The 72,089-nt window shown below is 35.7% G+C and overlaps 3 protein-coding genes across 6 annotated transcripts; 2 read left to right on the top strand and 1 right to left on the bottom strand.

The window, feature by feature from the left end:
* The first annotated feature begins 4,875 nt into the window (after positions 1 to 4,875).
* Positions 4,876 to 6,638, top strand: LOC130985102 (BAG family molecular chaperone regulator 1-like). 4 transcript variants are annotated; one of them, XM_057907875.1, is made up of 5 exons: positions 4,876 to 5,238; positions 5,349 to 5,622; positions 5,692 to 5,948; positions 6,045 to 6,191; positions 6,279 to 6,638. In XM_057907875.1, the coding sequence occupies exons 2-5, from the start codon at positions 5,388 to 5,390 to the stop codon at positions 6,474 to 6,476; spliced, it is 837 nt and encodes a 278-aa protein (XP_057763858.1). In that variant the 5' UTR covers positions 4,876 to 5,238; positions 5,349 to 5,387; the 3' UTR covers positions 6,477 to 6,638. The 4 variants fall into 4 exon arrangements, with proteins under 4 accessions (XP_057763858.1, XP_057763875.1, XP_057763866.1 ...); XM_057907892.1 differs by having other exon boundaries at positions 4,956 to 5,238; positions 5,716 to 5,948; XM_057907883.1 differs by having other exon boundaries at positions 4,961 to 5,622.
* Positions 6,639 to 36,686: 30,048 nt separating this feature from the next.
* On the bottom strand, positions 36,687 to 38,612 carry LOC130985065 (protein DETOXIFICATION 49-like). Its single transcript, XM_057907840.1, has one exon. It carries the CDS (start codon positions 38,375 to 38,377, stop codon positions 36,932 to 36,934), a length of 1,446 nt encoding a protein of 481 aa, XP_057763823.1. The 5' UTR covers positions 38,378 to 38,612; the 3' UTR covers positions 36,687 to 36,931.
* A 28,454-nt stretch (positions 38,613 to 67,066) lies between these two features.
* LOC131008556 (uncharacterized) lies at positions 67,067 to 67,864 on the top strand. The gene has a single exon (XM_057935471.1). It carries the CDS (start codon positions 67,067 to 67,069, stop codon positions 67,862 to 67,864), a length of 798 nt encoding a protein of 265 aa, XP_057791454.1.
* Positions 67,865 to 72,089: the final 4,225 nt, after the last annotated feature.

Here is a 72,089-nt window from a genome sequence, read left to right as displayed (position 1 = left end):
CATACATGGTAGCATTAGAGGTTTCAGATTTATCTCGAAAAATAAAATAAATAAATAGATATAAAATTTATGTTGTAAATTCAAAATTAATATGTTTGCAAGTTCACAATATTATATTCCAAATAAACTAAATTTTAACAATTTGATTAATAGAAACATTAAATAAATTTTAAGCTTCTATAGTTTCAGTTATAATATTTATGACTTATGAACGGTAGATACTTAGTAAAAAAAATATCATCACGCCGAAGTGATTGACTTAGATAAATAGGTAATTGATTTGTTTCTTAATATAACTTTAATTCCAGGTTTTAAGTAATCCTATACTTAATAGCTTCAATATAATAACTCTTATACTATTATTTAGGATAAATTTACTAATATCTTTTCTATTTATTAGTATATATATATATATATATATATATATATATATGTTTAATTACAACAAAGAAATAGTTGAAAATGGGAAAATTAAAGGTACTATTTTTAGAAAACCGTTACTTGAACAAATCATGTTGGCTAATTAAATTAATTTATGGTAGTATTAATAGTATACTTTGAAATGTAATCAAAGATAATTAAGTAATAATATAGTTAATAATTAAGTACTTAATAATATTTACTAAAATTATTCTAAAAACAGAAAGTTGAAAAGTATTAACCTATGATGCACGGATTCTTCAAAAATTAGCATGTACGACGAATCAGATTCTTTTAGGGTACGATTATCTCGGATTCGCACCCGATTTGCTATGTGGCGTATCTTTTAAAATAATTTATAAAAATAAATCGGATTCGCAAATTCCATAGACGAAATTCATGTATCTCGTGCACGAAAGACCTGCACAAGGTTATTTTGATAATTTTATTTTCAGTTATGACTTATATATTGAACTAATAATATTTGAATCGTTATATTGTTGCTCAATTAACTTATATAATTGAAAATGCTTAACTTTTGGGTAAAATTAAATGTAAATTACATATAATTAATTTAAGAAAATTTAAATTGTATGTATTTTATAAGCATTATATATCATAAAATTTTAATAATTAGATGTATTATTGCCGAATCGCACCCTATAATTTTTAAAAACCCGTATCCTCGTACTCGTATCGTATCGCCCCCGCATCCGCACCTCCGTACATATGCAACATAGGTACTAACATAACGCGATCAAAGTTTCTATTTAAAGCAATCCAGTGTTGTTATTATATATTATATAGATGCTATAATTTGTGTCAAAAATACTAACATAAAGCAAAACAAAAAAATACTAAGTAATTTGGTACTTTTGGCACTAAATTAAGGGCAATACAGTCCGAAATTGCAAAAAATTGAGTTCTATTGTTCAATATCTATATCTCAAAAGTTGGCTCTTTATAAAATCTCCCTCCGTCTACAAAAAATGTGTGTTTATTACTATTTTCGTCCGTCCACAAAGAGTGTATTTTCCTTTTTTAGAATCTCTCTCTTATATTTTAGACTTCATTCATACTCAGCCCGCGTTTGGTTGGATGTTTTTAGAGGTTTGGAAGGGAATCAAGTAATTGAATCCATTACTTGTTGTTTGGTTTGAGTAATGAGATAATCATTACCCTTATTTGAGGGTAACCCAATCACCAAATTTGTTAACCCTCAAAATAGAGGGGAAACAAAAGAAAGAGAATTTCTTACTAATGTTTCATTTTCATTGTTAAACCAAACACTCAATAAAAGTAATGGTTCCATTCCACTCTTTTATTTGATTCCATTCTCTTTCCATTAATTCATCTACTTGAACCAAACGAGCACTCAATATTTACAAAATACTCACCCAAACTTATAATTTAGTGGATCAAATCCTTAAATACTATCCTTTGTGGAACTTTTTCGATAGTAAAATCAAATCTTCTGATCATTTTATTAAAATTCGTGCCCTCCATTTCACCCCATACTCTTTATTGACTCTGATCTTTGTCTAAAGGACTTTTTACCTTGAGACATTGTTCTATAGATTTTGACGTACCATCTATTTATTTAAATTAAATCATAATTCTCATTAATAAATTTTACTAATATATATACACCGTACATTCAGATGCATATATTTTTTTTGACAATTGCCTATTGAATTGTTGGTGTTGGTTCAAATTCAAAACTAATAGTAATATCTCACCCCTTAATTAATTAATATGCATGGGCCCAATGCTGGTACTCGACTTGAGTCCTACGGGAATTGATTGTTTCGATTTAGGGATGCACATGAGTATGACCATGTATAGTTCGGTAGATTAATAGATTTTGGATTACTTCAGTTGAAAACAAAGTACTATATATTTATATAAGTAAATATAAAAAATTACACTATTCATTTTTGTATGATTAATTTACGGCTGTCGTAGAAAAAAATTATTGTAATACTAACATACAAAGAAACATGTGACTTAATTGAAACCAAAACTATTTTTTTATTTTATCAAAAATATTTTATACTATTAAAACTTTGACTTTAAATTGCGAACTATTTTTAAAAATATCATAAACTATCAAATATATCAATTAAAGTCATTAATTAACTATCAATTATTAATAAAAAAAAATACTCCATCAATTAAAGTCATAAACTATCTATACTTTATGAAAAATGTCCATATATATATGAAAGGAATTATCATAAAGGATGTATTACATACAGAAGTAACGCATTGTATATATAAAAGAAGCATTATTTCGCATGAAAATCTTTTTTTTTTTTTGAAAAATTATTTCCCATGAAAATCAATCACGAATTTAGTCAAAATCTATGAATTCTTTAGTAAAAATCGTCTAAAAGAAAAAGATCTATATATGAATTGATCTCAAATTAATTTCTAGTTTATCCTAGAATCGGGATAGTTAATTTATACATGAACCCATTTCATTTCCTAAAGTATATATAACTATATATTTACGGATGCTATTATGCTTGCAAGTGAAACTTTCCTTTTCTTTACTAATCTAGAAAATTGAATGTCATGATGGTTAATAATGAAAGAAAATTAACTAGGATTATGTCTTTTGCTACGAAAAGTATGTAGCTTTTGTGGTATCTTTATATATCCTAAAAATGAAGAAATGCCCATAATAATGGAAGGAATAGATTGGCTAGGGCTGAATTCACCAGACACTACCAATCAAATTTGAAAACAGTTGCTTCAAGAAAGTGATTCCTCTACTATTCGCTTAGACCCTTTGCTTTGCATCTCCGATCCAATCATTGTTAGAAAGAAAAGTGGCTCACTATTATCAACCAAGACTGCACAGATGTTGGCAAGACCAGGGAACACCTTTGCTATATTATACTACCAACCATTTGAGAGAGAGAGAGTTGAAAATTAATACATAAAGCATAACATTCTTGTTGAGGTCAAAGACATTGTGCCTAGCTAAGTGGTGTTGTTGAGAATACCTAAAGTACATTATATATGTATTGTCTATTTCCTAATTCAGACATTTTTGCATTGAAATAACATGTCTTAATATGTACTTGTATATAGGGCAAAACGTCAAAATAAGTTAAATTATGCTCTTTTATATGAAAATGATCATAGTTGTTATATATATAGATATCGAGAAAATGACCCAAACTAAATACATCAAAATAAAATTTAACTATAACTTATTAATTTACATGAAAATGATCCATATTTTAATTGTTATAATAACATAACCCAAAAGAAGGTCTCATGTGCGGATCAGCGGATGCATGTCTGCATGATATGGACCGCACAACACACATATTCTAATAGGACACTTGTAAATATCTTATTATAATATGTAAGTAATTCGCAACATACGACGTTCGTACATGAGAGTTGTGAACTAACAAATGTTTACTGCAATATGAAATTGACGGTATCATTATATATTTTTAACATATTAATTTTTATATATGAAAATGAATATTTATGATATATTGATGACAAATGTTGATATTAAATTTTTTCCACCCTTTATTTATGTTGGTTTGAATCCACGGTAGACTGGTAATGGCTGAAGAGCATGATGGATGGTTAATCAGTAAAACAAGGCAATGAGGAATGGACTGATATAATCTTTCTTAGGGATCGTGTAAGAGATGATCTTTCTTAATATCATTACAAGTTTTCCGACTCAAAAAAAAAAATGATTATTACATAAAATTTCCACATTTGTATAGGCAATTATTGCATCTTACACTATATTATTAATATACTTTGCCTACTTAATTATCATATCAGAAGCATATATTATTCCCAAGTAAGTACGTGTCCTCGCACATTCTTCTAGAAAAATATGAACTATTAATATTTTGACAAAAATATTTCCTACTATTACAATTAAATACATTACATATTAATAAAAATATGTAAAAAATTAATTTCTAATCATGGAAAGGTTACGTGCATTGTCAAACACTGACATGGATTTTCACTTCAATATATATTGAAATTATCGTTTCTCTTCAAAAAGAAATGCAGTTATATTTCATATATTACCTAATTTTAAGACGAGCCACCACCACATAATCATTCTGTGATTATAAATTAAACTTGGAGACATTTTTGTTAATATTATATTTAATTATAATTATGTATAATTTTAATTAGAAAGTTAATATTAAGCCCTTTTTATTTTTACTTAATACGGATAAAGATGGCATATCCAAGTAAAGAATCCAATAGCGAGAAAAGCCAAAAGAGTAAGAATCCTCCTCCTTAGTAAATATGAAAGCTACCGCCTTTTTTCTTTTCCACTTTTCTTTCTCACAGTTGTTGTTATAATTATATGCAGCGTTTATAATGTGCATACACTAATCAGTCATCCCATTAATCATTTCCATCAAATTAACAATAAATGCTACCAGACACAAACAACAACAAAAAGAAAAAAAGAAAAAAAGAAAAACCAATAACCAAAAATAAAAAAGAAAAGCAACAAACCCAACCAAGACATATTCTCCTTTCCCTAACCACCCCTCCCTCCCCCCATCCCCCCTCTTTTATATATATATATAAATCCTACAAGCATCATTATCATATTATATCTGAAATTTCCAGGGAAACCTCCCTCTATATTGAGCTAGAAACACAGATTTCTGGGGAAAAAATATTAAATCTTTTTGGTGGGATTTTCATTAGGCCTTTGGGATTTATATGTATACATAAGTTAAGACACTATGTTGTTGTTGTTCTGACATTTGTGGGTCAGAATTTGGTTCTATTCTTCCTACATAGGTATGTTCTTAGCTTAGCAGACAAGCACTTCCAAATTCATTTCACCAATTTACACAACAAATTCCCTTTTCTTTTCTTTTTTTCACCCAATCTTTCTTCACACATTTCAGCATCATACATATAAATTAAGGTGTGACACATTCACCACCATGAATAAGGACTACATGCTGAGAATGAAGTCTAACAAGGCCAACAAAGTCTCCTCTCCCACCGGCGGCGGCGGCGAGGCGGTCGGAGGGTGGGAGGTCCGGCCAGGAGGGATGCTGGTGCAGAAGAGAAACTCTGATTTCAATCACAATGCCAACACTGTTCCAAACATCAAAGTTAGAGTCAAATATGGCTCAATTTACCATCAAATTGTCATCAGCTCTCAAGCCAGTTTTGGTAAGGAAATATAAAGACTGCTTTTTTATTTTTATCTTTAAACTATTGAACTGATTTTTTTTTATGAAGGTGAGCTGAAAAAGATGGTGGCAGGGGCAACAGGGGTGCACACACAAGATCAGAAGCTGATTTACAAGGAGAAAGAGAGAGATTCGAAGTGGTTTCTTGATAGTGCTGGTGTGAGAGATGGATCAAAGATTGTGTTGGTTGAAGATGAAGTGAGTAGGGAGAGACGGCGCCTCGAATCTCGCAACAATGCCAAATTGGACAAGGCATCAAAGGAGATTGCAGATATCAGATTTGAGGTAGATACCCTTGCAAAACAGGTATATTGAACTCAATTTTGATAATTTAAGAGATTACTTATTGATTGTTTGCTTGGATAGCATTGATGAGTTGTGATTGGTTGTGTGAATTGGTAGGTGGCAACAATTGAATTGGAAATTAATGGAGGCAAGAAAGTTGTGGAGACAGTTTTTTTGAGTTTGATTGAATTGTTGATGACACAGCTCATAAAGTTGGATGCAATTGCTGCTGATGGAGATGTGAAGCTACAGAGAAGAATGGAGGTACCAATTATTTATTTAATTATAGTATATGTGAATATTTGTGAGAGTTGTTGATTTAACTTTGTTGAATTGAATGAATTCTTGAAGGTGAAAAGGGTGCAGAGGTACATTGAAACTCTTGATATGCTGAAGATGAGGAATTCCAACCTAGAAAAAGTGCAGCAATACCAGCAGATTTATAAGGGATCGATATCGAAAACTTTCCAAAAACAGCAAGAAATGAAGAAGCATGGGAATTTCAATCCAGGTCAAGTGGTGGTTACAACAAAATGGGAGACATTCTGATTAATTGATCCAAAGCAGGTTCAGTTCAAGAAAGTTGCTGTGCTGAAAAACATTAATCCATATAATTTTATATTAATGGTATATATAGAAATTATTATGCACATATGTTTGTTTGTTATATCTTGAAAATATATATATATATGGATGGATGGTCATGGGAAATATGATTATTTTCACATTCTTTCCTGAACTCAGATTTTGGTAATTGTATGATGCTCTATTGTTTAGGATGTGAAGTGAATTTCTTCCAATCTGTATATAAAAATTGGTGTAAAGTGGAGGTTGAAGGGCCTATGGGCCAGGGCCAAGCTGGCATGTTTTCTTATATAATGTTTTTATTAGGAATATTATTCAATATTCATTTAAATATATCTTGTAGTAGTTTGTTATTTAAGAGCAACCATAGTAAGTAATACAGTACTTTTTTAAAAAGAATCATTTCGTTCTAGACCTTTTCCTTATTAATTATTATGATTGGACTTATTCCTTTCCATTTATAAAAGTGAGAAATTAAATTACACACTCCAATATAAAGTCCTCCAACTCAAAAGTATATAAGACTAAACGGCGGAATTAATATACACGAACTGTTGATATCATCTGTACATTATTTGAATCACACATCCCACATACACATGATATATCACAATTCACACATACATATACATGCCTTAATTAATAAATGAATAAATATGTCAAACCCCGTGACCCTATAGATGATTAGACTATATCTAGGAAAAGCTTTATTCGATTTAGTGGGGAAATAATTTAGGTAATTGATCATTACCTAATCTCTGCACAATGATTCCTCTGTTTCTTGTTGGTGCTGCAAAAGATGATGGAACAATGGACCAACCATAATTCAACCATCTTTTTGGCAATACTTAACTAAACTACACCATAAATTATTATTTATTTTTTTGAAAATATAATGCTTTGTTTGACTTTTAAGCCCACAAGTTTTCCTTAATTATTCTTTATTTCTTCACTGCTTGACCTTATACATTTATTAATTAAAATGTCTCTGTTGAGAGGAACGGCACAGGATTTAAATTTTGTAATGATTATACATTTGCCCCACGCATATCGGCATAGAATATAACATAATATTTCATGTTTTATGGTGAATTAGTAGATAGATCGAAGTTCATGCTCAAATATCATAATCTTTTAATTCCCTCCTCAATTCTAGGTTAAGTTTAGGGCATTTATTTGTCAATTGTGGTTTGCATGCAAGTTATTATACATAGAGCGCAAATGATATCACAACATATATATAACAATTTACATCCACACATCATAAATACATTATACCATAATTAGTAATTATTTGGGCCAATGCAAAAAAAAAAAAAAAAAAAACGGGCCACACAAAAGGGTTTATTTATATTTGGGTTATTCGGATAGAATTGTTTGATCATGAAGAAGAAGCAATGGTGAATGTTCCCAGAAGTTTCTTATGAATGTTAGAAGCAAATTGAGATCATGTATACTTAAGTATACAATATAATGTGTTATATATATATATATATGTATGTATATATATATATATATATGTATGTATCCTATCCCCAATTATCTTAATTGTTCCATTTTGGTAAATTTGCAGGATTTGTATAAAAACTTGCAATTTCTTCCTGTTCTTACTAACGGCCCTGCTCTAGAGAATTTTAATGTTAGTAACCAATTTTTTAATTTGTTTCTTTATTATGTGAAACTACTACTATTACTATTATTTTTCTATAGTGGATAAATTAGCCCAGATTGGCTGATCTGTTGAAGGGCTTGCCCTATTTATGCTCTGTATTATTTATCTTAGACCAGTTTCATTAAGGGCCCGTTTGATAGTTGGGATGAGATAAGGGATGATAAATAAAATCTAGATAAATAATATAGATTGAGTAAGATTGTTAATATTTTATAAGTGTTTGATAGTTAAGATAAAATACTTGAGATAACTAATTTTTTTGTTTGATAGACCATATATAACTTAAGATTAAATTAACAAATTGTCTAAAAAAAATTAAATTAGTAAATTACATTTTTGTCCTTTATTTAAGAAATAAAAAAAAATAAAAAAAACTATCAAAAAAATTGATACACGTACCCCAGCCCCAACCCCTTTTCTTCTTCTTCCCTCAGCCGCCAACCCCCCCCCCCCACCCCCCCCCACCCCCACCCCAAAGGGAGTTGTGCAGATCCTCCCCCCCTTCCCCCCCAAAACCCATTTTCTTCTTCTTCTCAGCGGCGACGACTCAAAGGGAGGCGAGGCGGGGCCCTATCTTCGTCGACTATTCGTCGTTCGCCGTCCAAAGGGAGGAGACTCAAAGGGAGGCGAGGCGGCGGCAACTCTTCGTCGTTCGTCGTCCAGCGGTCGGCTGCGGCACTGCTGTCGTCGGCGAGCGGCGGAGGCGGCGTCAGAGAGGATGAGGGAGGCGATGATAGCTGCCCTCCGGCTGACTGAGGCTTGAGGCTTGAGGCGTGAGAGGGGAGAGAGGGCTTGAGGCGTGAGAGAGGATAGAGGCCAAAAATGGAAGAAACAAAATTAATAAAATCTACTGTAGAAAAAAGATTGGGGAACTCAGGGGGGAGGAGGGTTTCATAGTCTAAGTGTAATAGTAAAATTACAGCGGGCCTCACGTTTATTGCGGGCCGAGGCTCTGATTTATGTTGCCTATCAAACATGCAATTACGAGAGATAAATAAGCTAATACACATTTATCTCTCTTATCAAACATGCCCTAAGTGTATTATTTGTAGGCTATGCATGTGGTCATATTTAATTTCTTTTTGTTTGCTGCGTTAATACTCTCTTTGTATGGGTTGAGATGGGTAGTTGTTGTTGAACATGATAGGCTAAATTTCTCTTTGATTTGAGGATTAGGCTAGATGATTATTGTAATGGATTGATTATTTGTGCTCAATATTGTTAGAACATGGTATTATCATAATGCATAAAGAAAAATAAAGAGAAGCAAATGATTGTTATTGTATTGCTTGATGATATTCCGTATTACAATGATACTTATTTATAGGTTCAGAAATGTAGTAAAGTCATGCATAATCTCACTAAAGTCATACAAAATATTTCTTTTGACTTTGCTAAATATTTCTACTTCTAGATGTTGTTTTTCTTGACTTTGATTATTGAGTATTTTCAACACTCCCCCTCAAGTTGAGTAACGGGATTCCCGATATTCAACTTGCCAAGAACTTCTGAAAAACTCTTGGAGTTCACAGCTTTGGTTAAGATGTCAGCGAGTTGATCTTCGGATCTGACAAAGGGTAGGGTCACGATCCCTCCTTCGATCTTCTCTTTGATGAAGTGCCTATCAACTTCAACATGTTTGGTTCTATCATGTTGCACCGGATTTTCAGATATGCTGATGGCGGCTTTGTTGTCACAGAACATTTGGCATGTTTTTGTTGGATGAAGACTTAACTCCATTAGTAGCCTTCTCAACCAAAGAACTTCAGTCAGCCCACTCTTGATTCCCCTGAATTCTGCTTCTGCACTTGAGAGTGCCACTACCTTTTGTTTCTTGCTTCTCCATGATACAAGATTCCCTCCAATGAAGGCAAAGTATCCTGCTGTTGATTTCCTGTCAACTGGGTTTCCAGCCCAGTCAGCATCAGTGTAGGCTTGTATCTCGAGATGTCCAGTCTTCCTGAACAGTACTCCATAATCAAAGGTTCCTTTCAAGTATCTCACAATTCTGAGTGCTGCTTCCATATGGTCAGCTTGTGGTTGGTGCATAAACTGACTCACAACTCCAACAGCATATGCAATATCAGGCCGAGTATGGGAAAGATATATAAGTTTCCCTACCAAACGTTGATATTTTCCTCGATCCGCCAATTCAGCTCCCTTCACAATCTGTAGCCCATGATTGACAGCCATAGGCGTCTCAGCTGGCTTGCAATCTAGCATCCCAGTTTCTGCAAGAAGGTCAAGAGTATACTTCTTCTGATTGAGAAAAATCCCGTTCCTCGATCTGAGTACTTCGATCCCGAGGAAGTACTTTAGTCTCCCAAGGTCCTTCATTTCGAACTCCTTGAAAAGATTTGCTTTCAACTTCTGGATTTCTTCTAAGTCATCCCCTGTTATGATCATGTCATCAACGTAAATGACTAAGCAAGAAATAAGATCACCTCGTTTCTTCAAGAATAAGGTGTGGTCTGAATTGCTTTGTTGGTACCCGAACTTCTTCATAGCTGTGGTGAATCTTCCAAACCAAGCTCTGGGAGACTGTTTGAGTCCATATAAAGTTTTTTTCAATCTGCATACCTTCCCTTCCTCGAACTCATCTGAAAAACCTTGGGGTGCATCCATGTATACCTCTCGTTCTTCTTCAAGCTCACCATGAAGAAAGGCATTTGTAACATCAAACTGATGAAGATCCCAATCCTTGTTTGCAGCAATGGAGAGGAGCACCCTGACAGTGTTCATCTTTGCCACAGGCGAGAAAGTTTCTGCATAGTCGATCCCATATGTTTGTGTGTAGCCTTTTGCAACCAGCCGAGCTTTGTATCGCTCAATAGATCCATCGGGTTTTCGTTTGATTGTGAAAACACATCTGCATCCCACAGTTTTCTTCCCTTTTGGCAACCGACACTTCTCCCATGTGTGATTCCGGTTTAGGGCTCCTATCTCTTTCTTCATAGCATTTCTCCAATGCTCGATCTTCAGGGCTTGCTCTGCTGTTTGTGGAATCTCCTCATCATATAAGGCCGCTTCATAGGCTGTGGCATTTTTGGACAAGTTTCCCTTGGCGATATTCCCAATTGAGTATCGCGAATTCCTCACAATTTTCTCTGGGGTATACCGTTTAGGAGGTACACCCCGATTACTCCTGGGTGGTAGCACATATCTCCCAGTATCTCCATCTACTGTATTATCCTCCTGTTCTTCTTCAATGACTTGAGAAATATTATCAGCAGAATCAGAAGCCACAATAGTAGGTTCAGAAGATCTTACCTCAGATATCAGTGGCGGAGAAGATATAGGCTCATGCAGCGGACTAGATTGTTCTGGAGTGGATGAAACATGCTCGGTGGTTAGGTTAACTTTTTCTGTTGGATCTGCTTTCGGGACTGGCATTGGTAACCAACTTAACAAGTCGATCTCACTCTTATTCTCACTTTCACTCTCCCCCTGACTGTTAGGGTGGTTACTGTAAAAATACTCAGTTTCGAGAAAGTCACAGTTCATAGTGGTCACAATTTGACGGTTTTGAGGGTTGTAACATCTATACCCTTTTTGATTGACCCCATAGCCCACAAACACACACTTGATAGCGCACGGAGAGAGTTTTGTCCGCTCATGTTTGGGAACATGAACGAATACGGAACAACCAAAGATTCGTGGTTGCAGCGTAAGGGCAGTGGGTATATTAGCCAAAGTGGATAATTTTTGTAATGGGGTTTGAAGTTTGAGGGTTCTAGTGGGAAGGCGGTTTATAAGGTAAACTGAGGTTGCGACAGCTTCGGGCCAAAAATGGCTGGGTACCTTAGACTCAATCATCATAGCTCGGGTCATTTCAAGCAAGATTCTATTCTTTCGTTCGGCAACACCGTTTTGTTCAGGGGTATGGGGACAAGTGGTTTGATGAATTATCCCTTTTTGTTGACAAAAGTTCTGCATGTTATGATTGACAAATTCACCCCCGTTATCAGTTCTAAGGACTTGGATATTTTTCTGGAATTGATTTTGCACCATGGCGAAAAAATGAGTAAATTTATCAAAAACTTGAGATTTATTTTTGAGAAAATATGTCCATGTCATTCTAGTGCAATCATCAACAAAAAGCAGAAAATATTTAAACCCTTGACCCCCGGCAACAGGTGAAGGACCCCAAACATCAGAGTGAACTAAAGAAAAAATAGAATCGACTTGAGTATCACTGGGTTTAAAAGGTTGTCGATGACTTTTAGCCAAAACACAAGTTTCACAAGACAAAGTATTATTTTGCATAATGTTAGGGAATAAAAGTTTAAGGTAACCCGTGGATGGATGCCCTAACCGACGGTGCCAAAGCCAGGCTTCCCGGTCAGCAGTTCCGTGAGCCAGCATCACCTTGCCTTGTTGAGCTATCTCATCCACATAGTACAATCCATCCCGCTCAGTGCCACGCCCAATAATCTCCCCCGTCCTGATATCCTGAAGTAAACAGAAGTGAGGATGCATAAGCATGGTACAATTGAGTTCTTTAGTAACATGACAAATAGATAAGAGTTTGTGTGAAAGAGACGGGACATAAAGACAATTTGAGAGATGTAAAGTAGGGGAAATTTCTATAGTTCCGGCTCCTTTAACACGAGTCAAATCACCGTTTGCAGTCTGAACATGCGTACGATGTGATGTTGATGACTTAATAATATCAATTTTATCAAAAGTCATTGTATCAGTGGCTCCACAATCAAAAATCCACCCTTTATCTCTATCCCTATTATCACAAGATGTTTGATATGCAGCGGAAGTATTTAGGGAATTTCTACATAATTGAGAGGTGTTTTTAGTATTATGTAGAGGTTTGGGGTGGTTTTGTAATTTATGGGGTATTTTGTATAAATCTCTAGATAATGGAGGACTAGGTTGCAAATGGGGGCCAATCTGATATTTAACAATAGTAGGGAGGTCACTTTGCATAGAGTGGGGTCTATTTAATAATTTAGCAAAAGTTGAAGGGTTTAGTGGCAAGCCACCAAACCCTATACCTATTTTTCCTTTTCCTCCACAATCATGCGTCGCTCCTTCCCCATTTTCGTTTCTTTTCTTCTCCTCTCCAGTCGTCTCCCCCTTAAATCGGCCTCCACCATTCTTTGGTCCTGCAGCCTCTGCCGGACGATCTACAGCTGCTCGGTCCACGGCTGGTGCCGCCGCCCCCACGGTCAGCGGCGACTGATTTCCAGCCGCCGATATCTCCCTCGCGCCCCACGGTCCAGAGGCTGCCAGTCGGTCGACAGCCATGGCCGCCGCTCTTGCGGCCCACGCCGGTCGGTTCTCGACCACTGCCGATCCAGTCGGTGTTGCTCCGATCTGTTCCGAATTTCCTCCACTTCCGTCCGCCATTTTCCCTTTCGCAACCTTGGAATTGTTTTCCCACCACTCTGGTGGGTTGCCTCTGCCGGCGGCGGTGTGTGGCGGTCGGACCTCAGGCCGCTGAGTAGGGCGGTGGGTGGCGGCGAGTCCGGCTCCGACCCCTCCCGATGATGAGGCGTCGATGTCGGAGCGATTGGTTGCCGGCTGCAAGTTTTGTAGTCGGGCGGCCTCCCTTTTCACTTTTGAGAACGCCGACTCGACTGAGGTAACGGGAACTTTCTTGAGAATGTCCCGACAAAGTTTATCATATCTGCCATCTAATCCAGGGAGGAACTGAAATAATCGGCAATTTCCGATTAATTTTCGGTGCTTATTAATCCCTTCTTCATTGCAGTTGATTGGATTTGGGTCTCTTCGACCCATTCTGTGGATTCTGTTTGGATTTGGGTTATTTGAATCTGTTTGGTTTATGGTTTCAATCTCTCCTGGCATTTTTTTTTCAGGAAATGAAGAACAGAGGCTGCCTTGATTTGGTGAATTGGCTAAGAAAGGTTTTGGTTTGGGATTATGAACGATGATGATTTGTTTCTGAGTTCCTAGGATTGAACTTGCTCTGATACCATGTTAGAACATGGTATTATCATAATGCATAAAGAAAAATAAAGAGAAGCAAATGATTGTTATTGTATTGCTTGATGATCTTCCGTATTACAATGATACTTATTTATAGGTTCAGAAATGTAGTAAAGTCATGCATAATCTCACTAAAGTCATACAAAATATTTCTTTTGACTTTGCTAAATATTTCTACTTCTAGATGTTGTTTTTCTTGACTTTGATTATTGAGTATTTTCAACACCTGATGGTGAAGAACCATGGACGAGAGGCTTGTTTAAGGCCATAAAGAGCCTTGTTCAGTTTGCAAACAATGGGCCTTTGTTTGGTGGTTCAAAGCCAGGGGGAGGTTTCATATATATTTCCTCTTGCAAATCCCCATTAAGGAAGGCATTATCAACATCCATGTGATTCACAATGAGAGAGTGAGCCTGATGGTAGCTGGTATAACTACAAGGCTAAAGGTCACATTAAGTCAAAACCAGGCTGTTGAGAGAAGCCTTGAGCAACAAGCATTGCTTTGTAGTGATAGATAGACCTGTTAGCATTTCTCTTGATCTTAAACACCCATTTGCATCCAATGGCATGTTTGCCAGCAGGTAGAGGGCAGAATATCCAAGTTCATTTTTTAATCAAGGCATATATGTTAAGGTTCATAGCCTTCATCCAAACAACAACCTTCATAGCTTCAGTGGGCTCAACAAAAAGATAATCATAATCATCAGTAGCCTGAGAATAGTAGACTTTGGGTTTAAAAGTGCCAACTTTAGATCGAGTGACCATAGGGTGAGCACCAGTAACAAAAGGAGGAGGGTCAGTGTTAAGATTATTGCTCATATACATGACCTGGGAGGGGCAGAATCAGAAGAAGGTTGAGCTGAAGACTGTGACGATGAAGAGTGATGCGGAGATGGAGTATGATGAGATGAAGGAGGAGAGGTAGGCTGTGGTGGAGGAACAACAATAATAGAAGGAAAAGTGGGGGAAACAGGAGCAGGAGGAGAATGAGGAAGTGTGGAGGAAGAACCTTGATAAGGAAAATTTTTTATTAAAGAAAACATCTCTACTTATAATTAGAGCTGTCAAACGGGTCGGGTTGAGCCAGTCCGACCCGGACCCATTGGGCTTTCGACTTGTACCGGGTCGGGCTGACCCAACCCAAAATTAGATCGGGCTACAAAATTCCAGGCCCAGCCCAACCCTTCTCGGGCCATCGGGCGGCCGGGCCAAACCCGCCCAATTTTTTAATTTTTTTTTCTAAAATCTTATGATTTTTGTTAAAAAATAATGAAAAATAAAACGCCTTGTAGTTACTATTTTTCATAAATTTGCTTCATTAACTTTTCCTCTAACTCTATTAAGTTGGACTATATTCATCCACAACCGAGAATTATGTAAAACGCCTTGTAGTTATACTTCATTAATTATTATATATACTAGCTAATACAACTATACACGAAATTGGTGTTTGAAGAAAATCAGTTTGTAATATTGGAAAGATTCTTTAGTTGAATGCCACCTCATTTGTGCCTAATTCAGAAGGTCGTAGTTATGCTCCAAATTATTCTAGTTTCTTCTTCTGTCAAGAGTCATTGATTTATGCTTAATTTACTCTATTTTTGAGGGTTTATACGTGCGTGTTTAAAGATAATCTTCTGGAATTTGGTGCGTTTATGGTGTATTTTATGCTTTGCAGGAGATTTAGGCTCTCGAGATGGAAGAATGCAGTTTTGGATGAATTTGGATGAATCTGGCGTTTTCCAGAGGAACCGACATCTCTAGAGCAGAGAAATCACCATTGCACTGGAGTAAGAGGAATCAAGTCTCCAGTGCAGAGGAATCGCCAGAGAAATCAACATGTCAGAGAAGTCGCTAGTCAGAGAAGTCAAGTCCTCAATTTCAGAGGAGTCACCATTCCTCTGAAAAAAGCCAGAGCGGAGGAAGGCCAGAGCTGAAGAAGACCAGAGCGGAAGACATTCCGCTGGTGACCCATTCCGCTGACGAAGTACCAGAGATATCACCCATTCCTCTGGCGAATGCCAGAGAGATCATCATTCCGCTGGCAAACCATTTCTCTGGCGAGGTCAGAGAAATCATCTAATCCTCTGGCGTGACCCGTTACTCTGGTGACATCCATTCCTCTGGCAAGAACTGCGAAGTTGGCAAAAGTGGGAGTATTTTCCGGAGCGCACATCCAGCTAGAGAGTTGCCTTATTTCACACGATTCTATTACCTTTAGAATTCTACTTTGCATGGCAACTTCCATGGTGATCCGAAGGAAATCTGAAGCTTATAAATAGGTCCTCTTTTGACCTATTGAACACACACACATATCTGAGAACCCTATCATTCATACTTTAGTTTTTAGCTTTAGAATTTTATTGCTTTCTAGTTTTAAGGCTTGGATCAAGATTGAAGATTCAAGCCGCTACTTCAGTTTTTATTCGATTTTTATATAATTCAGTTTTTACAATTGCATTCTATTTAATTATGTTTATGTTTTATTTAAGCATGTCTGGCTAGTTTCCTTTAGCTGATTCTAGGGTTTGTAAATAGTTGATTGAATTTATGTGATTTATTTGTTAATACCTTTGTGTCTTCCAGTTTATGATTCATAATTCCTGGTGCTTAATTTCTTGTGAATTATCTGATCAATAGTTTGCATGTTTATCTATTCGGTTTGAGACCTAGCGGAGATAACTGTTTAGCGGATTCAGGAATGTATGATATGATTTTAACCTTGAGACCTAGCGGAGATAGGTGGATCATAGGGAGCTATTCTTAGGAGCTATTGGGAGTTAGTAGATTTTCTTGAGACCTAACGGAGATAGAGAATTTACTAATCTACGATCGTTGCTGCTCTAGCGAGAGTCATTGATTAATTAAGTGATCTCTCATCATAACTGGATTAAATTGGTACATAGGATTAATAGATTTATTGCGTAGATTTAATTGATGAATTTACTACCCTAGGATCAGTTGTCTTTTATATTTGATTTTTCTTACGATCTTTTATTTATTGCTATTTGCGTTTAGTGTTAATCAATCCTCTTTATTTTCGTTTGCTTGAATATTACTAGAGTCTATTTAGGATTACTTAGAGTGATTCGCTATAATAGTCCATGTGGATACAATACTCGGTTACTTGTTATTTGCTACAATTGCATCGTGTTAGTTGCGATTTTTGTTGCTATAATAATAGTGATCAGTCATCCATGGTTATTCATGGATCAAATCACAATAATTAGACCTTGTTTAATAAAGGGTACGTAACAAGATTTCCAACAAATGTATTTATATTTTATCCTACAAATTAGGGGTTTTGGTTACTTTTCAGATTTTAATTTTATAATTTATAATTTTTTAAATATATAATTTAAATAATAATTAGTTTATTTCGGGCGGGCCAAAAAACCCGAAAGCCCGATCAGCCCGATGGGCTCACTGGGCAGGTTTTTTAGGCCCAATTTTTTATGGGCCTCATTTTTTGAAGCCCAGCCCAACCCTAAACCCGGACAGACCGGCCCGGGTCAATTTTGACAGCTCTACTTATAGCAAGTTTACCAAACTGAAGAAGGACTTTGTAGCCTTTGTGATGCGTGCTATAACTTATGAAGGTGCCTGAAGAGGATCTAAATTGGAGTTTATGAGAATTAGAAGGTTTGAGATTAGGATAACACAGGCAGCCAAAGACTTTAAGAAAGGAGTAGTCAGGCATTTGATGAAAAAGGTATTGATATGGAGTAGAAAACTGAAGTATGGGAGTAGGAGTTCTATTGATAAGAAAAACAGAAGAAGTGAAAGCATCATCCCAGAATTTAGTGGGCAAGTGAGATTGAGCCAAAAGGGATAAGTGATTTATGCTTAATTTACTCTATTTTTAAGGGTTTGTTTGTGCATGTTTTAAGATAATCTTCTGGAAATTGGTGCGTTTATGGTGTATTTTATGCTTTGCAAGAGATTTAGGCTTTCGAGATGGAAGAATGCAGTTTTGAATGAATTTGGAAGAATTTGGCGTTCTCCAGGTGTTCTGGTTTCCAGAGCAGAGGAACCGACATTTCCAGAGCAGAGAAATCACCATTCCTCTGGAGTCAGAGAAATCAAAGTTCAGTGCAGCGAAATCCACGAACGCCAGAGGACTCATAAGATGCCAGAGGAGTCGCTATTCCAGAGCGCTAGTCAAGGTCAGAGGAGTCGATGCCAGAGGACTCGCTTCTCCGCTGCCAGAGCGGAGAAATGCCAGAGCGGAGGTCCATTTCTCTAGCGCAACCTATTCCGCTGGCGATACCATTCCTCTGGCGATAGCAGGGAAATCATCCATTCCTCTGGCGAGAACTGCGAATTTAGCACGAGTGGGAGTATTTTCCAGAAGCGCACATCCAGCTGGAGAGTTGTCTTATTTCACACGATTCTATTACTTTTAGAATTTCACTTTGCATGGCAACTTCCATGGTGATCCGAAGGAAATCTGAAATCTATAAATAGGTTCTCTTTTGACCTATTCGAGAGAGCACCCACATCCGAGAACCCTAGCATTCATACTTTAGTTTTTCTAGCTTTAGAATTTTATTGCTTTCTAGTTTTAAGGCTTGGATCAAGATTGAAGATTCAAGTCGCTACTTCAGTTTTTATATAATTTGTTTTTACAATTGCGTTCAATTTAATTATGCTTTTGTTTTATTTTGCTATGTCTGGCTAGTTTCTTTTTGCTGATTCTAGGGTTTGTAAATAGTTGATTGAATTTATGTGATTTATTTGTTAATACCTTTGTGCCTTCCAGTTTATGATTCATAATTCCTGGTGTTTAATTTCTTGTGAATTATTTGGCCAATAGTTTGCATGTTTAGCTATTCGGTTTGAGACCTAGCGGAGATAACTGTTTAGCGGATTCAGGAATGTATGATATGATTTTAACCTTGAGACCTAGCGAAGATAGGTGGATCATAGGGAGCTATTCTTAGGAGCTATTGGGAGTTAGTAGATTTTCTTGAGACCTAATGGAGATAGAGAATTTATTAATCTACGATCATTGCTGCTCTAGCGAGAGTAATTGGTTAATTAAGCGATCTCTCATCATAACTGGATTAAATTGGTACATCGGATTAATAGATTAATTGCGTAGATTTAATTGATGAATTTACTACCCTAGGATCAGTTGTCTTTTATATTTGATTTTTCCTACGATCTTTTAATTATTGTTATTTGCGTTTTAGTTTAAATTAATTAAACCTTACTTCTTTCGTTTGCCTGAATATTACTAAAGTTTAATTAGGATTACTTAGAGTGATTCGCTATAATAGTCCATGTGGATACGATACTCGGTTACTTGTTATTTGCTACAATTGCATCGTGTTAGTTGCGATTTTTGTTGCTATAATAATAGTGATCAATAAGCCCATTTCAACAATATGCCTATGTTTCCTTTCAGCTAAACCATTCTGTTGGAGGGTATATGAACATGATATGTGTTGGGAACTTAATGAAATATCCTAGCCCTAGTTTTAATGATACCAAAATCCTTAGGTTTTCTTTGTAATAGACTAGAACCTTTCGAACTCAAGTGTTGAAGTTCTCCTTCTAGTTTGTTTAGTGTTCTGAAGACTGAAGACTGAAGGCCGGAGGACTGAAGACTGAAGACTAAAGAACTCAACTGATGTTTGCAATTAAAGGCAAAGTCAAATACGCATGTTTGACTGAACGAGTTTCTCAACTAAATAATCAGTCATAACTGATTCATCAATGCTAACTACGTGGATTTAGCGGACTGATACTAAAGTCAAGTTTCAGTTGACATTCTTCCTCGTACTGAATCTCCAGAAGTTTAAAGAAAGTCACGCACTCCAAGTACAGCCGCATTAAATGCAGAGATACAGAGGATCGTCCTTTCTCTGCAAAGATATTCATTTTTGGTGATTACTTTTCAGAGGCGCCTTACCTTCTATACCTGAGACGCAGTTTCTCACCAAACAAGGAACCTCGAAGATTGAAACCTCGGCCCAAATTCAAATTACTCTCACAACGGATGAATTCTTGAAGACCATCTCTGCCAACGGATCTATTCAAGACCTCTCCTATAAATAGAGCTCGATGATCACTTCAATCTTTACCGATTCAAAAGTACAAGCTGAAACGCTGCCGAAATTGCAACTCAGCCATTCGAAGCCATCAAAGTTTGAATCGAATAAGAGAATTCACAAAGCCAAAATCAGACTACTAATTACCTACATTCTCTTAGATCCTTAGGCAAATATTTGTAATATCCAAAGCCTAAGTTCCGATTACAGAGAGCCTATTTTCTGTGATCTAGTTGGTACTTCGAACCTCCTTTTCAACTGAGTGAAAAGAGAGTTTGAAAAGAGCTGAGTTCAGACTAGTGTTCTGACTCTAAGAGATCTTAGCCAACCGCTAGCAAAGGCATTATTGTGTCTTAGCGTGCTAAGAGTGAGCGAGAAATCCAACCCAGTGTGTTGGTACTGAAAATTTGATTTTCAGTTGTAAGGTTTACTGTGCACCCGTAAGCACAAGCCCAGAGTGTTTGTCAGTGTGATCAACTGACCGTGGATGTAGAAATTTCCGAACCACGTAAAAATTCATTTGTCTTTTATCGCTTTCAGTTCTTACTTTCTTATCTTTGTTCAAACCTATTCTTAACTGAAACTGATTAATCGCAAAGTAAAGCCTTAATCTGACAACGTGTTAACTCACAAAAGCTATTTCAAAGTAAAAGTTTTCCGCTGCCAGTGTTATTAGTCTAACTGATAAATTTTCGGATAATCAGTAAGATTCTTAACACTCCTCTGTTTCTAAATCAAGACTGAAGCTCTACGCGTATATCAGTTAAAGTCTTGTGCTTAACTGATATCTCTTTACTGAAGTCATCTTCAGTATCAGTCTTCAACCTTTGTTTAACTGAAGTCTTCTCTTTCAGTTAACTTCAAAAGGTTGTTCTGTTTTGTGTTTTAAAAATAACCTATAGGTGTATTCCCCCCATACACCAACCTTGACCTTCCAGGACCTAACAAATAAAATGAGTTAGCTTCTTAATAAGTAAGCTAAAAACTAATTACAATCTAGTTACAACATTGAATATCATTTCAGGAGGTTTTGATATTAATCAAAACTTAGAATTTTTCAAATCATATTTAATCCCCCAGTAGGGAATCAGAGTCAGCTTGGCGAGTTCGTTTGTCTCTCTATTTGCTTGCAATGACGGCAGATTCCTCCGAAGAAGGTAAAGACTTCTATAATTTTTTGGACACAATTCATATTCCTAGATTTATGGTTTCTTCTAATTTTCTTAGCTCTAGTTTGAATTTATTTTCTGCAAGTAATGCTTCTATATTCAAATCGTTCATTGTGGATTTGTCTCCAAGTTTTATTTATTTAATTATTTTTATTATGTTTTCTTTAATTATAATTTGTACTTCCTTAAATATGTCTAGTTAAGCTTTAATCTTATTTTTGGGTACAACTTAATTGAAATTTTGTTTATTATTTATTAATGTCATATTATCTTCTCGTCTATAACTTAGGATTTATATAGCATTTGATTTCGTGTTCGATAGTTAGCCTATATTTTACATGTTTAGTTCTTGAGTTTGAGAATTAGTGATGATAATTGTTTAATCGATTCAGGAGTGTATGATATAATTGTCCTTCAAGTCCTAGCAAAAATAGGTGGGTCATAGAAAATTATTCCTTGTATGTGATTGAGAGTTAGTATATTTTTTTCTCACACCTAAAACACCTAAAGGAGATAGAAAAATATTAATCTACTTTTATAAATTGGATTAAAATTGGTAATTGGACCAGTAAATTAAATTGCATGAGTTTAGTTGAATCAATACATTCCATATAAAATAAAATTAGCTTCATATAAAAAAGTGTTTTACTTAAGAATAAAAAAATGATACACATGCGAAAAGAAAAAGAAAAAAAAAGAATTGAAAAATAGTCTATATATTAAGTTGAGGTAAAATTTGCTTCCCCGACAAAAAAACAATTCTTTTGATAATATATATATATATTTTTGCAGCTAGAAAATAAGAGAGATTATATAAATTTTCATATAATAAAAAATTACCTTTTTTAATAATATATTCTTTATTTTTTCTTACAAGTAATTTTCTCTGTAAAATTTTGCCCCAACCCCATATTTTCTTAGTGTGATCTTGATAATTCGATTCATAATAAATAACTTGATCGTGCGTCAAACATCAATTGAATGACATTAATGGAATTTCTTATTAATGGGTGATTGCTTATTAATGGGTGAAAACTAAAACTACCCCCAATGCATATTGATAAAGTTATAATCTTTCTGTCCATGAAAATATGTATTTTTGTTATTTTTGGTGTTCATGAAAAATATGATATTTTTCTTTTTAGAACACGACAACATCTTTTCCTTAATTATCTTTTATCTTTATAATTAAATATCGTTTAATTACAAAAAGTCACCTTTAATTTAATTTCAACTACTCATTTCATACAATAGTGAGACACTTTCTCCACTACATAAAATCACCATTTATTTTATTAAAATCTGTGTCCACCAAAAGTGTCATATTTTTAATGGAAGAAGGAAATATTTGAAAAATACTCACTTTCATAAAAAAATATGTAAAATATATTCAAATTGACTAAAGTATCTTAATATCATACTGTCACGACCGGCCTTAATTAGAGATAATTAATCCGGGAAATCGTGACTAGGGAAGGGATTTAAGAAGCGGGGTTTAGAAAGGGCACATTTGACTCATTCATAACTCGATTATAGACATTAATATCTAGCATTAATTCTTGAAATAAAATTTAAGACATTGAAGTATTGACGCATATAATTAAAAAAAAAAAATACTCGATGAACCCGAGTAAGCATTAGATATTTCATTGAAGAGTAATTGGCATATAGTTATAGACTTGACTAAATCATAATCAGTGTTTGCAGCGGAAGGCAAGACTGAGATACATGTATGCAGACACATATCCTTTCTGAGCCTATTCTAAGTTCGACAAAAGCTCCACTCAGCAACACTTCATCGTTCATCACAGCTCAACCTGCACATTCATAAACATATGCAGGGCTAAGTACAAAAGTACTTAGTGGGCAGTTGCCAAAAACTAAATTATAAGCTTAACATTTTATCATCAACCACAGCATCATATAAGCGACATGAATCTTCTTTCAAGTTCTTTGCATACTATCATTTTCAAATTCATAAATAGCGTAAGTGCATTCCTCATCATCAAAAGTCATATCAATAAGCATCGTGTCGTGAGGAAGATCCTCAACGAACACAGGCATCGCGCCGTGAGGGAGGCCTCCCTCAGCGGACACGGCATCGTACTGTTGAGGGAGGCCTCCCCCAACAGACGCTAGCATCGTACCGTTGAGGGAGGCCTCCCTCAACGGACGTTTGACCGGCCAACCCTCTCATTGACTCACGGTAGCGTTGCATATATAAATATATATCCTGACAAGATAGCTATCCGCTCAGGAATCGATTTCGATAACATCATCACATAAGCATTAGATAATAAGCATAAAGCATTAAAGCGTAACTCACATAGGCGTTAAATAATAAGCGTAAAGCATTAAAGCGTAACAAAGCGTGAACCACATAGGCGCGTAACAAAGCGTAACTCACTTAAGCGTAAATCACTTAAAAGCGTAACAAAGCATAAATAATAAATAATAAAAATTTAAGTCGTAATTAAGCGTAAATAGCATAGCGTATATTATTAAAGCGTGACAAGCGTAGATAATAAAGAGAAATAAAGTTTTAACTCATTTAAGCATAATAAAGTAAATAGCATAGTGTAAATTATTAAAGCGTAACAAAGCATAAATTACATAGGCGTAAATAGTATAAACAGCATAGCGTAAATCATTTAGCGTGAAGCATAATAAAGCTTAACTCATTTAGGCATAATAAAGCATAAAACTTGCATAGTTCTTTAATAGCATTTTATCTTACGCATAAGAAATTGCCCACCTGAATAGCAGACTCACGGTTTAGCTCTAACTCTGGTGCTTGACCTTTAATCCGAGAAAATAAAATAAGATTCTAATTCTCGAAAAATCTCAATAAATGAGGATGCGTGAAATGATTATGCATGACTCATATTCCTTTAATTAAATTATGAGATGCTAATCTTATTTAAGGAATTAAAGCTCGTCTTATGAGGTCGGATTTATTAATCTTTAATAATCTACTCATCTTAAAATAATCTAATTCACTTACTAATTAATAATTAGTAAGTCTTAAAATTTTCTCTAATTAAACTTAATAGAATAATTATGAAGGCCCAATAAAATAATCAAGGCCCAATAGGAATTTAATTCGAGCCCAAATGAATAAATTCAAAGCCCAATGCATAAATAACATTAGGCCCAACATCAATTAAATGAACTAGGCCCAATTGAGAAAGCCCAAAAATTCGGCCCAAACCGGCTCAAACCCGGCCCAAACCCGGCTCCTTTTTCTTTCAAAATCAATCACTAACACACACTTTTTTAATTAATCATCAAATCTCTCTTTTTTAAAGTTGTCGATTCTCTCTATAATTTATTAAAGCAAAAATTCCTTATCTTTCTTAATTCAAAACTCACGCATCTCTCCCTTTTTTTTTTTATTAAAAGCATACACTCTCTCTCTCAATTATTAAGATAACATTTTTCCTATCTCTCACAATTCACTATCATCGGTTCTCCCTTTTCTTTATTAAAGACAAAACATTCATTCTCCTTTTTTAATAATCAAAACCGCACTCTCTCTAAAATCAAGAAACACACGCTGGTATCATCTCTCTCTCTCAATCGATCCAGCCACCATCCCCCCCTTTTTCTTCTTCAACGACGAGGAGCGCCACTTCCTGCTGCTCCGGCGACTCACGGCGAGGTCGCCGCCGACTGCTGCTGTTCATGGAGTCGCGCCGGCTGCTGTTGTTCATGGAGTCGCGGCCTTCTGCTGTCACAAATCTGCCGTCGTCGCAGCGAGACCGGCGAGCAGCACCATCATCCTCGCGTCCCTCTGACGCCGGCGTAATTCTGCCAGCCGTCGCCGAGGAGTCCGCCGCCGTCTGGAGTTGCCGCCACCGTCGCCAGCTGGAGCCTCGGCAGCCGCTGCTGTCGTTCTCGGGCTCCGATGAGGCCGTAGGAAGTTGTCGTTGTTGCGGCTCGACTGCGCAGGGCCGCGTTCAATGTCTTTCTAAAAGCTAAGTTATATATGCCTTGATTCTTAATCAGCGATATGGTATAAATGTCTATGGACCCTTTTTGCGTAAGAAAAACAGAACTTAATACTTTATGTGTATGCGTATGCTATGTCTGTATTTGTTTTCTGAGTTCTGGTGTTCTTTTCTCTATTCGCTTGTGAATACAGAGTGCCATGTAACTAATTAATCATGCTTATTATCTACTGCATTTCTAATATATGAAGCATGCTCTATTGAGATATGATATATGTATATGAAGAGAGTGAACTGAGATAGCATGAAATACCTTGAATGATGCTTGGTTGGATTGCTGAATATTGAATTAAACTGATACTTGAAAATTACTTTGGCAGAGAATGATGAAGACGTTTAAGTGTGGAATGGGTATGAGAAGGTTATGCTTGGTGATTTCTTGATGGAAGGAGTAGATTTGCTGTGCTTTATACTGAACTTATGGAGAGCTGATTAGTGTGAACAGATGATGAATAGTACGGCTAGATTGTTGAGCGTGGTTGAAGAATTAAAGATGAGATTTGCTGTTGACATTCTTGAGATTTGTTTGCTGAATTCCTTTTTTGACTATGTAAGAGAAGAAAAAGAAAAGCTAAGCACGGGTGAGCATATATAAATAGAGTGGCTGAGGGAGCATGGCGTGCTAGATTTAATACACGGAATAATATCTAAATTAATAACGTAGATTTAATTTTTCACAAGCCGGAATAAATTCACGACTCAAGAAATAATAATAAAAATAGAAAAATAATTCTATTGTGATTAATAAATAACATGACTTAGCTAAGTCAGTTATGAATCTGAAATGAATAATTATTGGTTTACTAAATAATTCTCATCGCGGTTTTACTCACGCGAAGCTAACTGGCTTAGTGAAAAAAAAAATAATAACCCTGCTTCAATTAGAATATAATCCAGTGTCATAAGCTGAATTTAAATCATAAATAATTACTGGGCTTGATTTACTGAAAGATTAAATAATAATTATCGTATTACTAGATTTAAATATAATAAAAGAGCGGGCTACTACACATACTCCCTCCCTCCGTCCCATTAAAAGCGATAACTTTCTTTTGATCACAAAAATTAAGAAGTGAATTATTATGTTTTAATATCACAAAAGTAAGTGTCACATTTCTTTGAATTGTAATTCTTTACCAAATAAATGAAGATTTACTTATAGGTTAGAATGGAAGATAGGGTAGATTAAAGAGAAAGGAAAGATCAGAAACAGCTGCTAGTGAAAATTTCTGATAAAAAACAAAAAAAGCTGCTAGTGAAAATAAAGTAAAGAGCTGAAATTAAGGAGAGGGTAGTGAAAAATTGCGTGGGTATATTTTGTAAAGGAGACGACGGCTACAGTATGGGGGCTACTTATTCTCAATTATGGCTTCTTCTTTTCTTTATCTTTTTTTAGGGAAAAAAAACCAAATATCATTAATTTAAATCATAACGTATAATACACGAAGCCTTGAACGAAATTCAGACTTCCGAGCATGACAAAAGTTGAGAACTACATGCCTCCTAGCATGTTCAAACACTTCCCATAAATTATCACATAGAGATTCCGAACAATTATGGCCTTTTCTGGGCATATTTTGTTGGGACAAGTTTTTAATTGATGATTTTGATTAGAAATTCCTATTAATGAATGATCTAAGGTCATGTACAGTTCTGAGGTTAGAAAAGCTTCTATGTTAGGCAACTTTACGTCTAAGATTGAAAAACAATGTGCGCCTGTGTTTAGTTTTCTCATGTCAAGGGGCTCATAAAATTTGGACGAGTTTCTACACTTGGTTTCAACTTTCAACTCAATTATGTGAGTCACGTGAATACACTTTCCAATTTTGAGCATCACACGAGAATCGTTAGAAAAAAGATTTTTGTAGAGGCGTGAAAGACTTTGTGAATATGAATAGTATGAAATATTTGGAATCACATAATTGGGGGGATCTTCGAGAATGGGACGAGCAACCGTGATGCTTTGATTGAGTTAATAAAGGTTAGGTTTTGGTTTTGGATCTCTAATCTATCTCCCAGCTTTTCTAGTTATAGTTTGAGTGACTGAATTTGCAATCCAACTCTTTGATTTGTAGGAATTTTTTTAATTTTTTTTTAAAGGTTTCCTGAATTTTGTAATCGGTTGATTTTACTTTAAAAAAAAAAAAAAAAAAACAATGTGCACCTGCTTCAAGGAAATTAGGTCACACGAGACAGATTGTGAGAGAGAGTGAGGACAAACATATCATAGGAAATAATGCATATTTGTATTTAAAATAGCGTACACTTTCATTCAATAGTATACGTATTAAAAACACGTCAAAAAGAAATTTAAAAAGAAAAATTCTCAATCATCAAATATTTAAGGGACTATAATACCCTTTCGTTATTTATTTATTTATTTATAATAATGCATCTCCGTATTTTTTTATTCTGGAAGGCTCTATCGCGTGTCGTTTTTTAATGTGTCCACATGAATATAATGTGTGGCCCAAATTTCTGTCTGGATACAACTTAAAACTAGAGGGTGTTTGACTGAGCGTATAAGCTCTTTAAAATATCTTATAAGTTTTTTATGAGCTTACAGGCTCCTTCAAAGTATTTGGCAAAATAAGCTTATAATTAAATAACTTATAACTCTAAAAATAAGCTCCAAAAAAAAAAATCATCTACATCAACTTATCTTTTCATAATCTAATATGTAACAATTATTTTATAAATATTATTCAACTATAATTTGTTATTTTCATCATATATCCTCTCAAGTTCATCTATCTTCGATTTTCTCTCTCTAACTAAAAATTCTCTCTATAGCTTATACGCTCAATTATCCAAATACTTTGACAACTTATAAGCTCTTAAGAAACTATATCTTATAAGCTCTTGAAATATCTTATAAGCTTAAAATAAGCTTAGCCAAACAAGTTCTAAGGGAACCATATGATCTCACCTCTATATATATAATGACTCATTTTAAAATATAGATAGGAACAATTTTCAGCCCTTAAATCATGAAAATCTACAGTAAATTCATCACTTTGTCAGATGAATTCATGATTTTAGATTCGAATCTTATAGGGTACAAAAATTTTGATTTTAGAATTTTTGTCGTTTTCACTCTTTATTCATACATATATCCATACAAAATTCATGAATTCCTAATTTGTATTTTAAAACCATAACCTTTTCCTATATATATATAAACCATGAGAAATATTATGCTACATGCATTATGTGAGCACCGCTCACGTTTAGTCCTCGTTAACATTATTTTTTTGTTATATATATATATATATATATTTTATTCTAATATATTACAAATTGTTATTGGGATATAATTTAATAAATTACATAAAAATCAATGTCTGATTTATTCTTTTTATTAATTATTTTAAGTTAAAGGCGATATAAACAAATTGAACTTTGATTTTATGTAATTTATAAAATTAATGATCTCAATAACAATTTATGAAATATTAGAATAAATATATATATATATATATATATATATATATATATATATATATATATATATATATATATAGAGAGGTGGGCTAAAATAAAAACAGTTTTTTTGTATAAAATAGGAACAGATCTCACCCATTGATTTTTCTAGATCGTATGGCCAGATTTCATCCTAGTTTTCAGCCTACATATACACGCATAGGATGCTAGAGGATATTGATGTCATTTTAACTTTTCACAATCAGTTACCAATATATGATTAATTATTAGCATATTATTTCCATATCAAAACAAATCTTTTTTCCTTAAATCATAACCTAAGCGTGTAATCTCTTTAAATATGCAGTGCAATTGTTTACATACTGAAAACCCAGAAAACTTGAGATTTCTTTAATCTCGTCGTTGCTTGAAGATCCATATATATGGGTCGTCTGGTACGCCGTTCTACTCAATTTACTGTTGTAGGCATTCGTGCCTATATATTTAGTATCTAGGTGGTTGTCAATATAAATTCCTTGAATATAATTGCGCTAAATATAGAACACGAATTTCTCATATTTACGATTGGTTCAGGAATTGTTTAAATAATTCATGCATACATGTTAGTAATTCATACTCACAGTTTAAACTATGCTCCCCTTATTTTACATATAGTGTTAACACGGATTCAGAATATCTATTATGATTTGGCTAAGTTTTTTTTTTCTAATTCATTCATAATGAAGTAGTGGTTCACGCCATAAGTTTCATGAAATATGTTGCAAATATAGAACAAAGCGTAAATTAAATTGCATGAATTATGTGTTGATACATCAGGAATCGAAAATTAAATTGCATGAATTACGTTTTGATATAACATGGATCGAAAATTATTTTAATCCAATTCAGGAACTGCTAAAATAATTCATGCAATCAATTTTGTGATTCATTTCTGGTGTGAATATTGTAGCCATATTAGTTCTCTATTCACATCTTAGATTATGTCCCTTGTGCATATCTAGCACGTTGATATGTTTTTTAATTAATTCATACACAATAAATTTGTAATTCATGATTCAAAATAACTCTAATTATTTGATAAGCTTTCCCAGTGATTCATACATAACAAACTAATTATTCATATTTAATATAATTAGTAATATGATAGTAGTTATTTGATTGCATGCATATCAATTGTATCCAAATTCTGGATTGTCCTCTAGAAAAGCACGATATGTTATATTATAATAGTAACCACAAATGTATGTAGATAATTTCATTATATTTTTAATATATCATGTTTCATTTCCATTTAACATCTGATTTTGAAAAGGGGAATAAACCAAGGAGAAATTGCAGGAAATGCGATCGTCTTGTTCTGACTCACGTAATTGCGGGAAGGTAGTTGACAAAGAGAGAAACGAGGAGTGACTACCACTACTGCGTTGTCAATTCATTATCTCATTGCTATTGAACAATTTTTCGTTTTTCACATTTCAATCTTAGACATTGGGTTTTTGGATATTTTTGATGCTTTGAAAAAAAAAAAAAAAACTTCCATTGATTATGACTGTTGTTGTTAACTATTTAGTTTGAATTAAGCTCTTATACTGTGGAACCATTAGATACGTGGCAGTCCTTAAATTCCTATTTAACAAGCATTGAATCATTATAAGTTAGTATTTACATCTCTTCACATCAACAAAAATTAATAAAAAATAAAAACTAGAGATCAATTCATGCCGATGAACTCAAATATTCATGCAATTGTATGTAACAAATGTACCACATGTGCCGCCAATTCATACCAGTTCCTCGATTATTAATATATTTTTCACAGTCACACACAATTGAATTGTCGATATACTTTAAAAAACCCCCAATAAAAAAAATGAACTTGACGCTGAATGAATTACTAACATATCAGTTTTTTATAACGTGCATTAATGTTTATGAATCTAAGAATTATTAGTTTGACGCTATTTGAGTGTTTTAGCTTATACTTCTTATTAAATTTTGTGTGTCATACATTGATATTCAGTTCATGTCCTACAATGATAATTCGGTCCACTTTTGTTAATGATCGATGCAATTGCCTCACTGCTATATCTCCAACTCAAATCTAATTCGTATAAACAAGGGAAGCAGTTCACCCCATAGTTAGTACTTCATACAAAAAACCATGGACAATATTTCATACTTTGTAACCTATTAGTTTGTGCATTTTATCTTCATAAACTGAAAATATTCAATCTTTATTACTTTGTACAAAATAAATGACCACACATTCATCATAATTTCATAATGTACTAAATAATCTAGAATAATCAACAACATTCGTCAAAACCTCCAATGTATCACTAAGAATTCAATTTACCACACCAAATGCGAAACCAAAGCACAAATAAGTCTGTAACTATCCATCACCCAATAGTTAAGCTTCTCGGGTAGATCCTGGATAGGAAGATCCAACAAATAATTAAATCCTAATGTCGCCACTGCTTTTGATGCTCGTTCATCTCGTTCAACAAGGACGACTAATCTTCTGGACGTCTGACAACCCACTCCTTGTAATTCACCATCACCGCTTTGCGCTTCTCGTTCCTTGTCTTTTTTATAACAGCGACGGTAGACCTCCAACATCAACCGAAGTGTCTGAATTATCTTCACCAGACTGCTTTGCAACCGTCATTTCTTTACTCTTTTTCAAAACTCCTAATTCATTCAAACAACTAAATAATTCAAAAAATACACAAACATAACCAAAAAACATATAACCACATAATGCAAAAATTCAAGTACCACCTAAATATAGAAAAAAGTACAACCTAAACCACTCTTAAATTAATAACAGTTTAACATACCGTCTATCATTGCAAGCTTCAACTCTGTTAGCAATGGGTCATTCCTATGCTTAGTTCGTGTTGCATAAAGATGAGGAATTGTATCTCCTTGCATAAAACAAACTTGATACTGGACAAGTCACATAAACAAACCTTCACTTGTCTGTCTATTGTATCTCCCGAATTACTATACCTTTTTCCCCTTTTTTGGGCACATTGCTGCAATTCACGCGCAAATTTCTTTCGTTATGCACACATATTGTGGCTTCACAGAACCCCAAAGATATAAATTTATCACACTCACACAAACGCATATCTAATATCAATTGGGTTCACACTCATCACCCACGCAAACTTGTATCCATTTCTAATCAATTACTACCTAATGAGCTGGCAATCATCAGCTAAACAATCAGAATACACAAAACAGATGTCAATTCAGACACGACACAAAATATTTTCAGATTACAACATGGTTCACGCTAATAAAGTTCGTATATGCAATTTCATAATTATGGATTCATACAACATCTAAAATTGATTCAAGGCCAACATGTAAGAGTGATTCATACAACAAATTCATATCAAGAACAAAACTGATTCATAATTAATATCAATAATTCAAAAAACTTATAATTTAGCAATATCTTCCTTTGAACGGGTTCACACAAAGTACAGAGTTCTAATTCATGGTTGCAATTCTGGTAAAACACATATATGTTCATGAATAAATGATGTCCCGATTCACATTGTGGACATCATCAGATAATGATTACACAAATGAATATTATTAAATTCACATTAATACCCCCGAAAATCATCATTGTGACATGTTATCTACAAAAAAAATGGGGAAACACCAGAAAATAAACCCAAAGTTTCGATTAATTCATATCTTACAATCTCAGAGATCTCAAGAATACACATATATTGAAAAAAGAAATAACAAACCTAATAGAAAAGTTGCAATTAGACGAATTCCTTAAAAAAAAAACTGATATGTGTAGATCCACTACAAAAAATAAAATGACATCTCACACAACATTGTTCTGACACCAATTAATCTGTTTATTAAATTATAAATCTGACAAAACCATTTAAACTAACAAACTAATTCATGCGAATTAAAAATTGTACAAGTACAGTCCATGAATCAAGCAAACATGCAAATTCGTAAGCAAATATACAAATACTTTAAACCATTAGAGAAATCGCACATGACAACTCACTCACCGGAGCTCTTCGATTTCGTCTTCACCATTAAAACATGGGATTAGTTTCACCTACTTTTTTGGGGTTATAAATTTCTGTTCTCTGCGGAATAAATATGCAGACGCAATATGAAGAAAATAGCCTGCAAAAAATGGTAGAAACTAAACCCTAAAATGATTCATTTTATTGATTTTAAATTAATTCTCCATAGCAATCATATAAAATCTGATTTTCCTTATTTATTGAGCACAATTTTCGGGGAATAATTGTTGCAGATAAACATTCGAAAAATACTATACCAAAAAAGCCCTTGTAAAAAACTTTGGTGTGAATCATACGTATATGACCTTCGAACTAGATAGCTAAATAATTCACAATCTCAACCGTCCAGATTTTTAGATCAAGGGTTAAGATTAGTTCCTATTTTATACACTAAGGGGTGTTTTCACCCTAGCCCTCCCCTATATATATATATATATATATATATATATATATATATATATAGGGAAGGGCTAGAATAAAAACACTCTTAAGTGTATAAAATATAAATGATTTTCAGCCCTTAGATCATCAAGATCTACGGTTGATTCGTAACCCTGTTGGATGAATTCGTGGTCCAGGGTTCGAATCCCATAAGGTAATGCTAACTAAGACTAAACATGAACGGTGCTCACATAAGATATAACATAACATTTATCTATAAACCATAACAATTATGTTTCCAAGCAAAAAACATACACAGAGATCACTATCATTATCAAAACTTTTTTACATTCTTAAAGAATTTTAAGTAATCCAAATAATGTTCGAGAGAAACCAAATTAAAGAATCGTTAATTGGTGAATTAGACCTGATTTATAGATTAAATAAAAAAATTAATTAATTCATACTCATTTTTGCTATTAATTGTCTATACATAGGTTTTTTTCTTTTTTTCCTTTTTAAGTTGTTATACATAGTTAATTATTTCCACTTGAATATTTTTATTCATTGATCAGATTCGTTTTTAATTCCTAGTACAACAATAATTTTACTTTTTATATTAGTTTTGCAACTCACCCTATTTGTAAAGCACATGCATGATCCAACTACCTAAGAAACTTTAGCATATTTAGGAGATTTTAAGATAATTAAACGGTTGCAGGACAATTATATATAATTATTAAGGTTTTAAATTGATTAGTGTATATAAGAAAGAATTTGAACTGTATATTTGTCACACCAATCAATATATCGGAAACTGTAACGAAAAAATAATTATTCATGGCATTTTCCAATATTTAAATTATTAATAGGGTCGACGATTAATTCAATATATAGTAAGTTGCATGTGTAGATCGTACAACTGTTATATTATTTGATCGTATCAGCATATAAATACTCAAAAATCGCAAGCATGTGCTTCTAACATAATTTCTGAGTATGTTTTTGTTATTATATTAAGAACTATATGCTGGACCTGAAATGAACCAGGTCCCTCGTGACAGCCACTCCTATTTTTCAAACTATATAAAAGGTATCGTTTCAAATTTTAATTATATAATTTTAAGAATTTGGCCCTTCTAAGGGGGTACTGAAAAGTTGACCCCAATCCTCTCATTAAATCTATATTAACGAATGACAGGGGTTTAATTGGTTAGTACTAGGCACACTAGATCCTCCATTTTAATTACATTTAATTTTAGCATCACCTGTCACTCATGTCCCATTATTTATTTATTTTCTTTGATCTCAATTTCAAATTATTGTTGTATTGGTTTGATTGTAAAATATAATATGCCTTACAAAATAAACCCTAGTTAAATACGAAATTAAACTAAAATCTTACAAATTTGAAATTTAAGAAAAAAGAAGAAAGGGTATTAATAAAATTAAAAATAACAAAATAAGACGCCATCCGAATGTGCGGTGATAGTGATACACTGAATCTCAAATGCCACCCGAATGACTATTGTCGGTCCACAATGCCAATCCAAGTGAGGGCATTTTAGGGCAAAATGTATGTAAGGGGATTTGACTTCATTCTTTTAATTCCTTAGATTAATTTAACCCAACAAATCCATTTAACAAGGGATTTTCATGCATTCTACCCAAAACAAACGGCACGTTCAAATTTGTGCGTGACATGTATAATTAAAATAATGCTATATAATGGAGTACTATTTTTAGTAAATGGGAATCCCTTGATATATAGTTGTCGGTTATACTGACAATTCGTGGGGTGAAAACGTCTAAAATCGGGTAGAAATTATGTGTACCAAAGTTATTAAGATACGTGCAAAGTCGCGACCCGACGGTTTGGACACATGCGGATTTGATCCTCCATGTGACGTTATAAATAAACACGTGACGTATAAGAAGGGTGTTACGTTGGGTTGGGGATACATCATATACATATACATATATATTGTTACATGCAATTCGAAACTTTGCCATCTTTTCACAACTTGGTGGGTGGGAAAGTCCAAATTCAGATACGCATAAAATTTAAAAAGAAAAAGAAAAAAAAATGTTCAAATACGTGCGAAGTTGTAGCCCAACGCTTTAGACATTCTCGTTCAAACCCAAACTCTATGTGAGTTGTGTGTGTGAAAAGTGATGGTTGTTTACTCGTCTACGTAAGCCGGCAGTTGAGAAGATTGAATGGTCCATCACTTTTTGTCTAAATTCGCATTGCCCTTTTTAAATCCCAGACTTGGAAAGTTGAAAACCTTTAGCTTGTCCCAACCGAATCAAAATCTTCTATTTAAGTGGCAATAACCTTGATATTTTCCTCTTCATATTCTTTGAATCTCAGATTCTCTAGCTGTCATATCGTTTTGACCTTAATTGGTGTATCGTTTATTTTTATTTTTTATGTTATTTGATGATTTGAAGACAATTCTAATTAAATATGAATGAGATAGTGGTTGTGATTTGTGAATGATGGGATTTTGTGTGATAGATGGGATAGTGCTGATTATGCTGTATTAGATGTAAATGGAATGTCTAGTAATTAATCGATAATATATATTTTCAGTTTCGTGTATTTTGCAACTTTTACTATTGAAATAGTATACACTATTGTTGCTTGGATATAAGTGTTTTTTTTATGGTCAAGACTTTGACGGGCTGTTGAAATTATTGATGTGTTGGCGTTTAGGCGCCTAACGAAATGCAACATGATCGAGTTGTAATATAACGAATTTGTAATAATTAAGAAGAAGAAAAAAAAACAATTAAGAATGCATTAATGTGTAGCTAGTGGATGCGTATCTATGTGTATATCACAAATATACAATCACACACAAGCACTGGCCCCCATTTATAAACGCAATAATAAATTGTGGAATTAATATATCAAAATAGTCCATTTTAAATTGCAAAGATAAAGCAATAGTTAAAAACAATATTTTATAGTTTAAAGTATTATTTTGCCCTTAATTCACATAAATCGGCCTTAAATTAACTATTAAGAAGCATTATGATCGTGATTGTAAAATATGATTATGAATTATAGACAAAATAAGGTCAAATTCACAATGAATGAGCTTTGTGGTTGTGAATTATTATAATAGTAAGAGTAAAGTAAAAACGATGATAATAAAATTGAAAAATTGTATAAGTGAGGACTATTTTCTAGTTTTTGTGATTATTTGTTTATCTTCACAATAATAAAATGGCCTGGTATTTCATGGATTCAGTCATAAATTGAGTATCTAGTATGGGTTTACCAAACGTAGCATTTACGACACGCTTAATTTGCATGATCAATGCAGTTGATACAAATACTTGAACCGCCGATTATGGCGAAAAGTGTGAATAACTTTGGAGGCATAGGCATGGGGAATGCGTTTTTTGATTTTGTGTCATTCACACTCTACAATCTCTCAAACCTCACTGTATACTACCAACAACAAAATCTTTGTTCCTTTCTTTGACTTGCGCATCTAATTAAACATTAACATTTCTTAACCAAAAAAAAAAAAAACATATGTAATTCCTAATTAACATCTCTAATTAATGCTATCCTTTGATTTACACTAACAAAAAGAAAAGAATAAAGTGATCGATGAAGATTTAATTAATTAAATTAAATCAATGAATGAATCATCCATTTGGGTATAATCCGATGTTTTCCCGGTCAAGTGCTTGGCCCTGGCAGCCTGAAGCTCCCAATCCGTTCTGAGCAGCACGAAGAGCATCGCCAGCGCGCAGGAGAACTGCGCCGCCAGCAGCCCCATCCACAGCCCCTTGAAGTCGTAGTGGAGCCTGAAGCTGAGCGCGACGGCCACCGGCATCCCCACCAGGTAGAAGCAGGCGAGGTTGATGTTGGCCCCCATCTTGGGGCGCGCCGTCCCCCGCAGCACTCCGCACCCCGTCGTCTGCGGGCAGTTCCCCAGCTCGCACAGCCCGATGATCGGCAGCACCGCCGACGTCAGCGCCAGAATCTCCGCGTCGCGCGTGAACAGCCCTGCCCACACATTCCTCACCGCCACCGCGAACGCCAGCGCCCCAAGTCCCACCGCGAAGCTGGCGCAGAGGCCCACCACGGCGGCCGCCCTGGCCCTCAGCGGGCGGTCGGCGCCGAGCTCGTTCCCCACCCTGGTGGACACGCCGAAGCTGAGGGAGGAGGGGAAAATGTAGATTAAGGAAGTAGTCTGGATGAGGATCCCCATGGAGGCGACGGTGGCGCGTGGGGTGACGAGGAGGCCGCAGAGGAGGATCATGATCTCGTACCACCACCACTCCAGGCAGACGCTGACGCAGCTCGGGATGGCCAGATTGAGAAGCGACCCCCATTCCTTGAAGCACTCCGTCGACACCCCTCCCCACGTCTTCTTGTAAACCCCCGACATTGCCACGTACGCCACCAGGGACCCCACGAGGTTTATGTTGGTCCACACGGCCGCCGCCGCCACGCCCCTGAGGCCGAGGCCGAGCACCGTCACCAGCAAGTAGTTGATGGGGATGTGGAGGATGATGGAGAGCGCAGCGCAGTAGGTGAGCGGCATTGTGATGGATTGGCTCCTTAGATATATGCGGAGGGGGTGGAGGAGCGACTGCGCGAGGAGGTCCGGGAGGGAGAAGAGGATGTAGGAGTGGGCGGCGGCGGCGATGTCCGGGTCCTGGCCGCAGAGGAGGAGGATCTTGTGCATGTTGAGCCAGAGGAGGGCGATGGGGACGGAGGCGAGGAGGAGGAGGAGCACCGTGCGTTGGAGGGTGAGGCCCAGGAGTTTGAAGCGCTGGGCGCCGTAGGCTTGGCCGCAGATGGGCTCCATGCCCACGGCCAGGCCGGAGAGGATGGAGTAGCCGGTGATGTTGGCGAAGCCCACCGCGAGGGCGCCGCCGGCAAGGGAGAGGTCGCCGAGGCGGCCGAGGAAGAGCATGGAGATCATCGAGCGGGAGTAGAGGATTAGGCCGGTGAGGATCATGGGGAGGGAGATGTTGGAGATGGATTTCAGCTCTGAGAGATAGCTGCTTGTTGCTTTCTCTTCGCATGTTGGACCCTTGGAAACCAATGGATTCAACATTTTTTTTTATTTTTTTATTTTTAGTGAGTTGGTTTGGTTGGGATATATGTAGAGAGAGGAGTGTATATAACAAATCAAGGAGGGCTTGACTAGTTTTAGAGAGAGAGAGACTGAGAGAGAGAGGAGGGAGCGGGTGTTTTTGATGTTTTTGTAACACCCATCTCTACTTATATCGCAAATGGTTTCTGTCTTTTTTCAAGGAAGAAAGAACAAACATTTGGAGTTGTTGTGGTGTGGAGCAGCGGACGGCTTTTTTTAATAATACTATATTAATTAGTAAAACACTGCATTCTAGTTTTGTTTGACTCTCATCACTCTGTTTTTTTATGAAGCCTTTCATTTTCAGTTCAAAAAAGAAAAAACCGTGTGAATTGCAGGGATTTGAACACGGCAAAAATGGTTGTAACATGCTCATATATCACCAATTCCACACGAGGTCCGACACTATTAGGAGGTGGGATCTTTTAGAATTTAAAATTTCAAGAATTCTTTTGAAAATAAAAAATTCAAGAACAAAGAGAACAATAAAAAAAATAAAAAAATTATAAGAACATTGAAACTAGTCGAAAACCTGATATTTGGTAGTGCTAGTAATAGAGTATAGTTTAAGATTTTGTTGTGTTGTGACCGCCCATAGGCTATATCACACTATTTAGCCTGCAAGACATTGTTAAGATTTATGGTGTTTTTATGTCTTGCAGGCGTGAAAAACGTTTCTCCACGCTAAAACATTCTCTCCCCTAATTTTTTTTCCTAGGTAATACTCGATAATTTTTTAAATTAATTAATTTCTTTGTTTTTAATTTGGGCCAGTTCCACAGTTTATTAATTTTAATAAAATAATAAATTAATATTCTCTACGTTTCATTAATAATGATTCGATTTCCTTTTTAGTCTGTCTAATTAATAATGGCTCATTACAACAATAAAAAAACTACTCCCTCCGTCCACAATTTAAAGCCCCACTTCGGTGTGGGCACGGAGACTAAAAAAGCCGAAAATGTGATGTGAATGAAATATAAGGGTAGTTGACTAAAGTGATAAAGATAGTTGACTAAAGTGATAAAGGTGTTGTGAGTTGACAAAAAGTTGATTTCACCACTTTTTTATTATTACTTTTATACTTTAATCACTTTCTTCTAAATAACTGTGCTTAAAAGTAGGAGGGGAGAGCCACATTTAGTGGGACGAATGGAGTAACTTTTTGGGGAACCCCTTTATAAATATATAGATTCTGAAGATATAATAAAACCTCTTTAAATAATTAATAATTTTTTTTTGCGACTTACAAATTTTAGTAACTTATAGAATGCTTTATTTATTTGAGAAATGATAACTTTAGCTCAAGTTGTAATGTGTAAAAACAAATTAAAGAGAGATAATATTTTTACGGAGCGCTTTTGAAATGGTCATTTTAAAGGGAAAAAAAAACACAATATTTGGCCACTAATTGAAAAAAACACAAAATCTGACCATTTATTACGTGTAAAGATTGTTTTGCCCTTAATTATGACGGACCGGAGTCGGGTCGAATTCGAGTTTGCTCGCGGGTTAGGCACATATGGCACTATTAGTGCCATATGTGCCAACCGAAAAAAAATATAAGTATATGACACTAATGACACTAATATAGCCATAAGTATCATTCGTACAACACTACATAAGAGAGTATATGACACTAATATGGCCATAAGTACCATTCGTGCAGTACATTAAATGGAGAATCTAAACCCTAAATGGATAATCTAAATTCTAAATGGATAATCTAAACCCTACGGAGGAAGTGTTCAAAATGGTCATATAACTATACTCATTTAAATAATATCAGTACACAGGTATATGACACTAATATGCCCATAAATACCATTCATATGACACTAATGTCACTAATATGGTCATAAGTATCATTCGTGCAGCATTGAGTATATGGCACTAATAGTGCCATGTGTGCCTAACCCGCGCGCAAACCCGAATCTGGTCTGCCCTAATTAAGGCAAAACAGTCATAAAACGTAAAAATGATCAGATTTTGTGTTTTTTCAATTACTGGTCAAATATTGTGTTTCGTTCTTCAAAATGGTCATGTGAGTATATTGTTTTATATTTTCAAGTATTTAAATTAAATAAATTTATGTATCTATTAATTTATTGTGGTCGATATTACAAAGATCTAATGATGATTTGAAGATAGTTCAACATCACTGAAAGCAATCATGTAAAAGGAAGCATTGAAAGCGACAACAACTATCCAAAAAAAAAAAAACAATAACAACTTTTCACAAGTGTTTATTGTAGCTGGAGAATTCGATGGAAAAACTTTCAGATGCAATTAGAATTTTTATGGAAGACATCCTCCTAGATTTCAATATATTTCAAGAAAACTCATACAACAAATATTTTCTTTATTAAGGGAATGTTAATTTTTCAAATAGTACAATTATGAATACTATGATATCTTGTTAAAATATGAATTTATTGTTGTCTATATTTTTTAATTGAAAATCTAGATGGATCTCATCCTTAACTTTTCTAATTGCATATAGAAGTTCTAGTATCTACGTCTCTGGCCGCAATAAAAAGTTGTGAAAAGTTATTGTCGTTTTCAATATTTTCTTTTCGTGATTGCTTTCAGTTACATTGAATTTGTGTAAACCCCAAATATTTAAAGTTAGATAAAAAGAACTGCTATAAGCATGAAAATATTTAATTAGTTACAATGAACTGAATTGTCACAGCCCAAAACCATTTATTTCTTTGTAATTTTTTATTTAAGGGCTAATTGCCTGTAAATTCCTAACGTTTACACGGAATTGGTTTTTGCACATTTTTTTATTTTTCTTCTTTTAAATACCTAACCTTTCATTTTTGTCTGGAATTTGTCCGGTGACCGGTTTTTACTGACACCGGCGCCGGAAATGCTACTGTGGCAGCCGGAATCGCTGATTTGGCAGCCGGAAATTGACACATAGCCTATTCATTGACACGTGGCAAAAAAAAAAAAAAAAGTAAAATCCCACCCCCCACCCCCCCCACCCTTCTTCTTCCTCTCCCCCTGCCACCACCACACGTCGGCGACCACCACCAGCGTCGCCCCCTGCCGCCACCACCACCCTCTCCATCCCAGAGCCGACCAAAGGCAGCCGTGACGACCAAGGCAGCCGTGCTGGAGGCCGTCGCGGAGGCGCTGCGCCTCGACCTCGTGGAGTCGCGCGACGTCGCCACTTCCCCCCACACAATTCCGTGAAATTTCAGAAAACTAGGGTTTGGGGGTGGGGAAGAGAAAGGGGAAGACGATGGGTGGATCCGGGCGCCTCAATTGATGGAGGGGGAAGACGATGGGTGAAAAGGGATCTGGGCGCCACCACCACCACCAAATTCGTTCAATCCTTCCCACCACCAGCACCAAATTCACAGCAAACATCAAATTCCTACCAAATTCCTATCAAATTCACAGAAAACATCAAATTGGAGCGTTGAAGGTCGACGGGGAGGGCCGACGCGGGTTTGGAAAGGGGGAGGCGGAGGGGGAAGTGGCTGCGGCGAGGTGGGGAAGGGGGGAGGGCTGACGCGGGTCTGAAAAGGGGGAGGGGGAAGGCGACACCACAATTGGAGCGTTGAAGGTCGATGGGCACTGGTGGTGGTGGCGGTGGGTGGCGGCGCTGGCGGTGTGGAGGTGGCAGGGGGCGCGCCGGGTGGGGGAGCGGGGGAAGGGGGAAAAGACGATGGGGGGAGGGGAGAATTTTTCTTTTCTTTTCCACATGTTTTTTTTATTTTAATTTTTTCATATATTTTTCCACATGTCACAAAAGTGACACCATGTTAATTTCCGGCTGCCACCTCATCAGTTCCGGCAGCCACAGTGGCATTTCCTGCGCCGGCATAAGAAAAAATCGGTCACCGGATAAATTTGAGACAAAAACGAAAGGTTAGGTATTTAAAAGTAGAAAAATAAAAATTGGTGCAAAAACCAATTCTGTGTAAACGTTAGGGATTTACAGGCAATTAGCCCTTTATTTAAAAATCATTAAATTTTTAAGCTATGAAATTTACATTCATATAAACCTTTATATATACATAATAAATAATTATTATGGTTTATTTTCTTTTTTTTTATATTAAATTAAGATTTCAAATTGATGGACTTTAAAATTTATTTATTTTTCGAAGCCTTTATTGTGCTCAAAACTTATCCTGTTTTAATTATAATTATATTATATTGGATAAATTTAAAGTATTCAAATATTTTCTTAACATAATATTAATTAAATCTATTAGTTATCTTTGACATTAAGTTTTTATTTATTTTTACACCGCCTAATCCCATAACTTCATAAATACCCCATTCTTCTTACCGATTATTTTCCCATAACACTTTTACTTCATATATATATATATATATAGGAGAAGGTTCAATGAAAAAGGCCTAAATGTAAGAAAGAAAAGAGAAGTAATCTCATCCGTTGATCTTATCTAATCTAACGGACATGATTTGTTCACGCCATGTTCAACGGATTTTTTCGTTGAACATATGGGGGGTCGAAACCCAGAACCCCCAAAAATATTGTATATGTTCACGAATGTTCAACGAAAAAATTCGTTGAACATGGCGTGAACAAATTATGTCCGTTAGATTAGATAAGATCAACGGATGAGATTACTTATCTCTTCTTTCTTACATTTAAGCCTTTTTCATTGAACCTAACCCTATATATATATATATATATATATATATATATATATATATTATATAATATACACACGCACACAACAAACCACATACAATGATACAAAATAAAAAAATCTTCTTTCATGCACACACTCACGCACCCCTAGTATACATATGTAATCATATATTATATGTATTAATTATATTTAATTATGTTTCTACATATTATATATACTAATTATATTTAAGTTTATTTAATTCTTTATTGGTTATTATTTTAATTTTATGGAATTAGGTGTCGTGCGATTAGAACGTGGACTTTAAATTATCGCAGTTACTTTTCAAAGTTCAAGTATCGGGTGTGGAATTTATTTAAATACATGTCGTGGCTATTTATTGTCCATTTTAATATTATGTGTTTCCGTATGTATTATGAATTACATTAATCGCTAGGGGCCCGTAAATAGGGTCCAGGACTTCACCGTCCTTGGATTGCCACAATACGATTTGAGGTTATGTATCGCTAGGGGCCCGTAAATAGGGTCCAGGATGGAAAGGTCCTTGGATTGCCACAATACGATTACATGTTAAAGGGTTGCAACCATTATATTGAGGATGTCGTCAGGGGCCCATAAATAGGGTCCGGGACTTTAAAGTCCTTGGATTGCCACAGTACGAATATTGAGGATATGCATGAAATGGTCGTATGTGTTACTGTTTTATTAACTTGGACAATTATTGCATGTTCCCACACTGAGTGTACCCTGTATGCTCATCCCATATTTAACATTTTCAGGTCTTAAAGGTCAAAGGCGCGAGGAAGGTCGAATGACGGATCAAATATTTTTGAATTTAGCTTTCCCCAAAAACATGTTATTTTGAGTAAAGAATTTTTAAATATAAAATTTATTTTACGATTTTCTCATTAAATATTTATTTATATTCATGGTTTTTCCGCATAAATATACATTTAAATTTTAGTTAAATTTGGGTGTCACATGAATTGATAGATAAATGAATTTATTTAATTAAACAGTCATGAATCTATTTAATTTAAATACATTAAAACATTAGCTATCATTTTTTTGTACAAATTATAACTTGATCTAAATTATAATTTTTAAAATTTTGAAAGTACTTTATAAATTCATGAATTAATAATTTATCGATATATTAGTATCTCTTTAAATTAATTAAAGTTTTAAGTCTAAGGATATTAATTTGTAGAGGTTTTATTATTATTATTATTATTATTATTATTATTATTATTATTATTATTATTATTATTATTATTGTTGTTGTTGTTGTTGTTGTTGTTGTTGTTGTTGTTGTTGTTGTTGTTGTTTGACGATGAGAGAATAGGGAATCCCCATTTTATATATAAAAAAAATCAGAAAAGATACACGAAACCTATCTAAGGTCCAAGTATACAAATCCATTCATAGTTAGAAATAATCTATTCTATTAATGTTATTTAAACACTCTCACATGTTTAAAACCATGCTTATCTGATTTCGACCAATAAAGTATTCGAACTCGCTAGTGCTGAATAATACTCCCTCCGTCTCACAAAAACATAAACAATTGGGAAGTGACACATGTCTTAAAAAATATTAGTTGAGAGTTATTGTGAGTGAAAAATGGGCCTGTTAGGTCCGGAGGGTCTCAAATAGGTGTATGGGGGGGAATACACATATAGGCTATTTTCGATCTTTAAAGAAGATCAAAACTAAACTTCAAACACAAACTCACACAACCTGTTTACAGAAAAGAGTTTTGATCAAAACAAGGTTGGCGACTGATACTGAATACTCTTCAGTAAAGAGTTATCATTTAAGTCAAAGATCTTAACTGATGCACGTAAGGCTTCAGTCGAGTTTGATAAATAGAGATGTTATGAATCTTACTGACTATCAGAAGATAGATCAGTTAGACTGATAACACACGCAGCGGAAAACTTTTGTTTCGAAATAGCCTGTGAGTTAAGCACGTTGTCAGTCTTTAGGTTTCTCTTTGCGATTAATCAGTTTCAGTTTACGAAGGAAAAAAGCACAAGTAAGAAAGTAAAATACTGAAAGTTGTAAATAACACAGAGATTTTTACGTGGTTCGAAAAACTCTTCCTACATCCACGGTCGGTTGATCAGACCAACAACTTCACTGGCAAGTGCTTACGGGTGCACAACAAACCTGAACATGTGCTTGCGGGTGCACACAACCGAAACAACTGAAGATCCAATCTTCAGTACCAACATACCTTGGTGAATTTCTCACTCCTAGCATGCACTGGGCACTAGGATCTCATGGAGACAGAACGCCTTTCTGAACTCCTTTGCAACACAAACACTCGATTCAGTAGGTTGAAGGAAAGTAACTTCAAAGAACAAGTTATTTGGAGTTAGTTTGACCTAGGCTTTGGATAAACAAGATTTGCCTAAGGTCTAAGAGAATATATGTAATCAGCAGTGACTGATTTTTGACTTTGGGATTCTCTTCTTCGATTCGAACTTTGGAGAGTCTGGGCTTTAGCTGAGAAACAATTTTGGCAGTGTTTCAGCTTATGTCGTTAAATCGGTGAAGATTGAAGTGATCCTCAAGCGCTATTTATAGGAGACGTCTTGAATAGATCCGTTGGCGGAGAAGGTCTTCAAGAACGACTATGTTGAAAAGCAAGAGATGCGACATCTCTGAAAAGGTAATCACCAAAGAGGAATGATCTCTGCAGAGAAATGACGATCCTGAGATCTCTGCATTTAATGCGGCTGTACTTCTGGAGTGCGTGGCTTCCTTTGAACGTTGGAGATTCAGTCAGAGGAAGAATGTTTAACTCATACTTGACTTTATTATCAGTCCGCTGATTCCACGCGGCTCGCATTAAGTAATCAGTCAAGAACTGATTCTTCGACTGATGCTTCAGTCGGCAACTTCAGTCTTCAGTCTGCAGTCCTTCGTTCTTCAGTCTTCAGAACATCAACTAAACTAGAAAAAGAACTCTAACACTTGAGTTCAAGTAGTTCTAGTCTATTACAAAAGAAACCTATTGATTTTGGTACCATCAAAACAAGGATTAGGATATTTCATTAAGTTCCCAACAGGGTCTCACTTTATAAAGTGTTATGAGAGTAATGAGTTAATTGAAAGTAGTGGTGGGCTATGATGATTTTTTTGTAAATAAGTATGAAAAGGAAGGATAACAAGTAAGGAGATAGTAAACAAAAATGGAAATGTTCATATTTTTATGAGACATTCCAAAATACAAATTGTTTATGTTTTTCTGAGACGGATGGAGTACGAATCAAAAGAACTATGACAAGAACTAAAGATCATATTAGACGAAGATAAAATGTCAAATCTTAAGAAATTAGTTAGCACTGAAAATATGAAGACACCTCAGATCTAACCATCATTGTCAACACTGAAAAATAGCTTATATATGTCTTATATTCAAATGTAAAGTGCATTCATATATTAAGAAATACTCCTGCCATCCACCAATTGATTATCTATTTGGAAGAGACGCAAATTTTAAGAAATTGATTAAGTGTGTATAAGTGGAACAAGGGTCTCACTTTTATAGTGAGTTGATTGTGTCTGATACACTTAAAAAAAATTAAATAAATACTCATTTTGTGAATGAATCAAAAAAAAAACATGAGTACTCATTTGAAATATAAGATCAAAATTCTTCAATGATTGATGTTAAAAATTATTTGTGTTTTCGGTCCTCTCGACTATCATTCTTTAGTCATCAAATATATATCGGTGTAGATTCGACGTCCTAACAATTTTTATGTCCCATTATCAAAATTTAAACAAGATGTCTATATTAAAAGTGGTACACAATGCAACATCAAAAAGTAAGACACTAAGAACCTTTAATTATTATGAAGGGAGAAGTATATTCGGTCATTCGATCGTAAATATTTTTGGGGAATGCATCATTTAACTGGATGAATCTATCACTTAAATTTAAATTTTACAGAAAACGAAAATTTGATTTTTTTTTTCGAATGCATAAAATTTCAATATGACAACGATAATTTTATACACTTAGTATTTTCAATTTCTCGAAACAAATATAATTATCACAATAACTATCCCTTATACATGTATGTAATTTTCTACAAATTATAAAGGGATAACATAAAAGAAGTAGTCGCTCTTGTATATATGGAAGAGATAATATTTTTATGTCGATCCGAATCGGTTTTTTAAGAAGCACAAAGTTGTATGGACGGTTCCATTAATGATGAATTGATTTTGACTTTCCAAGTGCAACAAACTTTTCCACTATATGGCCATGAAATTGCCAAATGGGTCGGTTTTTGTTTAGCTTTTTTTTTTTTTTTTTCTTTCTCTGATTAGTCATTAAAAAACTATTTTAATCTGTGCATATGTTAGAGACAAGGATAACGATGGATAATGCTAGACGGCGTAAATAGGATGATTTCGAATAAAGAATGTTTGACTTATATATGTCAATTTTGACCAAAAATTAAAGGCTTTATGTGGCATAATTTAATTAGCTTGAGAGTTATGGATTCATTTAGTGTCGTCGTGAGGTATGTATGGAAACTGCTTGTTTGAATTGATTTAATCTTTATTACTACGTGTCGACTGTTTACCATTGGTGCGTCGTTTTACACCAAAAATATTCGACAGTCAGCCGGTATGCCCACACTGCGCAGACAGCAGTAAGCAAGATCGTCTCCCAAGGGACTGGCGAGAATTTCTCCAATTAAAGCCTGCAAAGTAACCACGAAATTTTGAGAAGAAAATATAGAAAATACTAAACTTAAAATTAAATAAATAAAATCCAAATAAACCAATTTTTCCAATAGCTAAAAGATGAATAAAAATTCAACAATTAATAAAAGAATTCCAGCAATCAATTAAGTCCACCCTAACTCAATTATTCCGATCATCGATGCAAAAATAACTTTAAATTATGCAAACAAACCAGTTATAACCACCGAAGACGCTTCTGACGTGATCTTATTTCTCCTTAATTATTCGGTAACCAGGAAGACGCTTCACTAATTACTACCCTAATCGACTGACAACCGTAAGAGACGCTCTATAGGTTTAATGAGCCAACAACATTAATATCTAGAGAAACCCGATTCAAAACCAATAAACTCTGACGCATGATTATTGAATTAAGACTGTTTTTCCCTTGACCCTGATGTGTCAATTTACCACTAATCAAACCTAAACCACAATTACGGATGGCCGGTTCAATTGGCTATATAATTAATTCTAACCCAATAAATATTTGCAACTATCTAATGGATTAAAACAATTAATATCATTAAACATGGAGAATCGCAGATGCAAACATTAAATAAGTATAAGAACAATTAGATCTCACAGAATAATTTTGCTAGTGCTTCCCTAATCGTTGCCGGAATAAACGAATTTAGCTAGAAAACATAATTAACTAACAAAAAATAAATAAAAAAATTGCAAAGAAGAACGAAGAAAAGAAACGAAAACTGAATTAAACTCCAAACTTGCGTCCAATCTCTCCAAAAGTTGCGGCTGCTAATGTGATCAAAAAGTGGCCGCTGGAATATGATTTAAGCTAATATATATAAGTTACAGAAACGATCACCTACCCACCGTGGGCATGTATAATGTGCCCACTATGATGTGGCAATTGTAATTATGATAAGATAATTTTAATTAGAGTAAGATTTATTAATTCTCTTTCCTAATTAAAATTGCCACATCAATGATGGACATGTTATGTTTGCCCACGGTGAGTAGGTGATCGGTTCTGATATAAGTTAATAAACTAACCTACTTCTAATCTATCTAAAATAGCGCATAAGGCCAAAACTAATAACAAAACTAATCTAGTAAAGTAGCAAATGGCGCACAGGCCCACAAAACAACTAACTAAATTCAAAAACTCAAAATAAATTAATAAAGCATATCCCACAAAAATAATAAGATCAGCCCATAATTTAAAACTCATCCGCCACTCTTCTCGACAAATTTTGTCTTCAATAGTTGCAATTCAAACAGCAATTCAGGTTCTACTCTCCACAGTCTCAAGCTTCAAAATTCTTCTCAAAATCAAATCTTTTCTTCAAAACCTATTAAATACCATCAAAATTCATATAAGATCATAATTAATTCATACCCAAAAGATGATATTTAACACGAATTAGACAAAGAAATCATACCAAAATCCCCCAAATAAATGCGTATAAATACGCCCAATCAACCATCACATGAATAATCACTCAAACATTCCTTCTTTTTTTTTTTGGGTGTGTGTGTGATTATTAAATTATTTATGTAACATGGATGTAAAATGAGTTATGAACTTAGATACTGAAATTAGATAAAGGTTTCAATAAAATTGTTATTTGATATTTCTCAATATTTTGGAGTCTTGGATAATCTTTATTCCATGAACTATATTAATTTGGTTTATTAAAATTTTGAGTTTTTATTTGTATTGCAGTAAGTTCTCGAACATTCGTTTTTGTTGCATTAAACTTTCGATTTTTGGTTTACGATATTTTAAGAACACCAGTAATAATCTTTCAGCAAACCTATATATAATTCATACAGCCATGGAATTAAAAACAACTTTAAAACAATAATAAAAAAGACAAAGTGCATTAAAATAAAAGATTATTGATAAGTGAATTATTGCACCTGACTGAAAAGATACTAATAAAATATTTGTTTAGGTTCTGAAAGCTCAATGAAAAATAATTAAATTGAAGGATCACCACATAGCAAAACATAAAATTAAGTTCAGAGACACACGATGATTTTTCTTCTATATATATTTATACATAATGGCATATTCATATCAATTTTTTTAACGACGGAGGACGGACGTCGTCAAATGGCGCGGCAGTTCGAAATCGGCGGACGCAGAGGAAAGAAATAGGCTGAAATATGAAATGGGAAAGAAAGGAAGAAATCCTAACTATAACCCGCTTATTTAACGATCTAATTTTGAATTAACGATTGAAATTTCGGTCGTTATGAATTATGAATTAATTTTAAATAAAATATTCATTTAACGATCGAAGCATATTGTCGTTAAAAATTATTAAGTATTAATAATATCTACACTAACGACCATTTATGAATTGTTGTTAATTATTTATTCAGTTAATTTAGTTTTTAATTACTTAACGACCGAAAGTCGATCGTTATTAATTATTAAAAAATAATTTATTATTATATATAGGGGTGTCAAAACGGGATACGGGTATACCCGACCCGACCGCGATACCCATGCGGGTTTTGGGTACCCGATACCAGCTTTTTACGGGGTGCGGGTCGAGATCGGGTATTGAAATTCTAAAAAATGCGGGTATCGGGTATACCCAAATATCCGTCGAATATTTAATTTATATAAAGCCGATCGCCACCGCCGGCTGCCCGCTGGAATCTGGCTCCGGTCAGCGTAGAGGAACGCCGCTAGGCGGCCCGCCACTCCACAAGGCGGAGACGAACGCCGCTCGCGCCTTTCCGCAGTCAGCGGAGACGATCCGCAGCAATCGCAGTCATAAGCTCCGGCTGACCGCGATTCACCACCGCTTCAGTCTCCCGTCGCATCTCCAGATTCGGCCCCGCTGAGGCGATTCTCCAGATCCGGCCCCGCTGTCCTACGAAGTTGGGAGATGTAGAAGTATGAGCGGAGCACGACCAGGCCGATCGCCACCGCTGGCTGCCCGCTGGAATCTGGCACCGGTCAGCGGAGAGGAACGCCGTTAGGCGGCCCGCCACCCCTTCCCGTCTCCGCTACAGTCTTCCGTCGCATCTCCAGACCCAGCACCTCTGTTCCTAAGGTGATCTGAGAGAGAAATGGATCTCCCAATCACCGGCGACCGGGCTGTTCCCATAGCCACCCAGCGTTCCGGCCTTCCGCCTCCGACGTCTCCACGCAGCAACTGGCGAAGGTCCGCTCCCGCCGCAGCCGCTGATGAAGCTCCGCAGCTGCTGCCGAACCTCTCTGCCGCTGAAGAAGAGATCTGCTCACCGGCCCAGTCGCCGCCCATGCAGTCCTTTGCTGAGATCGCCGGCACGCCTCAACCGATGCCGCCAATGTCGCTGAGCAAGCCACCGACGCCTACGATGCAAATCAACCAACAACAGTTGCCGATTATGGTTGATAAGGCAGGGCTGAATCTGCCGCAAGTTTCCAATAATTTCTTTACTCAACGTCATAGCCATGGAGAATGTCACGACAAAGATAAATATGCTGTTGAATATTCAAAGGGTTTGGCTGAGGAATCTACGACAACGTCCTTTGCTGGTAGACCTTCTGGACATTCACAGGTTCATAAATTCACTACATCCAATACTCAGGTTCAGGATTTGATCAAGGGAGACAATTCTAAGAAGGCCTCGGCGACAGAGGTTCATCGGCCGAGCACCACTTCTTTTGCTTCGCTTCTGAGGAGACCCCGACAAATTGAACGTACGCCAGATGTGCTTGTTCATCGATTCACTTCGCTGCAACCGGACTTCTCTGGTGAAATACCCACGCTGAGGGTGCCAAAAGAGCATCTGCTGCCCAAAATAAATCAATTTGAGCATGCTTTAATTGGTCGTCTTCTTCTTAGGAAAGGAGAGAAGCCGCGTCTTCTCACGGATCTTAAACGTGATCTTCAGGTGGCTTGGAATATTGACAATGATTGGCAAATCATCTCCATGGGAAAGAGCTTCTACACTATTAAATTTAATACCGCTGAAGACAAGGCGCTAGTTCAGAAAAGCACTTCTTGGGAGTTACCTTTCGGAACCATGCGGTTACGCGAATGGGTGAGATTCTTCGACCCCTATAAAGAAATTTCATCACTTTGTGAAGTTTGGGTGCGCATTTATTATTTGCCCTTAGAATTTTGGACTCTGGATGTCATTACGGGTATTGGAAGGGCGATGGGATCGCCTATTAAAGTTGATGGGGCTTCTGCACGTGGTGCTGCTGGACATTATGCTCGAATTTTGTTGGAAATTGATCTCCCGCGTCCTCTTCCGGAGGCTTTGCTGGTTGACGGGGAAGAACGTTCCTTTCACGTCGAATTTGAATTCGAACAACTACCGGCCTTCTGCTCTAAGTGTAAGATCACTGGACATTCTATTGATAACTGCAATAAAATGAAGAACAAATCCAAGGAGGACAGCAGGAATGGGAAGGCCAAAGATAGGTCGCTGGTGAAAGACAATGAAATAATTAATAAGGGAGCTGCTAAGGAGGTTAGAGCACCTAACTGGAAACCAAAATCTTGGGACCAGAATAGGACTGACCAAGCTCACAGACCGCAGATTATCACTGAAAATCAGTTTGGGGTTTTTCAACAGGTGGCTGTCGAAGAAGAGCAGATTCTAAATCAGTTGGGGGTTTTGGAACAGGTTGTTGTTGAAGAAGAGCAGATTATGACACCGCGGGGAACAAAGAACCACAATCAGTCGTTGGCTTTAACTGATCGGAATGTTGATTTTGAGGATGCCAATGGAGATAGATTGATGTCAGGTCCGGATATCTTACAGGCGATCACTGTGCCGGTTACGGAAGAGATAGATTCAGGAGAGGAATCTGATGGGCAGTCGGATGGAGGCAAGACAGTGGCTGAAGAAGATTCACAACAGATCGTCATTTTTGAAAGTTCGGTCAATCGGGATAAAAATTGTGAGAAACAGGAAAAGATGATGGAAAGCGCTATCAAAGCTCAGCGGATAGTGGAAACTTTTAGGAATTGTGAGGCGGAGGCGCAGGTGAAAAAAAGGGAGAGACCGCCGAATGATTTGGCGACAAGGAAACCGAGGATTCTTGAGGAAGATAGTATCAAGAGTCGTCTACGGAAGTCAGTGGAGCAGCAACCTAACCAACAACCCAATCAACAGGCTGAAGATTTCATCAAAAATAAACTTTACAAAGCTTGGGAAGCAGGAGATAAACCTAGAGATTTCATTATTACATCTGGGAGCTCGAAGAATGATAGAGCCCTGAATAATGTGGCGGCCAAGAGTTGGGCAGCTGAAGTGGAATCGGGTGAAAACCCGAACACGAATTCTCAGTCTTTATGATGAATGTCCTAGTATGGAATGTCCGTGGCCTTACGGACGAGTCCAAACGAGTTTTAAAGGAGCATTGCGACTCCTTCTCCCCTGTTATTGTTGGGATTATTGAGCCTAAGACGAATCTCAAGAAGACTTTTTCTAGATTTTGGCGTTCTCTGAATCTTATTCCTTGTTTTCAAAATTCAAGAGACAACATGAGTTCGAATATTTGGGTTTTTTCTCATCCTTCTGTTACTCATGATGTGATTTTCTCCTCGGAGCAGGTGGTTATCATGAACTGCAGATGGTCGACGTGGAATTTCAAAATCGCGGTGGTGCATGGCGTTAACACGTATGCTGGCAGACGGCGTTTGTGGTTGGATCTTCTGGATCATATTGATGGTAATGTTGTCTTTATTGGCGATTTTAATGCGGTGAAAGGCGCCCATGAAAGAAGTAGTGACAGTATGCCTAACTCTACTGCTTGTGCGGAGTTCTGTGAATTCATTGAAGCCACCGGTTTCATTGAGGCGCCTACGGTTGGTCTGCATTACACGTGGTCTGGTCGTAGATTTATGCCTACCCATGTCGAGTCTCGTCTGGATAGAGCGATTTATGCTGACTCTTTTGCAAATCTCTGGAGTTCGGTTTTTGTCCAAGCTCTTCCACGTATTACCTCGGATCATTCCCCGCTTGTTCTTCATTGCATGGTGGATGCTCCTCCTCGCCATCGTTTCTTTAAGTTCCTTAACATGTGGACCTTACATCCGGATTTTCTCCATACGGTGGAAGGGTCCTGGCAGATGGATACCGAGAATGGCTGCCCGATTTTTAAAGTTATGCATAAATTAAAGCGTCTTCGGCAGGTTCTTCGCGCGTGGAATCAGAATGTTTTTGGAAATGTTGATTCTTGTATCATGAATACTCAACAAGAGCTTTTGGAGATTCAAGATCAGATTGCCAGGGATGGTTACACGGAGGATCTCTTTGATAAAGAAGTGGAAGCCCAAGCAAAGATCAACGTTGCGCTTTCCAGGCAGAGCTCGCTTTTACAGCAAAAAAGCCAGGTGTCTTGGCTTCAAGATGGAGACAGTAACACGAAGTTCTTTCATGCGATGCTTAGGTTTCGTCGTAAACCTCACATCGTTTCTCACATGGAGATCAATGGAGATATGAATTACGACCAGAAGGTTATTGGGGATCATATCGTGGATTTCTTCTCTTCTTTGTTTTCGACTAGCAGTCATACTAATACTGATATTACGGCGGTTGAGGCGGTTATTGAGGAGATGGTCGAAGATCGTTATAATAATTTGCTCATTCGTTTGCCGGATGAAGAGGAAATTTCTGTTGCGGTTTTTCAGATGGAGCCGAACAGCTCGCCTGGGCCTGATGGTTTCTCGGGTAAGTTCTTTCAGCATTGTTGGTCGATTATTAAAGTGGATATTTGGTGTGCTGTTCAAGCTTTTTTCCGGAATTCTTATCTTCCTCAAGGCTGCAATTCTAATACCTTGGTGTTGATACCTAAGAAAGATGTCGTCAATTCGGTCTCGGATCTGAGACCGATTGTTTTGTCCAACTTTCTTTACAAGATTATTACTAAGGTGTTGGCGTCTAGACTAAGCCAGGTTGCTGCTGTTTATGTTTCCCGTCATCAGTTTGGTTTTATTAGCGGTCGTTCTATTCACGATTGTATTCTGATTGGATCCGAAGGCGTGAACTGTATGCATCGTACGAGCCGTGGTCAAAACATGGCTTGCAAGATTGACATCAAAAAAGCTTTTGATACTCTTAGCTGGGATTTCCTGCTTAACGTTCTTCGTGTTGCTGGCTATGATTCAAAGTTCATTAGTTGGATTGAGATTCTGCTTCACTCGGCTAGGATTTCTATTCTGTACAATGGTCAGCTTAAAGGTTATTTTGCGTGTTCAAGGGGTGTTCGTCAGGGCGATCCTCTTTCTCCGATTCTTTTTAGAATCGCCGAGGATGTTCTTGGTAGGCTCTTTGCAAATTGTGTTAGCGCGGGCACCCTTACACCGATGCAAATGAGACAGGGAATTAATTTTCCAACTCATCTTTTATATGCGGATGATATTCTGGTTTTCTGTCACGCCTCGGTCACGAACGCTAATACCATTCAGAAAATTATGGAATATTATGGTCAAATCTCTGATCAAATTGTGAGCCCGGATAAGTCACAAATTTTTTTTACTAGCAAAGTTCCTTCTCAGACCTGCAGGGCTATTCGGAGCATATTGAGATTTTCTCAGGGCAACTTTCCGATTACTTACCTTGGGGTTCCTATCTTTAAGGGTCGTGTGCATGCCTCCTATCTTCGACCGATACATGATCGTGTGATCAACAAGTTCGCGAGATGGAAGGGATTACACTTGTCGATGGCTGGGAGGATTTGCCTGATCAGGTCGGTTATCCAAAGCTCCCTGACGCACTCCATGATGGTTTATAGATGGCCGACTGCTCTTATTAAGGAGCTCGATGCGTGCTGCCGTAATTTCCTTTGGACTGGCAACATCAAGCAGACGTCATCTTGTTCCGTGAGTTGGAAGAGGGTCTGCTCGATTAAGGAGGAGGGAGGTCTCGGGGTTAGGTCGTTCGAGCTCATGAATAAGAGCTATCTAATGAAAATGGCGTGGAAGGTGGTTGGTGGGCGTGAGTTCGGATATGATTTGATTAGAGATAGATATCTCGATCGCTTTGGGCGTTGTAAATCTCTGGTGGCTGCTTCTTCTGTCTGGATGAGCTTACGTGAGGAAATTGATGGTTTGGTGGCGGATTCGTACTCGTATATTTATGACGGCGCTTCTACTTCATTCTGGTATGACGACTGGCTTGGGTATAATCTTATGAATAAATGCGGTATTCCGCATTTCATGCTTCCGTTTCTTACTCAATCGGTGGCTGATTATTTCTACGATGGGCTCTGGCATTTCACGCAAGCCTTTGTTAATGATTTTCCTGAGATAGTGTGTGATATTTTACTCACTCCTCTTGGTACTGAGGGAGATGTGCGTTTCTGGAAACCCTCATTGCACGGGAATGTCACTACTGCGCTGGCATTCAACAAGCATTGTCATCATTTTCCGAAGGTGTCTTGGGGCTCTTGGCTTTGGGAATCTTTTATTCCGATTCGACGTTCTTTGATCTGTTGGCGTCTTCTTCATAATAGAGTACCGACTTATGATCGCCTTATCCGCTACGGTATGATCACGCCAAACGTCTGTTTGCTTTGCTTAAAAGGAAGTGAGTCTCAGGATCACCTTTTCTGGAATTGTGAGCGTGCGCAGAATATTTGGGCTACGTTTCTTGGGTGGTTCAATTTCACGCAAGGGTTGCAAGAGAATGATATTCATAGTTTTTTGGTGGCAGCTTGGCAGTATAAACTTAGTCCCCTCACCGGTAATTTCTGGAAAGCTGGTATCATCACGGTCATCTGGGCCATCTGGATGCAGAGAAACAATTGTATCTTTGATAATCAAAAGTTCGAAGCAAGTCGTGTCATCCACACTGTGAAAGTTGCTTTCAAAGAGATTGATGATAACTTTCCTAAATTAGGTTACATGTCGAATTCTTGGTCAGATTATCTGATTCTCCGGGCAGTGGGTGTTACTACCAGGAGTGCTCCTCCTCCGGAGTTTGTTGAGGTGCATTGGTGGCCACCGGTGGCGCCGTGGATCAAAGTGAATACTGATGGCTCAGCGACGGGAGCTCCGGGCACTATTGCTGCAGGTGGGGTGTTTAGAGATAACTGGAATGTGGTGCGTGGTTGTTTTCACTTCAAAGGTGGCTCGGGTTTTGCCTTTGAAGCGGAACTCATGGTTGTTATCTCGGCGATTCAAATTGCTCACAATCGTGGTTGGCACAAGCTTTGGATTGAAGCCGATTCCACCTACGTGATATCAATTCTTAATACTCATTCTTTTAATGTGCCTTGGCGTTTTAAGGCGGCGTGGAATAGGACTTTAAAGATGTTAGATGCTTTCTCGCTGCAGGTTTCTCACATCTTTAGAGAAGGAAACAAGGCGGCGGATATTATGGCTAACCAACAACGTTCAGAAGGGTGGTGGCCGCACGAGATTGAGGAGATTAGGGCTGCGGTTCGCCTTGACATGGCTTCGCATAGCCATCTGCGTAAGAAACGGTAGTTGGGACTGATGGGTGGTTGTTTTTTCGTTGTTATTCTGAATCTCGGAGTTGTATCTCCTTTCGCTATTCCCTACTTTCGTCTTGTGTCTAGACGAGTACTCTTTTTCCTATTCACGGTTTTTCCCACTGGGTTTTCCGTGAAAAGGTTTTAATGAGACTCGGCCCTTAGTCTGCTCTTTCTGTGCTTTCAAGGGTTTTTTTAGGTTTTTTTCTTTTCTTTTTTATATAAAATTGTCATTTAATGAATAAATTTTTAATATTTTATATAATTTAATAATATCTTAATATCAAAACTCAAAATCCTAAATCTAATTCCTAAATTGAACAGAATTCTCTTATGCCTTGAATAGAATTTTTGCCTTGAAGGAAGCCGTGCCCAAGGCCCCCTGGTATTTATAAATGATTATCAACTACTCCCTCCGTCCCAATATTCAAGTCTCATATTCCTTTCTGGGCCGTCCCAATATTCAAGTCTCCTTTCCCTTTTTGGCAAAAATTAGTTACTTAATTAACAATGCTCTCTCTCTTCTCTCTCTATTCTCTCTCTCTTTGTCAATCTCTCTCTCTCCTCTCTTCACTCTCAAATCGCCGCCTCTCTCTCTGTAGCATAATTGTATTTCTCTTCAAACCTCCACACACAACCGCGTCGCTCTCCTCAACCTTGATTTCTCTCTTGGAACTCAGGCGGAGTTCCTCTCTCGTTTAATTCTCCGTCCGGCGCCGCCGTTCGCGCGGCGCGACTCAGGCGTCCACTCGCGGCTCTTCTCCGCCGCGACTCATCCACTTCCAGTCGCCGGAGGGCTTCTGCGACCACGACTCCCACCAGCCGGCGTAGCCAGTCGTCGGTTCTCCTTCAATTTCCTCTACCTTCTCCTCGTCGGAATATTTTGAATTGGAAAGCTCGAGCCCTTCTCGACTCTGTGAACCTCCCATGGGCACGGGTATTTACAAGATCCGCATATGCATTTTCGCAGCAGCTATATTAATGGTGTCGGTTGTGGTCATTAGTAACTCAAACGACTTTGCAGCAAATAAAATTTGAATCTTGGTTGTCTCCTTTAAATTTCCTCTCAAGGCCAGCAACTCGTTACAGAGAGAGAGAGAGAGAGAGGGCAGAAAAATTGGATCTTGGACAACTATATTTCGTTTTCCGTTCATAATTTTCGGCCACATTTTGATGGTAATGCTTCACTGGATCTGGGTTTTCTTGGTTTTTCCAAAAGGTATTTCCTTTTCTTCAGTTTTTTAGTAGCATTGCATGTTCATAAAAGCATTTGGTTTATGCTGCTTGATTTTGGGCTCGATTTTGAGAAATTGAGTGTGAGGAAGAGAAATGGAGAGAATGACAGTGAAGAGGAAGGGGGAATTGATGCCAACCGAAGAAGGAATAAGGGCGGCGACTCGCCGGCCCCTCAGCAGCAGCGGCGGCGGATTCCGGATGGAGGAGGAAGTGTTGGGGCTGAAGAGAGAGAGGCGCAGAGACTTGATTAGTCAATCAAATTAAGAAATAAAATAACATTAATTAAAGCACTAATTATGTGGTCCCTACTAATTTAACATCAACTTTACCTCTCCTAAATACCCGTGCCCAAAACAAAGGAGACTTCATTATTGGGACGGAGGGAGTATATTTTAATTTATAAAAGTAATAAATCAAGCATTAATAGTTCGAATTTGTAAGTATATACAAGACACAGTAGATATAATCATATAATGGGTTCATAGGATACCATAACTATATCATTGGTAATGGATTGTGATTTATATTCAAACTATTCCCTTTTCCTTTAGAAACATATTATTATAGTAAAATAGTACTACTGACTGCCCAAAGTTTCTATTAGTGACATGAGGCTTGATAGTTAATATTAGTGTCACAAAAATTAGTGACATTTAAAAGTGTAATTATTAGTGATTAGCTACACTATCAAATATCACTACTTTTTATGACACAAATAATAGCTATCAAACCTCATGTCACTAGTGAATTTTTTTTATAATGACTATTTTTATGTCCAACGGTTACTTTTGTTTAAAAACTTATCACATAAATAAAACTAGACAAATCACACATATAATAAGTCTAAAACTTAAAATTTTTAATTAGTTAAAAAAAAGGAAAAAAATCGAAACTCTAGTTGGAATGTGGGTATGCAGGTATCCTAATACCCGCGTCGGGTATTAGGGTACATGACAGTGGGGTCGGGGTCGGGACCAGATAGGGAAATTTAGGAAATTGGGGGGTGGGGTACCCACAAAAATCGGGTAGGGTACCCAACTCGCCCCGTTTAGACACCCCTAATTATATATAATGACCGTTAAATTAAACTGACACTAAAAAAAATTGAAATTAAAATTATAACGACAGTTACGAACGGTCGTTAAATTAAAATTAATTCAAAATTTAAAATAAAATAGTAACGACCGGATTCTAGTCTTTAAAACGGTCGTTATAGTATAACGACCGTTAAATTTAAAAAAAAAAGAAATACAAATTTAATTAATAAATTCAGTCGTTATTTTCAAAAATTGGGTCATTAGGCCTGCTTTTTTAGAGATCGAATAATTCGGTCGTTGATTTCGGTCATAGGAGCAGTGTTTTCTTGTAGTGATGTAATTAACATCTCCAATCCCCTATTTTATCTCCATTAATTCTATACTTTTCCATAATTTTGAATTTCTTCCGACGCAAGATGGACGATTCGTTGTGGGGTGATTCGAATACAATAATTCAATGCTTATTAATTAGAGTTTAAATCTTCTCACAGACCAAACAAGAAGTATCTAATTATGTTGCATATTATATTTTCATTAGATAAGTTTATCTAAAGGCTTTAGGTGAGAACAAGAGTTAAAACTAATCTAAACTTTCTGGCTCTTTCATGCAGTCGGCAAATAAATATTCTCAAAAGAAACAAATATGTAAATAAAATAAGAAAGTAGAATCCATGGGGTGAACATGACCAAATCGAGTAGGTTTGACAATATAACAATAAACCTTAATACTGCTTAATTCGAAAGAAATTAACGAAAAAAAAAACAATAAACTTAAATACGACAACGCTTTTTTGTCAGCTAGCGTCTCGCCTGCATCTCTATCGGACTAATTAAATATTTGTTGACAAAATGCTTAGACAAAATTGGGTATATATATCTAATGTAATGGTCCAGGCCTCGCTACCTACAAACATAATTTCATTTAAAAAAAATTAAAGAAATCGCAATTTGATTTAAGATTAGCGTATAAAAGCTTTATTTAAGAGGTCTTAGGATGAACAATTAATATTTTATAGCATTTGAGTCGAATACTTTAATTCGGTGATTATCCGGATTCTCTTGAAGATGTTTATTAGAATATCTCTGTAGCAAAAGTACAGAATAACAAGATTAAAAAGTTGATATTCCCTCCGTTAACAATATCATTTCTCTTTTTATCATTTTGATCTATCCACGATATTTCCACTTCCATTTATAACAGTAGAATCCACAAATTTCACTTACAACAATAGTAGGACTCAAACTCCACTCACAACAATATTACTATTATCAATTACTATCCACAATTTTCTTAAAATCTGTGACGTCCATAAAGTGGAAACAATATCATGGTCGGAGGGAGAATAATTTAATGATGGGAGTTTTCTTTTTCTTTTTTTGGACCATCTTATACATGTAGAGGGTCAGAATCTAGAATGAACGAGCCAGTCATGGTGTAGGAATTATGTATCAATTTCAATTGAACTTAAAAGGACCAACCAAAAAATAAAGCGAAAGCCAATCGTCGAATTATATTTGTAATGCTATAATACTATATTTTAGTATTATTTAATCAATCTACTATTATCTGTATTAAATTATTTGGGAAAAGACGCAATGTTATTAAATAAATAACAGCTGGTCTTGGGTGCGACCGTCGCACAGTGTGCGATGGGTCCGCCCCGACCCGGTCCACATTCCACACCCAAAATCCTAAATCCTAAATTATTACATTTGTTTATAATAATTATTACTTTTAATAAGCATGAAATATACATTTGTTCGCACAAATGTATACTTATATAAATATAGGTATTTTCCTTCATTTAATATACAGTATTATATTTTCTAAACCCTAAATTCTATAAACTAAACACTAAACCCTGTAAACTAAACCCTAAGCCTGAACACTAAATCCTAATAGGAGTATTTACTTTTAATAAGCATAAGATATACATTTGGTCGCACAAATGTATACTTATATTAATATAAATATTTACCTTCATTCAATATAAAACATTATACATATCAATATACATTTATATGAACAAATATATATATTATGTTTATTAAAAGTAACAATTATTATAAATAAATGTAATAATTAGGAGTATGGGTCAAACTCACGCGGGTCAGGGTTCCGGGTCAGGAGGGCGGGTTTGGCGCCGGGTCGACCCGTCGCACACCTGTGCAACGGTCGCACCCAATAATTTGCGTATAAATAAATATTAAAAAGTGTATTATATATAGGGAATGGTTCTAATGAGATCATCATATATGGTGAGATCTTAGATTGATTTATAAGTGTTGATTTAATGAATTTTATAGTTATTTATCTGGAGGAGGAAAAAATTTACCGGGGTTCGAATCCTGGAGGCAGCAAAAATTTTATTAAGTTTTTAAATATTGCTATTCAACACTATACAATGTATTATTCGTCACTATGTATTGGCTTATTCATTAATTTTACATATTATAAAAAATAGCAATCTCACTAGAATCAACCTCTCTCTCTCTCTCTCTCTCTCCCTCTCTCTCTCTCTCTATATATATATATATGTGTGTGTGTGTGTGTGCGCGCGCGCGCGCGCGCGTGTATTTTTATTTATTATAGACATAATTCAGTCGTTAATTATTAATCTTTTAACTCTGTATCGTGTTGTTGATGGATTAGGGATAGAACATTAATTATGTGAGTGTGCGTGTGTTGGCCAAGTGGTAAGGAGTTAATGTCCAAAATCAAAGGTCTGACTGTGGCGCGGTCTTTAAACATCTTTATTTAATACTGTTAATTTATATATATAAAAAAACATTAATTATGTGACTAATAGTGACATTGTATTGTTTAGAGTAACACTTAATATAATAAGAAATAATAAGAATATGTGCCTCAAATTCTCAAAAAAAAAAAATGTATCCCTCAGAGACAAAGAAGAATAGCTAGGTTTGAAATAAGTGGACGTGGGAGTGGAATTGCAGAAGGGACTTTATATGAATGGAAAACAAGAATTATTTTCTTACTTTTTCTCGTTTCAAATCAATTTTAAATAAAGAGGATGTGGAAGTGAAAAGTAGAAGGCGGTGACATTTATTTCTCAAAATTGGCCTACATATAGCTCCTCATTTGAAACTTTGAAAAATATTTGGTGCAAACTCGCTTATAGCAAAGCAACTGAAGGGTTGTATACTGAAAGCAAGACTTTATGCTTGTATACATTGATTCCTTAGTTCACTGTGATTCTTCTATCTGAAATATTGTTATTGCATAATCCTATTATAGTCCAATTTATCTCATACTATAGATTATATGGTGTGTTGTAGATCACAGAAGATCATATAATTGAAAAAAGTTGAGATATAAATTGAGTTCACAATCGAGGCAACTATGGACGAGTTGCTGGTTTAGATTGTAGCATAAATGGATAAACAGTTTGTCTTGACTATTTATTTATGCTAGTACCTTCGTGTATTGAACAGGATCACAGTGAGATGAATTCTTATATTCTGACTAATTAAGAATCAAGATCTCGGCGACTTAAATAGTCTTAACCTTAGTTGGATTAATCGGTGTGAATAATAGATTGACTATTGCTTTGATTTATCATGGGTGAGAGTTCTCTTGAAGCTCAATATACTCGATACTTTGGGTGATAGCAATTATTATTTGACATGCGATTATATTGCAATAAGGATCCGTGTCCTGCTAATAACAGGATGATAATATCCTCTCGAGGAACTTAATAAGTTTATCGTATTAAACCCTGCAGGTGGAATTAGTTCCGATACGATAATAAGTTTAAGTGGTAGCACTCGAGATGTCGTTTATAATTAAACGACTAATTAATTAATTAATTGATCGTCAGATGAATTAATTAATTAATGGATATTGGATATCTTAAACACGGGGATTAATTAAGTCTAATACTAGCCCTGACTCACCTAAAGAATAAAGAGGTAATTCAGTATTAATTAATTTTCTAGTGGAATAAATTATTACTTGTGTCTCGATTTTATTCTGGGCTGAATAGGAAAATCGAGCACTGGGAGGCCAAACTTTATTCAAGCTAGTAGATCTCCGCTTGGCCCAATAAAGGCTTCACTCCATATGGGGCGTCCGTCCATCTATTTCTCACTTAAGCCTTTGGGCTTTGTTTTAGTTTAATTAGATGATGGGCTTATTATTTAGGGTTTTAATACCCAGTATAAATAATAGGTACAACCCTAATTCTAATTACTTGTGACATTACGTGAGGTAAAATAGAGAGAAATCTGTGAGAGCACAGAAAAGTGAGGCGGCGTGTTTCCCTTGGAAAAAGGAGAGGACTTGAAGATCGTTGCCACCCAACGTCAAGTCTTGCCGTGGGAACAAGTTGGAAGATCAACACTGGAGTCAATCATTGCCGGATTTGCAAGTAAGATTCTATCCTTTTGCTATAGGCACATGGTTTTTGTATGTATTCGTTTGATATCCGAAATGGATCACGGGCACGTGAATCATATGTCAAAATATGGTTCCTTCAAGCACACCGTCCAGCTTGCATGTACAGCTTTCTTACTTCCAATATCTTCCAAAAACGGGATTCTTCTTCAAAATCTGTCAAAAACCATTGGAAACCATTTAAGATCATAAAACATTCCCAAAAGATGATATTTAATACCAATCAAGCAAAGAAATCACCCGAAAACATCTAAAATATACGTATAAAATACGCCTAATCAGATATCATCAAAACAAGGGCTGGAATATTACATTAAGTTCTCAACAGGTATTGAGTCTGAGTGTTACAAGAAAACTAAACATGAAAGGTGTTGCTGATGCGGAGAGCATAAATAATTGAAGGAAATAATATAAGAAAACAGTTGCGATTATTTGGTTTTTTATGAATTGGGGAATGAATCATCTGTATAACACTTCACGTGTGCCTACCTATGTCAAAAAAAAAGTAATTTTATATGGTTTCTGCTAGTATTAATTATTACCGTTAATTAGGAAAAATATATTACTTAGGTGCTTCAAAAGCTATTCTATCTATTATTTAATAGATTACATATTCAAGGATTTCCCTTCATTCAAGGTCCTATGTGGCACATCCTCTATTTTCTATTCTAATTTATCTTAAATCCTCATTTAATCATTCTAATCTATACATTCTTCCATCCCACATCGAATTTATAGTAGTCAATGAGTACTAGAGAACATATATAAAATGATTAGATATAATGTGTATTTCTCCATCCCTCAATTATTTTGTGCCTTCAATTAAATTTGGTCGATTAATTAGTTGGCCAAATAAATAGTTTTACTTTTATTGAAAATTTTGTTTTGATCAATTATTAAAACGTCAATGCTAATTGGCTATGTAATTGATTTTTTTTAATTAGAAAATATTTAAGTTCACAAAATTGTAAGTTGACGTAATTTGAAGAATTGTAGAATTGCATTTCTCCATATGTTAAATATTTAAGCAAATAATTAGAAAATATTTGCTAGATTTTATAATTTTTTAATTAAATTTTTAAACTGATGTATCTTCTTAAAAAAAAATTGTCATGATTATATGATTTTCTCTATTTTTTAATTTTATTCATCTTAAGTCCTCATTTTAATTATTTTTATCCAATCCCACATCAAATTTATAGTAGTCTATGCCTACTAGAGAACATATATAAAATGATTAGATACCATGTGTAATTTCCCATATTTCAAGTATTTGCACCTCCAAATAAATTTGATCAATTCATTAGTTGACTAAATAAATAGTTTTATTCTCTAAAAAAAATAGTTTTATTTTTAGTGAAAAAATAATTTTGACCAATTATTAAGATGTCAATACTAATTAGCTAAGTAAATGGCTTGAAGAAATATAGAATTGCATTTCTCCGTATGCTAAATATTCGAGCAAATAATTAGAAGAAAATATTGGAAAGATTATTAGAATTATGAAATATAAACTTTTAAACTGATAGTATAAGATAAAATCGATATACTTCTCTTAGAAAAAATTAACATGTATGATTATACGATTTTCTCTATTCCTTATTTTTAATAATTTTTTTCCATATATTCTCCAATCCCTCATCGAATTTATAGTAGTCTATCGTTACTAGAGAACATATATAAAAGGAGTATATATAATATGTATTTTCTCATCCCTGAATTATTTTGCACCTCCAATTAAATTTGGTCAATTAATTAGTTGATCAAATAAATAATTTTATTTTTATTGAAAATATTATTTTGATCAATTATTAAGATGTCTAGCTAAGTAAATGATTTAATTTTAACTAGCATTTGCACCCCGTGCAATGAACGGAAAAATATTTTAAATTTTTATATTTATATTAAATTAATACTAATTTAATTATCATACTTATAAATATAATAAAATTTTAATTTTAACTGAATATATTTCAATTAAATATTGATTGAATAAAAAAATAAGGTAGAAATCACAATTATAAAATTTGATATTATGAAATGTAAAAAAAGACAAGAAAAACTAAAATTTAATAAAAAAGAATTAAAAAATAAATTTATTCAAAAAGATGAGAGAGGAGAGAGATTTTTTTTTTTTAAATTAGAATTTAAACAAATATAACTTTTACATTTTAAATCAAATATTTAGATAAAATATGTCAAATTAAAGCTCTTATCGTGATCTTTAATTTGATATCCATATTAAATATTTTTTTAACCAATCGAATTTCACGATTTTGGAAAGAAATAAAACAAAAAGTAAGAAGTTAAAGAAAAAATATAGTTTACAAAGTAACTTTCAATTTTATTACAACTTCAAAATTGTCATTCAATTTTGAAATTGATTTCAAATTGGGAATTGTCTTTTTTAATATAATATAGATTATAGAATATTTAATTTCATAAAATTATCAAGTTGGCATAACTTGAAGAAATGTAGAATTGCATTTCTCCATATGCTAAATATTTGAGCAAATTTTATCATATATATATATATATATATATTATATTTGAGCAAATAAATAGAAGAAAATATTTTTCGGATTTTAGAAATTGTCATGGATGATTATACGATTTTCTCTATTCTCTATTTTTATTTTTCTTATGTCCTTATTTTAATCATTTTTATCCATATATTCGTCAATCCTATATCTAATTTATAGTAGATGCAGGGCTATTCATCGGGCTCTTGGATTTTCGATTGGTTGTCTTCCAATGACTTATTTGGGGGTTTCTATTTTTGTTGGTCGTCCTCGTGCTTCCTATTTTATGCAGATTTTTGATAAGATTGTGCAGAAATTCGTGAGGTGGAAAGGTATCCAACTTTCTATGGCTGGTCGTCTTTGCCTTGTGAAGTCGGTTATTCAAAGTTCGATTGTGCATTCGATGATGGCTTACAAATGGCCGATGTCGCTTCTTCATTCTTTGGATAAAAAGTGCAGAAACTTTGTGTGGTCTGGTAATATTGATCAACGTCCCAGCTGCTCTGTGAGTTGGGGGCGTACTTGTTCTCCGCGGATTGAAGGCGGCTTAGGTATTCGTTCGTTTACTTTGATGAATCAAAACTTTTTGATGAAGCTTGCCTGAAAGATGATTAAAGGGGCAGATTGGGCTCATCAAATCATGCGCTCTAGATATCTTACTGATTTTAGCTACGCTAAGCAGAATATTGCTAATTCTTCTATTTGGATTGGGTTGAAGGATGAAGTGAATCAGTTAGTGGATGATTCTTATTCCTGTATTGATCGTGGTGATGGCACCTTTTTTTGGAGAGATGATTGGCTTGGTTATAAGCTTGTTGATAAGCTTAAGATTCATTCTTACATGCATGATTTTCTTAATTTTTCAGTGCATGACTATTTTTATGATGATGTTTGGCATTTCTCTACTGCTTTCGTGAATCGTTTCCCTGAAGTGGTGGCTGATATCTTACTTCTTCCCATGAATGGGGGTAAGGACGTTAGATTCTGGAAACATTCGGTACGTGGGGAAGTCTCTGCTGCTCTGGCCTTCTCGAGAAAATGTCATCGTTTCCCAGAGGTGAACTGGGGAAAATGGATTTGGGAGCCTTTCATTCTTGTTAGACGCTCAATTCTTTGCTGGCGCGTTATTCACGGGCGTCTCCCCACTCTTGATATTCTGGTTCGGCAGGGCTTGGTCGCCCCTAATGGCTGCTCGCTGTGCTTTGAGAGCGGGGAGTCTATTTCTCATGTTTTGTGGAATTGTTCGAAGGTGAAGCCCATTTGGCGAGAGTTCCTCTCTTGGTTTGACAAAGCTCCTCTCGGGGACTGCTTGGATATTCACTTGTTTCTGGTGCTGGCGTGGGCGACGAAGTTTAGCTTACAAATTCTTTCATTCTGGAAAGCCGGTGTCATCACTATTTTGTGAAAGATTTGGGATTGTTGCAACTCCGTGGTGTTTGATAATGTTCATTTTAATTCTCGCCGAATTTTGGCTTTCGTCAAATCCTTCTTTAAAGAACTGGAATCCAATTTCAAAGATCTCGGCACTATGAACAACATATGGTCCGACGACTTGATCACTAGGCCCATTGGAGTTGGAAGTCGGTCGGCCCCCCCGCCACGTATGATTGAGGTCCATTGGTGGCCTCCTGTTTCTCATTGGATGAAAGTCAATACTGACGGCTCTGCTATGGGTGCGTCGGGGTTCATTGCTGCGGGTGGGGTTTTTAGGGATCATCATGCGGTGGTTCGCGGTTGCTTTCACATTAAAGGGGGTATTGGTTTTTCTTTTGAAGCTGAGCTTTTGGCAGTGATCACTGCTATAAATTTGGCCCATGATAGGAATTGGCTTTACTTGTGGATTGAGTCGGATTCCATGTATGTTGTTCTGCAGAAATTCCACTTGATTGTCACTCATATTTATAGGGAAGGTAATCAACCGGCGGATATTATGGCTAACAACGATCGTGTTGAAGGTTGGTGGCCGTCAGCCATTGAGGAAATTAAACTTGCTGTTGCAAGAGATATGTGTACGCATAGCCATGTGCGAACCATCCGGGAGTAGTCGGTGTTGGAGCTCTGCGCGGCAGTTTGCTGCGGATTGCCTTGGTGTTCAGTTTTTTGTTGGTTTGGGGTGCTTGTGAGGGCGGATGTTTGGGTGTTGGTTTAGGGCGTCGTTCCAATCCTTTTTCAATCTTTGGGTGCGCTCAAAACTAGGATTAGAACGGTCGGGGGTAAGAGAGTGCTCTTATCGGTTTCAGGGTTTTGGAGACAGCATGCTTTGGTCGTTGAAGTGCTGTACTCTGCTCCTTGTTGAGAACTTTTCACGGTTTTACTTGTCTCGCCTTGGTATACATGTTTGGTCTGATGCGAATATCTTCGAGTCGGCGTTGCCGGCGGATGTCAAGGCTGAGCTGCTTGACAGCTTGCGTAGCAGTTGTCCTCTCGGCAGCCTGCGTGGTTGCTGCCTTCTTCGGGATCGTGGTTGCTTCATTTCCTTCTTGTTAGGGTGTTTTTGGTTCGTTCTTGGCTTGTTTAGGTCTGCTCGTTGTCTTTTTCTTGTTAGTCTTCTTGTTTTTTGGTTTGGTTTCCTGGGCCGGAAAGCCGGGGTTTCCTTAGGGCGATGGTTCGGCCGGAGCTCTAGAAGTTACTTCACTTCCGCTTTCCTTCCCCGTTTTTTCTTTGACTTTAGACGAGTACTCTTTTTCCTCCTTCTCTGGGAGGTTTTAATGAGGCTCGACCCTTAGTCTGCTTCTCTGTGCGGTCAAGGATTTTTGGATTTTTTTCTTTCTTTCTAATAAAATCGTATTTTAATAATATCTAATTTATAGTAGTCTATGACTAGTAGAGAATATATATATATATATAGAGAGAGAGAGAGAAGGGTTCAACAGAGAAGCTAAATATTATGGAGAATAGAGAATTCGTAAAATAAAAACGAACAGATCTATAATTTTAATGAACAGATTAATGTACCGCATGAATAGCAATTTGCCCCGGGTTCGAATCCTGCTGGTGGCGAGTTTTTCTATATTTTTACTAAATACGTCTGTTCTTTAGTTATGTTGATCTGTTCGTAAAATATATAGATTTGTTCATGATGAATAAAAAGATAATTCTCTATTGAACTCAACCATATATATATATATATATATATATATATATTACGGTAAATATTTCTTTAAACCCCAAATTATGTTCACACTATCAATTATATCTTGAACTATTGAAAAATATTTTTTAAGCCTTAAACTATTTATTTTGTATTAATTGTACCCTTCATCCATTTTTCACTCTTTAAATTTTCAATTAATAAAGCATATAATGATGTTGTTTTATGGAGTATATATAAAGCATGTTAAAAAAGGATTGATTTTGAATAATCATAGCATCCGGCGAGCCACGTCAAATTTTCATAGCAAAAAAAAATAGACAAATGGTGCAATTGATACAAAATTAATAATTCAAGGTTTGAAAAAAAAAATCTATAATTAAGGATATAATTGATACTGTAAAAATAATTTGAGGTTTAAAGTAATACTAGCATTTGCACACCGTGCAATGCACGGGAAACTTTAAATTTTTATATTTATATAAAATTGATATCAACTCAAATATCATATTTATAAATATAATTAAAAAATAGTTTTAACTTAATATATTTGAAATGAATATTGAAAAAATAAAAAAATTACCATAATAACAATTGATATAATGATAAGAAAAAAATTACAATATATATTGCATACTGCATTCAATCCAGAAGTTTTTAAGGATAGAGATATTTTGGAGTTACCAACGAGATGATTATTCGTGTAAATTTTGTCGAGATTATTAACCAATTATTGATTTATATTTTATTTATTTATATACATATTTTATAAATTTAAATAAATTCAAGAAATTAATTGATATTACACACATTTACGCCAAATTGAATTTTGTAATAGAGATCAAAGAAATTGTTAAGAAATGAAAGGAAAAGAGTGAAAGAGATGAAAAAATGAAAGGGAAAGAGGCGTTTATATAGGAGCGAAAAGTAAAAAATATAAAAAAGGCAAAATAAAAAAAATGGCTGTTGAATAAAAAAAATGAAAATCGGAAATAGTCGTTGGATTTCAAACAAAATCTATTTTTTTTTTTAATACGGCGCGTCCCTTATTAATGCACGCGCCTTTGATAAGGGACGGATGAGGCTTACTCATCTGGATGAGTAAGCCTCGAGTCGACGACGTCTTACATCGGTCGACTCATCGAGAAAATGATTCGAATCTGCCTAAATGAGTCGACCGATGTGAATGCTCTAACTAAAAAAAACTTATCGCAAAAGACTTGGCCATAGCGACATGTTTTTGGTTTGTAGCGAAGAAATACGTAATTAAATCTAAAACGTCATTTCCCCTAAAAAAAATCTAAAAAGTCATTTATTTGGATTTCAAGATCATTGTATAAAACTTTTAGTTCGTTCTTGATTCATGAAATATAATTTTAAAAATACAAAAGTCATTTTAAAATAAAAAAGCCAATGCATTCTTATCTATCACATTTCTTCATTTGATCAACCCACTTTTATTTATTTAAGGCTCACATCTAAACCTATTTCCCAAATTTCATAAACCCTGGGCCTAACTCATGTCAACATGCACAGCCCAAAACCTAATTTCATAATCAAGTCCACAAAAGGGCCCAACTCGCCTCTCTTCCACAATACGCGTAAGAACGGATCAAATTTCTTGGCAAATTAAAAAAAAAAAAACTAGTAAGTGGCCCCGTCGAAATTTTCAACGGAGATCTATTATTACATAATTTTGTGATATTTTATTTTATTAAAATAGAGTACAGAATAAATTATTTTAAAATAAAAAATATGTTCTTACTCCATTTCGATTATCTTGAGACATTTTTTTGAGTACGGAGATTAAGAAATTGATAAACATGCATTTTTACCTCTTGGTGTGTTATATTTGATGTTTAATTATGAGGATTTTGTGTGTTTGATGATTTATTTGAGCTTATATTGGTTTATGGTGAATAATTTGTCACTTGCTTGTTGTTTGAACGAATTTTCAGAAATAATGAAGTAGAATTTTGAAGAATTGGCTGAAATACAAGTTGTGTTTCGTCTCGAGAGGAGTTCGTGAGCGCAAACGGATCGTAAATCAGAGTTCGGACGAGGGAGAACGAGCCAAAACAAAATCGCTGCGCAAAGCTGGCAGGAGTTCTGTTTCGTCATGCGGGTTGGGCGCGCGGCCGCGCCTTGGACCGCGTGACAGCTCAGTTTTTGCGTGTTTTTTTTTATTATTTCAGCTATTTTCGGATCATACACGATTTTGACCTATATTTTGAGACCTAGGGCATATAAATACTCCCCAAATACATATTAAAATGACCTTTTATCATATTCTACTTTTCCTAAGAGCTGTGAGAGACGGAGGACGGAGCCAGAGCAAGAATTGAAGAATCTCGATAGAGGATTAAGATCTAGGATAGGAATTGATATTAATTGGTCTCTGTGGAATACGACCTTGCTTGCTACTGTACACAATTGCACCCGTGCACTTGCAGTGTGTTAAGAAATTAGCGAACAGAAATTGGTGTTTTGTGTGCAGCCGAAAATGTGAATAGGGTAAAAAATTTGCTGAATAAAAATA

The sequence above is a fragment of the Salvia miltiorrhiza genome, chromosome 1, assembly GCF_028751815.1.
Source record: "Salvia miltiorrhiza cultivar Shanhuang (shh) chromosome 1, IMPLAD_Smil_shh, whole genome shotgun sequence".
Classification (NCBI taxonomy): domain Eukaryota; kingdom Viridiplantae; phylum Streptophyta; class Magnoliopsida; order Lamiales; family Lamiaceae; genus Salvia; species Salvia miltiorrhiza.
Note: the sequence above shows the minus strand (reverse complement) of the source record. Positions and strands in the feature narration are given on the sequence as shown.

Bases quoted from the DNA above. Each gene is read 5' to 3' on its own strand.
- LOC131008556 (XM_057935471.1), top strand. From the start codon at position 67,067: ATGATTAAAGGGGCAGATTGGGCTCATCAAATCATGCGCTCTAGATAT.
- LOC130985102 (XM_057907875.1), top strand. From the start codon at position 5,388: ATGAATAAGGACTACATGCTGAGAATGAAGTCTAACAAGGCCAACAAA. The intron at 5,949-6,044 runs GTATATTGAACT...GTGAATTGGTAG, and splicing joins TAGATACCCTTGCAAAACAG to GTGGCAACAATTGAATTGGA. The intron at 6,192-6,278 runs GTACCAATTATT...GAATTCTTGAAG, and splicing joins AGCTACAGAGAAGAATGGAG to GTGAAAAGGGTGCAGAGGTA.
- LOC130985065 (XM_057907840.1), bottom strand. From the start codon at position 38,377: ATGTTGAATCCATTGGTTTCCAAGGGTCCAACATGCGAAGAGAAAGCA.